Source organism: Cornus florida, unplaced genomic scaffold, assembly GCF_030987335.1.
Source record: "Cornus florida cultivar Cherokee Brave unplaced genomic scaffold, ASM3098733v1 CherokeeBrave_3.0.0_Hap2_Chr01, whole genome shotgun sequence".
Lineage (NCBI taxonomy): Eukaryota > Viridiplantae > Streptophyta > Magnoliopsida > Cornales > Cornaceae > Cornus > Cornus florida.
Genome location: NW_026775571.1, coordinates 104,933,806 through 105,005,894, shown reverse-complemented (window position 1 = coordinate 105,005,894; position 72,089 = coordinate 104,933,806). Strand labels below are relative to the sequence as shown.

The window sequence follows — 72,089 nt, the reverse complement described above, 5'->3', positions numbered from 1 at the left end:
AAGGAAGGAAAGGTCAAGGAACAAGGACAAGGAGTAAAATAGTTGTAGCACAGGTAAACCTTGGTTATTTTAAATTTCCCTCTAAATGTGTTGGTTTTTTTTTATATTTTTTAATTTTACATTTGGAATTGTAGGTCAGTGGTTATTCACAACCCACTCAATCTAATGTAGTTGTAGGAACAACAACACAAGCCAGTCAGTTCAATGTAAGCATTACTCTTGGTTATTTTAAATTTTCCTCTAAATGTGTTGGTTTTTTTTATATTTTTTAATTGTACATTTGGAATTGTAGGTCAGTGGTTATTCACAACCCACTCAATCTAATGTAGTTGCAGGAACAACAACAGAAGCCAGTCAGTCCAATGTAAGCATTACTCTTGGTTATTTTAAATTTTCTTTTAAATGTGTTGGTTTTTTGTTTTTAATTGTACATTTGGAATTGCAGGTTAGTGGTTATACACAACCTACTCAATCTAGTGTGGTTACAGGAACAACAACACAGGCCAGTCAGTCCAATGTAAGCATTACTCTCTTCATTTTCTTTTTTTTGCATTTTTTTTTTTTAATTTCCTTACTAGGACCGTTGGACCTAAACAACATATATAATCACACAACTTATTGTTGATATCCAATTTTTATATGTTATATGATACCAAACAAAAACACAGGTCTAATAGACATGTTTTGCTTGCATATATTTATTAGTGCCTAGTTTGTTAACCCAATAAATTTATGTATCAGACATTTAAATCCAAAGAACCTCATATTAATCAACTGGAAATCAGGACACTAATGTGATTATATATGCAAATATTCTTTTTTGTAGGTGAGAAATTATACAGTGTCAAGTATAGCAGCAGCTACACCCTCCACCCAAACTAGTGGACCATCAGCAATTGACTGGCTATTTGGGATTTAGGTAACATGCTTTTTTGTTTTTGGGGACACTTGCTGGGACAAGTATTTTTGTAATGCCACTTATGACATAGACAACATAGTTGGGTTATTTAGTTTTCTGTTTTTGGGACACTTGCTGGGACAAGTATTTTTGTAATGGCACATATGACATAGATAACACAGTTGGGTTATTTGGTTTTCTGTTTTTGGGACACTTGCAGGGACAAGTATTTTTGTAATGCCATATATGATATGGATAACACAGTTGGGTTATTTGGTTTTTTGTTTTTGGGACACTTGCTGGAAAAGTATTTTTGTAATGCCACATATGATATAGACATAACAGTTGGGTTATTTTTTGTTAGTTGGTTGACACTTGGTTGTTGGATGGTTGGTTGACACTTGAATGTTGGTTATGTAATGACAGATTATGTAAATTTTGGTTTCAAATGTTGGTTATGTAATGACTTGGTACAAGTTTATTATGGATTGTGGGATGTGGATGGCTACTTTTATGAAGTTAAATGTTGCTTATGTAATATGACTGTAATGACATGTAATTTTTGGTGTAATGTATTATTCTCCAATTTATTAATCTATTTTAGGATGTGTGTAACTTCTTTAGGAACTAACAGAGCATCCCATTGTTTCCATTATCCAAAAAAAAACCCAGGGGAATTGGAAATAACATATCATGTCTGCATTCTATTGTATTTATTGAAAGAGAAAACACGATAAAATTTATGTAAGAATACTCTTAAATAAAATTTGCATTATTAAATGTCTTTCGTACATTGCACCAAAAATTAATCTGTTTTATGGATATGTATCTATATATATATATATATATATATATATATATATATATATATTTCATCTGTCTCATAAGGGTAGTTTAGTCCAAATTATTAACTTGCAAAGTTAAAAAAGTCAACTAAATAGTCAAAGGGTAATTTGGTCAATTTTTTATGTTAGTTGGCTTCAAGGGGTATCTTTGTCCACTTTTCAATCTTTAAGGGGTGTCATTGTCCAAAAAGTAAGTAACTTTCACCTGAGTGTCCTTATGCCAAACCTCAGGGGGTCTTAGTGTACTTTACCCTTGATTTAATTACCTGATAAAATTGTTATTAATTAATTATTTTTCTTTTTGAATTTACTTACTTATCGTAAGTTAGGTTTACAAGTTTAGGTTTAAATTTACATGGGTAGCCGACGTTGATTATAACCTAGGTTTATCTATGGGCCGAGTTATATCTTTATGGACTTAGGGTTTCTGTAGTGTATATATATATGTGTGTATACGTTGGTTTAGGGTTACAAATAAAACCCTATTCACCATAGTCACGTATACAGTGAGATAGGGGGAAAACAGAGCGAAAGATTGAAGGGAAACACAGAGTGAACTTAGGTGGTTAGCAAAGCATCTCAAGGAGGAAGGAGCGGGGTAGGGTGGAACTACAGGGTAGGACACGAACATATCACACAGAGACAATGAATTAGAATTTCAAATCTGAAATTCAAAGGCAAGTTCTGTTCTTCTCTCTCCCGTTAATTCGTGTTCTGTGCATGACTAGTTGGACTCTAGGGGTTAAATAAAGGTTAAAACAGATTTAAACCAACATAGTAACATGTTTTATGCATACATGAATTTAGTTTAATCTTTGAATTAACATCGTGAATTATCTGCTTTGAATAATTTTTGATGTTCTGCTATTTGTATCATGTATGGTGGATGTTTCAATTTTGTTGCGGTTGGGATTAGTGATGTGATTAGATGTCTTGTAATCACTCTAAAACTGAGTTTGAACTCTAGAACAAGTGCTTAGAACAATATTTAATTGCACTAAATTAAACTGAAGTAAATTCTGTTGGAACTTTCTTAAAATTAGACAACTGAGGTTCTGTAATCATAATTTTTAAGCTTGTGTTCCATGCATATTTTAGTTGAATATCAGTGGTTTAATATATGCCTAGGACTGAGTTTGAACTTGAACAAAGATTTAAAAACATCTCAGAGACTCTGTAATCACCGGAGTTGGAGCAGACGAAGCTGGATCAGGCAACGGTTGCAAAGGGGAAAGGAGCAGGCTCTAAATTACCAATAGAGCCGGCTCAAAGTGGATGGAGCCGGCTCTATAAAGGACTTGGAGCCGGCTCAATGTTGAAGGAGTCGGCTCTAAGGCTTAATGTTTTTGTTGAGCCTGCTCTATTCTTGCCTCGCACAGTAGTGTTTTAAGGGGCTGTTTGGGTTTTCTGGGTTCTGCACTTCATTTAAATTGTTTTAAGTGATGTATGGGACTGTATAAGACTGGTATTATGATGGAAAAATATAAATTCATAATTGGATTGAAGGATAGAGCAAGGAGAACCTAAGAGGAAACAGGTAGCTTGCACACTGTCTAGTTTGTTTTAATTACTGTAACTTGGCAAAGATATTTTATATAATTTAATTATATATAATCATATATTTTTATAGTGTTATGAGTACGGTAAATTAATTACATTTAACTATACTTAGTTTGGATTTAAATTGATATTTAATTTGTATCAATTTATTGGCTGTTTTGGAGGATTTAAATGCTATGTCTTATTCTAGCTATTTAAATGATTGGAGCATGATGTTTAGGTTCTGTAGTGAATACCTAATGTTGGTATATGTATGAATTTATACAAATGCATATACTGGAGGATGGTTATTGATTATATTGTGTTATTTTAATAACTATGTTATAATGGAGGATTGTGTGTACCGGTATGGGACGGTGACATACTAGGTATGGATTAGTCAAACACTAAATCCTACCTAATTTGGATTAAGGTATGGATTAACCCTATGAGTTAAGTCCATCACCTACTTGTGTCATATCAATCAAATAATTGAATGACTTAATATGGTTTCAGGATGGATTTGCTTTACATTTATCAAACCACTTTTCAGATGGTTGATATTTTGTAATAAGAGGACACGGACTTTATATATTTATTATATGTGCCATGGTATGAGCTTGAGTCTCAGGACCATGGTTAGGGTGCGTACACTGCCTAGGATGGATAGCTGGACAGAGGTGTTGTTCCCTGGTAGGTCTAGATACACATGACCACAGTATGTGTGATTTGCATGGCATCTCTATTCAGGCTGAGACAGACCTTTCTGGACTAGTGAGCGTCCTATAGTGTGTACTTATACATATATGGACTACTCTAGATATTGTTGAGTCTTTCTAGTATGTATCTGCGTATCGAATTCCTGTTTAGATTGTAGTAGATCAGGACTTGCATGTGGGCCTGACCCACCCTTATATTTTTCAGGTACTCGTCAGTTCCAGGGTTAGAGTTTGATCGTGCAGAGCAGATACAGAATTCTATTCTACCGACAACGTATGACTTCTTTCCAGATATTAGATTTGGATTTTATCTTCAGTTTTCTTCCATGCAGTTTGAGATTTTAATAGGGGTCCACTAGAGATGGATTCCCAAGTTGTTAAACTTATGGAGTTTGGATTGTCAAGATTTAAATATTTATATTTGAGGATTTATTTTAGTTTCTTTCCGCTCATTATATTATTTCTTTAATCACTTTGTATTCCGTATTCGTTTTTAAAATATTAATTGTCTGATATCCCTCGGATTTGGGCTTGGGCCTGATCAACCCGTGTCTCGGATCCGAGGGGTATCACAACTGTCGCCATTACCACCAACATTATTGCCGCCATAACCACCACCGCAATTTTCCATCACCACTTACACCACTACTGCCTCCCACCACCACCACGCCACCACCACCTACAGAGTCAGCACCAACTTTCACCACCGCAACTGCCATCGCCTTTTACCACCGCCACCGCCACAACCTTCCACCACTACCACACTACTGCCTTCCACGATTATCACCTACACCACCTCTACTGCCACCACTTTTCACCAACACCACTATCGTCTTCCGCCGTTGCCGCCTTTCAACAACACCATCTACACCACCTTTGTCACTATCATTTATCACCACTGTCATTTTAAAAATATATATATAATACTACGTACAAGAACGTTATTTTTTAAATTTAATTTATTTGTTAAGAGCATTTTGGATAATTCAATGTGAAATAATTTTATTCTAAAACTTAAATTGTTTCAACCAAACACTAAAATGGTTATTATCATTTTATTCCCACACGTTCCATAATTGCAACCAAACAATAGAATGAGAATGACCATTCCATTCCACTCCCATTCTCATTCCATTCCCACTTGCATTTTATTACATTATTACATACCAAATGCATCATTATTGATTTCTTATACCTTTTTTCTCACATTGATTTTGTTTTTTATTAAAAATTTATCAAATACAAAATATATTACTTACTCACCCAAAAATAATAATAATAATTAAAATACTAAATATATTTTAAAATAATTGAATGAGACGAGGTGGGAGAATTTAAATAGAAATGGGAGATAGTGGAAGGTTTGGTGTTAAATTGTTTTGGGATAATATCACTTATCTCTCTTGAGGTTAGGTCTAATTACAGATAGTACTCATAATGCTTCAAAAATTGCAAAAACCTCCCTCCAATGTGACCGGAGTTAGATTCCGGCGGAATCCTTGTTAAAGGACTAAAATACCCTTATTTTATAAAATAAAAAAATGTGAAATGACAAAACTACCCTGCTCTAACCCTCTCTCTATCCATCACTCACTCTCTCTCTCTAACATACCCTTCTGCTACTGGAACCACCGGCACCATCATCCACTACCCACCACCACCAAGCCCAACAGTACCACCATACTCCACCATCACCCACTATTGCACCACCTCCTCCAATTTACTATACACAAGCCAATGCATAGTCCCATTGACAAAAACCAAAACATAAATATACTCAACCATGTTATATGGAGGCACATTGGTGTGGGTGTTAATTGTTTTTCAACACCCAGTTTTCATCGCAAAGACTTCCTACTTCAGAAGGAATAATGTAGTCCTCTTCCCCTCCAAACAACGAGGATTCGACACCGGCACCGGCAACCCACGAACCCAACCTTGTAATCATTGGTCCGAGAATCAAAGCCAAACCCAATAGCGAATATGTATGGTCTATAGCTGTTGAAACACATGCGAGGCTTGGGAAACTTCACACACTTGCGAATCGCGGCGTTCAAACCAAGCAAACAACGACCAAACGGCAAGGACCACATTGTTATGTTCCAATACCACCTTCTCAGATGGCGACGATACCACCACTGGCCACAATCTTAATTGCCTCTAAAATCGGGGTAGTGTCTTGCCAAAAAATCATAAATTTCAGAAAGGGTGAGGTAGATTTCATCGACCATGCCGCTCTCTCAAATCCCTCCTCTATCATCTCGATATCTTCGACAAGACCCTCTATTCCTTACCGTTGTCGTACCTCCACCATCACCGCTTCAACAAGTGGGATTTATTAGGTGTTGTTTGTTTTAATTTAGGGTTTTAGGTTAGCAAAATTTAGGGTTTTAGGTTAGCAAACTTTAGGGTTTTATGTTAGCAACTGGTTGCTGTTGATGGGGGTAGGAGGTTGAAAAGTGCTACAAGTAGGGTGGGGTAGGAGGTTAGGTTGAGATCACAGGCCATCTGCATATACACATACATACATATATATATCCATATATATATGTATATATATTTGGGGAAGAAGAAACACCACGCAATATAAACCTGTATTTTATTTTTTATTTGTTCTTTTTCTATTTTTATTAGGGGTATATAAGTAATTTTATTAAAAAGAGGATATCCATGTCTTTGTAATCTTTCTTAGGACAAATATGGTATTTCACTCTCAGAATGGCTGACGTCATCAAAAAATGGTCATTGACCGACGTTGATTTCCACCGGGAGGGGAAAAGTGTTATGACGGAACAAACCTTGAGGGATATTTTTGTAATTTTTGAAACGTTAAGGGTACTGATTGTAATTAAACTTAACTTTGAAAGCGGTAAGTGATATTTTCCCGATTGTTTTTAGGTGAGAATGAAAGATGCTATGCTATGCCGACCGCCACCCTGGGGGAGGGGGGACCTTGCAATGGATCGAGAATGATTTAAAATAAAAAAAATTAAAAAAAAAAAGAAAAGAAAGAAAGACAATGTTAAAATAATTTTAGAGTTGGATAGAAGATAATATTTTATCTAGGATATTTAAGATTTCGACAAATATTTTATAAATAAATGAAATATGACAAAAAGGGGAAAAAAACACACTTCATTTTTTATAATAATGAAGATACTCTCACTAAACTCGTGCACTCGCAATCATTGAATTGAAGATCAACTTTACCATCTCATGTTGTGAAAGTATATGTATATTGCAATGCGTAAGAAATATATTTTGTGAATTTTTTTAAGGAGATTTAGTACTTAATTTATTCATAAATTGTGTACCTCATGCTGATTTTCATTTTGTTCAACACTTAAAATATGAAAATTGTATTCGAGACTTCTCCGAATTTCATTTGAATTACACTCTATCACAACAATAGGAGAGAGAAGAAACCAAAAGAATAAAGAAACTCAGATAATACAATAGGATTAATGTCCCTTTGGTTAAAAACCATAGCAAGAATAAATTTTACCATCTCCTTAATTTTAACCCCTGACATAACATCTAAGTTATACTCATTACTCATATTTGACTGTAAAACAAAATTGACTTATACAAACAATAACAAAAAAATGTCTTTTTGACATTCACAATCTCATGTAAATATACATAGTAATGGCACCTGCTCACATGCTTAGATCTTCTTTCTCAATATGTTGTTACTCTCCATCTTCACACGAGGCATGGTCATATAATATATATTATAAAATACCATTTTATTGTGTAACTGAGGCAAATATATATATATATACATACATAGTAATGGCACCTGCTCACATGCTTAGATCTTCTTTCTCAATATGTTGTTACTCTCCATCTTCACACGAGGCATGGTCATATAATATATATTATAAAATACCATTTTATTGTGTAACTGTGGCAAATATATATATATATATATATATATATATATATATATATATATATATTTGCCTCAGTTACACAATAAAATGGTATTTTATAATATATATTATATGACCATGCCTCGTGCCTCAGTTACACAATAAAATGGTATTTTATAATATATATTATATGACCATGCCTCGTGTGAAGATGGAGAGTATATATATATATACATACATAGTAATGGCACCTGCTCACATGCTTAGATCTTCTTTCTCAATATGTTGTTACTCTCCATCTTCACACGAGGCATGGTCATATAATATATATTATAAAATACCATTTTATTGTGTAACTGTGGCAAATATATATATATATATATATATATATATATATATATATATATATATATTTGCCTCAGTTACACAATAAAATGGTATTTTATAATATATATTATATGACCATGCCTCGTGCCTCAGTTACACAATAAAATGGTATTTTATAATATATATTATATATATATACTCTCCATCTTCACACGAGGCATGGTCATATAATATATATTATAAAATACCATTTTATTGTGTAACTGAGGCACGAGGCATGGTCATATAATATATATTATAAAATACCATTTTATTGTGTAACTGAGGCAAATATATATATATATATATATATATATATATATATATTTATTTGGCCTTGGGACTTTAATCATCATTATTTTTTGCTTTAGTCACGGATGAATGCGTTTGGCATGGGACTTATGAGGCTAGTTCAAGACTTCTTTCAGTTCAATCATCATTATCCTGTAATCTCATAGGAATGGGTGGGCAACATTGAATTTTCTCTCATCATTCTTTTTTATTATTCAACATTTCACTTACTGTATTTAATTTTTTTATTTGGATTATAACAATTTCATCACATGTTATTTTTTGATGGCACCATTACTCTCTTACCTTTTACAAAAATTAAACTTTTAATTTTTATTGAGGCACCTATAGGTCTTACTTAGTGTATATGCCCAAACCATTTAAGTCTACATTTACTTATTTTCTGATTGATAAATGACACACTTATTTTGTTATTTTACACTTTAAATATTGACCCTATCTCATTCTAGTCACTCAAACCATCCATCTTAGGATTCTTATTTTTGCTCCATGAATAAGTTGTTCTTGTTTCTCTTTAAAGTTCAACACTTTCATTTATTGATCATAGTTGTCCTAATAATTATTCTATATAATTTTTTATTTTAACTTTCTTGATTTTCAAGTATGATCTCTTTGTAGAACTCACCAATTTATATTTTAGGGACCTTATTATACTGCAACAATCCTCACTCTATCTAGATATAATATTGTCGAATCACTTAACTATAGAGTTCTGATAGGTTCATGGCGCTTTAAAATATTGCCTCTCATCATATTGCAGTGGGGAAAATTGGCATATTAGTGGGTTTATTCCATCTTAGCATCCACCTGCCTCAACGTCTATACAAATGATTGCATATGGGCAATATTGAAACCATCATTTCCAGTAGTATCGCTGCTATTTTTTTTGCAACTTTTGTTGTTGCCGGAACTATGTGATATGGTTCAGCAACTATTCCCGTCGAAATACTTGAAGATTGAATAAACTACAGGAGGTGTAATTGAATTAAACCTAACCCTCACTCTATCTGGATATGATATTGTGATTGTTGGAAACTAATCAAACAACAAGAGTTAATATAGTCTTCTATTTTTGTGTGGGGGACCTTAAAATTTTAGTTTTTAAGATAAAATTACCCTTTTAGTATCATTCTTAAATCTTACAGTACTATTTTTTATTTTTATTTTTTCTTTGGTAAGAAACATACGCACTACCATTTATACACCCACTTTATTCTTTTAGGGACTCAAATTCTCTACCATATATTTTAGAAGGTAGATGGAATGACATTGGGCCACAATGCTTTGGATTTAAATCTTACTACCTCGATTGGCATTTCTTCTGTCTCCTCGCTGCATCTACATGCGCGCGTGTATAACCTTCAATTTTTTTTTTTTTTTTTTTTGTCTCTCAATTTATATATATACTCCATATTGATTATAACAACCTCACCATGGATGGATTCTTAATATATACAAGCATGTGTTATATATATTGTAATGTAAGGAGTGAAAAGTTGTACCATACGGTTGAAATACGTGTTACTGAAAGTCATGTCATTTCAAGCATTTTGAGCAGACACAACTATTCATAAAGAGTTATACACTTGTACATATTCATACTCCATAAATAGGGTATTTGGTTCAAAAATTATATACAACGCCGGTCTCTTCGAGTATTACCATCTTTAGTCAAATTATAAAGAGTTTCAGGGATTATTTAAGGAAAAAAATTCAATATTACTAACTGCATATTCCAACTTTGTTATATCTCACAAATCATTTTTCCTTCTTTAGTCCTCCCCCTGTATTTGCCTCAACAAAGTGTATATGGATGGAAAAGGGGACATAAGAAAAATCAACAAAATAGATAAAGTTTTAAAAAAATAATTTCGTTATTAAAATTATAATAAATTACACTGACCTCCCATGATATTTAGAAAATTACACATGGGTAGAATATTTGGCTTTTATTATTTTGACTTCCCATAAAATTTGGCGTATGTACCCAACCACACTCCCTGCCATAAATAAAAATTCAATAAATGACTAAGTTGTTATTTTCTAGTATTAAATGATATGAAATGACAAAAAGACCTGAATATCGTTGAAATGCAAAGTATCAAAATTTATACCAATTTTATATTATTAAATTTTACAAAAACATTTTTTTTTTTTTGTTAATGATATTTGATTAAGTGTCTTTAGGGTAATAATAGTTTCTTTTTTTTTTTTTCCAAAAAAAATAAAAAGAATGAAGAAGGTAGGGTAATATAATGTTTACAAGATAGAAGAAAAAAAAGGGTATTAGAATCTTTTGGTTTGACATAAATTTTTTTTTAAACTATTATTAAATTAGATAAGGATATAAAAGACATTTCCTATTTTTAGAGAAGATTAAAGTATTAAAGATGAAAAATTCTACTGTATTAGTTTATAATTTGTACAAACCTTTTTTACCCTTAAAATTAAGTTTTCTATATTTCATAAAAAATAGAAAGTGTGAAGGATAGTCGCGTCATATTCTAATAGAGTGATTCTTAACGCATCTAGATGACAAAAAAAGGCAAATAATATAAAATCATACGAGGAGGTGAATTATCTATTTATAAACTTTGATTGATCATTAGATTTTAAAAAATATAGAATTTGTTTTATACTTTGAGCAGTGCTACAAATCTTGAATCTTGTATTAGGAATTTGACGTGGCGATAATTAAAAAGATATAAATATTTTTTATTTTAATACATATTTCATTTTATTATTTTATACAATTGTGTTTTCTATTTTAATAAACTAGACAAATTGACAATTAAAGAAAAAAAGGTAAGAATGAGCAATTACACCAGTTTTTTTCTCTATTTATAATTTGCTTTTATCAATTAATATTTTTTATGAAAATGATACTTACACCGAATACTCAGATCCAAAACTCAAGTTGATGGTGATGTGTCACTATACTTGTACTACTTTTAGAAAGATAAAATTTTAAAGACAAAACTATCCAATCCCAAATAAAAAAAATTTCAATTACCAATAATATCTTTGATCATCCATCTCAATCATATAGTCAAGCCATTTTTTATTGCCTTCTCTAACCCTTTTCTTCATTTATTCTCGATTATAACCACGATATACAAATGTATCACTTTACAGTACTTGATGAAGAGGGTTTTTTTCTCATTATCTCCGGTTTCACAATCGTTGCTGTCGCCTTGAGAGACCACTTGTTCCTTTTCCATGGTGACATCCACTTTCTCTCTCCTATTCAAGTTGATGAACTTGGTTTTCTAGATCTGTCATCGATGAGTCCATTCAATCTGTTGTTAGTTTAGGGCAGAAGAGTGTTATGCATACCGACATGAACCACATTTTTTTTTTTTTTTGGAGTTAATGATTAAAATTTAAAAAACTTGTTATTTATTTATTTTATGTTTTGCGAAATTTTGCATATTCCAATACATCTTTATATATATATATAAAACGATATATATATATACAAAGGAAAACAAAATTATGGGGATTGAATTGCAGTATGTTTCTTAATTTATATATATTATATTATATGATGATTTCTTTTTAGAAATTTATGTATTATTATATATTTATCTAGAGAGAGATAGTCTTCTGAGAAAATTTATAAAGAGAATTTAAGAGATTTTTAATTATAGTTGTTTTTGAAACGAGAATTTCATTTTGTTAAGTGGCCCTAAAAAAGGAAGGATGAATACAAGAAAGCAATATAAGGGTAATTTTGTTTTTGAAAATTAATGTTGTTTTAATGGACATTGTAGTGGGACCATTTGATTGTCATATTAATTTGTCTTTTTGTGTCAAGTAAATTATGCCAAACAAATCGGTATAATCTTTCTGACTGAGTATCACGACTCTATCTTTATTTACTGGGAAAAAAACTTATGTATATCTTTGTTGAGTATTTTTTAAATGTAATCGTAATCAGAAAATATCAAATAAAAATATTATTTAAAAAAACTTAAAGTGAATAATGTAAATTATAGTCTTTATTTACGAGAAAGAGATTACTCATTCATAGTAAAAAAATTATAACTTTTAGTTTAATTATTTGAAGATTTAATAAAAAAATAGTCTCCCAGACTAGTTGAATTCAAATTATAGAATTATTTTAGAATTTAAATTCTATAATGATAAGTTTGTCTATTTTTTTCTCTTTCCTATATTAAGATATTCCTTACATTAAAAATTTACTTTACAGTATACAAAAACAATCAAATAAGCTAATAAGTAAACTGTCGCCTAATTCGATATAACAAATATAAATTCGTGAAGTATAGGCTTTTCCTTATATTTTACATACATATTACATTATATTTTTGCACACCTCCCCAATAAAAAATTAAAAATAATGCAAATTATAGACTCATTTTATATTAAAAAAAAAACCTTGCAATTATGCAATGGACAAAGACACTGACACAACTGAGCCGCCTTTAATTAATAAAGCACGCATGGCAATCAATCCCCCACCGTGTGAGAAAATTCGTAGGAACTCGTCTCTATCGTCATTGAATTATACGAGCTGGGCCCCACCTCTGTCAGCGTGAACTTCACCACTTATTTTATTATTTTAACCATCCAACCCATCTATTATTGTTTTTTGTTTTTGCTTTTCGTTAAATGATAAAAAATATATATATATATATATTTTGTTCCTTAATTTTATTTCAACTTGGTTCTGAGATTAAAGGTTTGTGTGATTGTACATAAATGTCAAATCTATGAAGTAGGAGGGCCATGTGTTTGTAGCACGAGTGATTAAGATTTTGTTTTATAGAAATATATGGAATTGAACATGGTAAAATAGAAATAATAATCAATAATGTATTGGAGTAAGAAGTGTCACGCATATTTGCATATATTTGTATATAAAATACATACGACTCAATTAACAAATAATATACAATGCTCTTGTTTTTCAGTCAATTAACAAATAATAAAAGTGAACTTTTATTTTTATTTTTTTAAAAAAATGCGTTTAATAATCACTAAAATTACTTTTAATAATTAACAATTTTAGCTTAATAAAATTTCGAATGAAGTTGGAAATTTTAATTTTTATAAAGGACTAGTATAGATTGTATAGTAACTGTTTTTTTTTCAGATAATTTTTTTTTGTATGAAAACAATTGTATCGTTTCTTTTATTTATTATTATCCAACATAGTAATATGCTATGAAAAAACATTTGTAAAATTGGTAATTTAAATCCTTTAAAAAATTTACTTTAATTTTTTACTAACAAATAATTTTGTGAAAACTCTACTAAAAAAATATTTTTTCTGTTTTTATATTCTAACACCAACACCTTTAAAAAATATTTTTTCTGTTTTTATATTCTAACACCAACACCAAACAGTCCCAATCATTTTTTACTTATAAAAGGTGATTCTTTTTTGCTTTGCGGATGTTGAAATATCAAACTAGCACGGGTTTCTCCAATATTTTCCAGTTTGTTTGGGGACTACGAAAGTGCCGGTCAATCAAATCATTCTCTCTTTGTCACCCCAAACTCCCAGTGCATGAAAATCCAAATACGTATGTGAATTTCCATGAACAGATGCGGGTCTAAATTTACCATTTTGAAAATCTAATCCACGCAACTGACTCTCTCTCTCTCTCTCGAGTTTGATTCTCACCCTTTTGTCCTCACTCTAAATTCTGTAATTTTCTCTCTCTTATTTTTTAATTGTGCCACTCTGTCTGTATGCATCACCTTGAACTTTCATAGTGCATCTCTCTTTCTCTCTCTAATTATATGATCTTTCTTTCATAGTTCCCTTCAATTATTTGTATAGTAGAAGACAAGGTCTGTTCTTTTATACCCTTTTATTTTTAATTCAATAGTTTTTTTTTTTCCTGAACTTGATTTTTCATTGTTTGATGTTTTGTTAATATCGTTTTGTCATCTGGGTCCGATTGCAAGTGAGTGTTTGACCTGGTGGTGTTCATCGATTCTTCTATGGGATGAGTTCAAATTGGTTACTTGTTTCAGCTAGTGTTTTCTTTTATTGGTTTTCATATCATGTCATTGAAGGCTGCTTGTTTGTGTTGTTGTTTCAATTGGGATTTGATCAGAATTTGGAGGTGGGTTTATGGGTTTTGGTAATTTTGAAATCTCATCGCTTTTCTTCTTTTGTTTGATTTTTGTGAAATTCGATTGCATGCAGATTAATTTGAGTTTTGTCAAAGTAGAACTTAATCTGTAAGTTTATTTTGAAGCTAATGTGATTTCTAATGCCATGAACTGTTAGTTGATCACCATCTCATAGACTCAATACTTACATCAATACTTACATCAGTGTTATCAAGTTGTCTTCTATTTGAAGAAATTGCAGATACTGATATACATTAGGACACATTTTGAGAACTATTTGGTCTTGAATTGTAATGTTTATATCGTCTTTACTTACCAATATATATATTTACATCCACACCCACATTAGGATGCACAATCTCTGCAACCAATAACAAGAAATGATTTTCATTGTTGGAGTACTGATAATAGCAATGACATGGGTATAATCAGCTCACAATACGAATAATTCTTTCTCAAAAGCCACAATACGGAAATTCGATTTAAATCTTCAGAGGTTGCTTCCTTTTATATGGCTAGGGGTTGAATTAGCATTGGCACAGATCATCCCTCATGCCATAGGTGGATTTCCAATGTTAGATACTAAATTGTAAATAGACCACACTAGCTTCAAGCGACGAAGAGAAGACTTCTAATAATTCGATCACACAGCCTAGCATACTTAAGGTAGGCCATGGGGCTTGAAAAAGAAAAAAATTAAAATTTTGCAAACAATAATTACGAGTATAAATGGTAAAAATTTGGTAGGAATCAGTATGAATTCAGGCTGAACATATTCAACTTTATTGGGCATAGGATCTTTTAGACACCCTTATACTATCTCAGTAAATTCTCAATGTATTTCTCTTGGAAACCCTGATGGCAAACTGCTTTTTTGTGTTGGAAAGTAGACTCCAAGAACTTTCTGAACCATTTATAACACTACAGGTAAAACTCTGGGTTCTTAAAATGCTTTTGGTCCCAAATGATCCAAATTCTAGGACTGGGCCCTGGGCACCATTCAGTTTCTTTCCACACTCTTTTCTCAGGATGCTATGGTGTCATTGTTATAGGTTCTTTTGTCACCGCATTCTTGTTTGTGGGTGCTTTTTTATTTTTCTTCTTTTTGATGCACTTTAGTTTTCATTCTCTTTGTATATGCTTTGGATTGTCTTGACCATTTTGTATTGTGTGTCAATTATCTGACTTACAGAATAATTTGACGTAAACTTGAGTTCCAATTTCATCATTTCTATAATTTATTTCAGAATTATCTTGGTATTACATAAATATTCCATTGGAAGATGGAGATAACCAACGTTATGGAGTACGAGGCTATTGCAAAGGAGAAATTGCCAAAGATGGTGTATGACTATTATGCATCAGGAGCAGAGGACCAGTGGACTCTCCAAGAGAACCGAAACGCATTTTCAAGGATTTTGTAAGCACTTCTCTTGATAATTATGATCCCCCAATGGAGTAGTTAGTCTATTTATTTTTTATTTTGGTGATTTATGTTATTGATTTACTAATTATAAAATGAGGAATAAATTATTTGAGGAATTTTGATGCTATCTTCTGTTCTATATTCAATTTTTAAACTTTAATTTCTGGTTTGACATTGGTCTTTTTATCTGGAACTGTGTATCTTTTTTAATTATTTTTATTTTCAATTAGGTTCCGACCTCGTATTCTTATTGATGTGAGCAAGATAGACTTGACCACGACGGTTTTGGGCTTCAAGATTTCAATGCCCATCATGATTGCTCCTACAGCAATGCAGAAAATGGCTCACCCTGAAGGTACATTCCCTGTTTCCTTGATCTTGTCCTTTTTGGGTTTAAACTCTATATAGCAAGGTTTGCAGAGTGACAGATTCCTGGGGTGTAGGCCAAACATGTCGGGCATTTTCATAACTTGAAAATATTAAAAGGAACTTTTAAAATTTAAAAAGAAAAAAGTAAAGGAAAAAAAAGGAACTTTTAAAATTAAAAGAAGCTTTTGATTTTGAATCATCGTTGATGTTGGTATAGGAACATTGCAACAGTTTTGATTTTAAAAATTCCTTTTGAGTTTGAGATCTGATTTCTTGAAACATTGTGATGATGTGGTGCCCCCTGAATGACATCCACAAAGCCCCCTTTTTGCTGTTTATCTTTACAGAATTTAAAACGATCATTTATTTAACAAACTGATTGACTCATCAGAATGTATACACACGTATGTTGGTGCATATACTATACGTATGCATTTATATAAATGTATGCCAGTGTATATAGGCAAGTATACATACATATTTCTTTACATGCATAAATGAACATTTATCCCCAATATATATAATGTATAGACCCCTATGCATGATGGTTTAAGGTTGCATCTGGAATGAAATTCTGAGCACTAGATCACTCCACTATTCTTCTTCAGGGGAGCATCCCTGGAACAACGTCCTTTATCTTATGCAATGCCATTCCTTTAGCTGTTCTTGCTACCAATCTCAAGTTTTCAACAATCTCTGGAACTAAATTAATTCCTAAGCTGTACTGGTAGCAGTAATCAGTTGCAATACGTAGCACGCTTATAAAAAAATTGGAAATATTTTGGAGAACAGAATAGATATTGTAGGATATAAGTGAACCAAGATGGTTGTTAGAATCAACTCCAGGAGGCATTTGAAGGTCCTCAACCTTCATTTTCAAGGATTCACTTCGGTCCTTAAATTACTAGAAATTATTTGAACAAAACAACAGTCGGGCAGCCAAGGTAAGAAAGCATGTTCAAGTATGGGGGCAGCCATTTTGTGCAAATAATGCTTAAGATTTGGTCTGTACCCGATCTACCTCTCCCAGCAGACTTGATTAATGAGAAGGATCTATACCAGGTAGTGGCTTTTTACTTAACAAGAAATTCTTTGCCAAAGTTGTCTTTTCAATTTTTATACATGTCCTCCTACCTAGGGTCTTGATGTAGTGAGGTTGATTGGGATTTCCCTTAGTAATTTATCCTTAAATTTATTTCTGCCATGAATAGGAAAGTTTGATTTAGATTTGTATCCAAATGTTTAATTTTGATGCAGGAGAATATGCAACAGCAAGAGCAGCATCGGCTGCTGGCACAATCATGGTTTGTTTTCTTTCCCTCTTTATTTTTTTATTTTTAATTTGAACTTGTTCTGATCTTACAATTTTAACAATAATTTGGCTTTCATGTGCTAACCAATAGTGGCCTCTTCGGCACTGTTGGAATTTAAATATATTAATTAAAATTATATGTGTATCTGCCATTCTTTTATGCATGATTGGTTGTTTCAGACACTGTCATCATGGGCTACTTCCAGTGTCGAAGAGGTTGATTCAACAGGACCTGGCATTCGCTTTTTCCAGCTCTATGTGAGTTTGAAGTTCAATCTTTTATTTTCACTTGTTTGTCACTACTGTTTATCTTGCTCCTGATAATATAATGAAAGTAATTATGTATATATTTATCAGAAGCTTAGTCCAAAAAAAAAAAAAAAAAAAGAAGAAAAAAAGATGAACAATACTGACAAACAGGTTGTGATTATATATAGATATTTAATCACAAACAATAGTGACAATTATATACCCCTATATATTTTCATTTTGTACCACTTACAAATCCAACGATCCATTTACTCAAATTTAGGTGTACAAAGACAGAAATGTGGTTCGACAACTCGTGAAAAGAGCTGAAAGGGCAGGGTTTAAGGCAATTGCCCTTACTGTGGATACTCCAAGACTCGGCCGGAGGGAAGCTGATATCAAGAACAGGTGAACTGCAACCAAAAACTAACTTTGTTTCAAAACAGGAACTTTTTTATTTATTTTTTATTATTCTTTAAAACAGGAACTTGAAACTTAGATAAGTTATTTCTCTACTCCAATAATGTATAAACACAATCCCAAGTTTGCTTTGAACTAGAAATAGTTTGCTAGGTCCTAAGGAGGTTCTTTTGATGGGTCGTCTTGCAGATTTATTTTGCCACCACATTTGTCGTTAAAGAATTTTGAAGGATTGGACCTCGGCAAGATGGATCGGGTGAATGATATAAACGATTGACTTATTCTGGAATAATGGTTTCCCATTTTATTTCTGTTTTCATGATAAGTTTGTGCTCATGTCCCTACAGACCGATGACTCTGGATTGGCTTCATATGTTGCTGGCCAAGTTGACCAGTCTCTTAACTGGATGGTAGGATGGTAATTTCTGTATAAAGATTTCTTGAAATGTAGGTGAGGTTATCTTTTGAATAACTTCTCCTGTGAACTTTGGACAGGATGTGAAGTGGCTTCAGACAATCACTCAATTACCCATTCTAGTGAAGGGTGTTCTAACTGCAGAGGATGGTAAGCAGTATACTATTAAAGGCTAACACTATCACCCTTCTTTGGATCTTCCTGATTCCTTACGATCTCATTATGTAATCCAATAATTCGGCAAATCTTGCAGCGAGGATGGCAGTGCAGGTTGGAGCAGCAGGAATCATAGTGTCAAATCATGGAGCTCGCCAACTTGATTATGTCCCTGCAACTATCATGGCTTTGGAAGAGGTATATGTGCTTGTTATGATTGCTTTGCCATTACCCTAGTCTCCAATGAAATTCTCCAAAATTTGTGATACTTTTCTAAAATTATACATCGTATTTTTCTTTAGCCATATGTAAACAAGTGCTATCATGTTTAAGTTGTGATTTACTTTGCAGTTATTATTCAGTTAGCTTTCCTTTTCGACTATATATCTACCTATGAATCTTGATGACTGTCTGCTTCCCTTATGTTAATGTGTTTTGCTTCTCTGCTCACTTTGTTCCCTTATCTTCTTTTTTTCCCCCTTCCAAATTATTCCTGCATTTCTCTCGAGATGTTGTTCTTACCCCTCGATGGAATTCCTCAATATTTTCTCAGCAAATTCTTGATTTCTCAAGCTTCTCTCCTCACTAATTACTCCTTTAATCTCTACGTCCTCTTTTTGCTTAGTGAATCTTTAATATTCTAGAACTGTCTTGCATCAGATTGATATTTTCTATTCACTTACAGGTCGTCAAAGCTGTGCAAGGCAGAATCCCAGTTTTTCTGGATGGTGGAGTTCGGCGTGGGACAGATGTCTTCAAAGCATTGGCTCTTGGAGCTTCTGGCATATTTGTAAGTGACAGAATTTCACACTGCATGATGGACAATCCGAAAGAATGACTTGCGGATTTATAATTCCCTAATTTTCAGATTTTTATCTCACTAGGAAATTAGTGAAAGTTGTGCGGACATGCTTTTGAAATCTTTGCTGGAATTCAATTGCTTGAGATCGAAGTAAAAATTTGAGGCATGATCTATAACCTGCATAAAAGTAGATCATATAAATGTTTTCCATAAAACTTCATTCACAAGCCATTTTAACTCAAAGTTGCTCATAAATCCCAATGACCTCATACTTTTTAGCAATTTCACTTATTTGATCCCATAAAATTTCAGATTGGAAGGCCGGTGTTGTTTTCATTGGCTGCTGATGGTGAAGCTGGTGTAAGAAAAGTACTTCAAATGCTTCGTGATGAGTTTGAGCTAACTATGGCTTTAAGCGGTTGTCGCTCGCTCCAGGAGATTACTCGTAACCACATTCTGACTCCATGGGACTCTCTTCGCCTTGCCCCCAGGTTATAGGATGGCCTCACCCCTAAATCTGCACTGATGTAGTGAAAGGTTTGAGTTTCAAGGGCTTGTCTGATATTAGAATAATCTCAGTTTTGTGGATTCAGAAATATTTAGAAGAAACAAATGATATTTTATTTCCTTTAATAAGTACCATTAGCTTTGATAACCTACCAAAAAGGAAGGAGAAAAAAAAAGGGAGTGGATTAGATATATGTGACTTTCTTTGAAAACATAATATTTTTCAAGCAATAATTTTCTATAAGTTCTGCTGAGGATACTGGCTTTCATTTTAAGGTGGCAGAAATGGATTTATGACATGCATTACATCAAAATGTCCTCGTATTGCGTGGTTTGGTTCCGGAAAACAGCTGGAAAAAGATCATATTTTTTTTTTTGGAATGATAAAGCAAACACATACATCTTTTTTTGTCCACGCCCGACTCGAACCCTCCCCTCCTCTTTGAGGATAGGGAGGGTTATACCACCAAAGACCCTTTGGTATTGCTGGAAAATAATCATGCAATTGTTGATGTGGATTGTTTGAAAATTTGTAGTATGAACTGTATGAGATATATATATATATATATATATATATATATATATATGTACACACTTTTGATCTTCTCTGTACACTCTGTTGGCTTGGAAGCTGTTAATTTGCAACATTATGAAAGTTCAGGAGTTCTTTTTTTGACGAAATAATAATTATAATAATAACCAAAACGTGCAATTGTTTACTGGCAAGTTGGAATTTTTGAGGTTGTTGATTTCATCTATTTCAAAATAATTATAGTCTCAAGTGAATTTCACTTGGTTTTCAGGGCTTTAACAACATAAACCATGTTAGAGGTTATAGCAAGAAGAAATTGTCACCCGATGAGGGCTAAAAACCAGCAACACAACCACACTAATTTAATGGGGAGGTTAAGCTTTGTCCCCAACCATTTTTAGACAATAAAAATTCCTGATTTTAATTGGGATAAGGTTAAAAAAAAGAAAAAGAAAAAGAAAAGCCCTCTTATATACCAAATGTGCATATAGTTTCTAATATTAAAAAATTTCCTACATTTTTTAAATTAAGCAAATAAATACATTTTGTCAATTTAAAAACTGTAATACATTAAAAAGCTCTTAAGATAAAATTAAAATAAAAAAAAAACACTCAAAAATACTGATTTGAGGATGAGAGAGGGGAGAGCACCACCATCATCCCCACCCCCTACAACCACCACCACCACCACGACAGATCAAGAAAATTTTGTTTCAGTTAGGTCGACTTTAAACAATAAGTAGGTAAAAAAAAAAATCAACTAACATAATATTAAACTTGATTATAGATTGATAATATTTTCATAAAACACATCAACAATTGTACTTAACTAGTTTTATGTTTTAAAAATGTTGCAACACTGCTGAATGAATATATAGATAGCAACTCAGTGATATCCTCGACCATAAATTAAATAAGATATATATTTTTTTATTGTCGTAGTATACACACTTCTTCTACGAAGATATGAATTGTTAAATAAAATTATTTGTTTAGTTATTCAAAGTGAGAATATAAATAAGGGTAAAGTGCAAAAACCCCCCTCATCTATGAGCTGATTGCACAAAACCCCCCTGTATTAACAATTGCCCCCTGAACTATGAAAAAAGTGCATTTAAGGACAAAATGTGAAGTTTCCGTTAAGTACACAAGAAATTACCAATTTATCCTTCACAGAAGGAGACCATTTTATTGTTTCTTTACCTTCAGTTGCTGACGTGTCGTCCACAATCCTAATACCCAATGAAAATCAGATAGCGCATTAAACCTTATCACAATATCACCATCTTGCTTCTGTTATCCAGTTTTAGGGCTAAACACCAACAGCACTTGTGCCAGAAATCACTCTAACTCACCCACTGCAAATTCTAAATCACTCATTGCAAGATGACAACTCTTGGAGGGTGTGGCATTGATGTGGTCCGAGATTAGGAACAGAGACTTTATGGTGCAAAGGGCTTTTTACTAATTTAGCTGGAGGTCTCCGCCGACGGTGAAAGAATCGACGATGGAGTGTTTGAGATTGGAGCGCAACCTACAACTCTGGCACCGACAAGCAATTGAAGAAATTGAGAGGAAATTGTAAGGTTACACTATCAAAATATCAAAATGGGTTCCAATTTAAATAGGTTGTATATCGGGGTTGATCGAATTTGGTGCGTGGCGGGTCTCTCCATTGACGATGATGTTGGGGTTGATTGACAACGTCTCTTTCCATTGACGGATTTTACAATCGTAAGATAAACCAAAGATTGTAGAAGAGGACTTGGGTCTTAAGTTAACGGTGATTGGAACAGCTGGGGGTTGATTGGATTTGGTGCGTGTGATACCTTCGGATTTCCGAATGCGGGTTGGCCAGGCCCACGCTCGAATACTCGAGGATATCAAAACAAATTGATAATAAACGAACACAGAGTACAAAAGAATAAAGAAGAATAAATAAAATGCTGACAATAAACTAAAATGATAATCTAATAATAAACCTCATAATATATTTTCATTAATTAATAAACTCTTCTGATACAACTGATCCTCCAAAATACAACTCGGGAATCCATACTGTGTGGACCCCTAGAAAATCCAAACTAAACAAATGACAGTAATCTAAAACAGGAAACTGAATCATAAAGGAACTCCTATGTAGCATCGGAAGAATGAAGTAGATTGATCCCCGCTCAGCACGAACAACCTCTACTCGTGACGAACACCTGAAAAATAATGGTGGGTCAGACCCACAAACAAGTTCTACTCTACTACAGTCCAAGCAGAGATCCGAGACATGTATACATCCTAGTCAATCCAACAATAACTAGTAATCCGTATATATATATACACACACTAAAGGAAATCCTCCATAAGTCATTCAACTTGTTCAGCTGACCTGACTTGAATATAAGCAGGACTTAACATTTTAGTTAATCCATTCCCTTATATAATAAATTAATCCTCCATAAGTCATTCAACTTGTTCAGCTGACCTGACTTAAATATAAGTAGGACTTAACATTTTTGTTAATCCATTCCCTTATATAAAATAGGTAGAACTTAACTGATAAGTTAATCCATCCCTAAAATGCTACCGTCCCATACTGGTGCATTAAACCACACAATCCAACAATTGATTTAACAATTAAGGAAATACATCAAACATTCCATAAATAACTATGATAAATATGATATCAAGTTATCACATAATAGGAATGACTTATTATTTCTTTAAACTTCCTATATCATATGTCCTACACAAACTGAATCTTATACATGATGATATTTTATTATACCGTTAAATAAGGATTCTCCAAATCCAATTCATCCTACACATTTAATCTCAATTGCTAAAATATTTTAAAAGATTAAATCCATTCGTTTGTTTAAAACATTCAAATAACAAGCATCATTATGATTGAGTCTATTTAAATTTATTAAAACCCAAACCTAATCCCTATTTAATGTTCATGAATCTTACGCATGTTTCTACGTTCCATCATTCCACAGATATGAAAAATACATAATTTAAACATGTAAAAATTCACATAAGAAATCAAATCAAAATCATGCATTTTATCAATTGATAACACAAGAACAGATATGAACCAATTTCATAAAACCTATGTTCTAACCCAATTAAACGTGCATAATTATTTAATTTTATGTGTTTAATAAATTCTGAAATTTCCTAGGCATGTACAGAAACAAGAATCAAAGGGAAAGAGATAGAAGAAGAACTTGCCTTAAACTTTCGGATCGAAAGTTAAATTTCTTCTTCCTTGATCTTCTCTCTACAGGATTTTTTCTCCTCATTCCTTCTTTTTCCTCCTTCCCTCTCTAACACTATTTCTCTAGTATATATCACGTGAATATTTCTAACCCCCTTTTACAACATATAGTTATATATTTATAGGCTAAATAAAATAACCCTAACCATTTTCCCAATCCAAGTCAACTAAAAAAAAAAATGAAAATAAAAATATTAAAAAGGTAAGCAAAATATGTTACGTATATAATTTATGTATATGTTTATTAAATAAATAAATTATACACATTCCATTATTTATTAATGGATTATCCAATAATAATTAAGTTACCATAATATTATAAAGTAACTTAAAACATAACACGTATCAAATCTTTGTATATTTTTATTATTTAAATAAACATATACATCAGATTAAATATTACTACCAAAATTACCATAAAAGTAATTAATAAATTACTTTCTCTTTTATATATATATTAAAAAGCTAAGTAAAATATGTCACGTATATAATTTATGTATATGTTTATTAAATAAATAAATTATACACATTCCATTATTTATTAATGGATTATCCAATAATATTTAAGTTACCATAATATTATAAAGTAACTTAAAATATAACACGCATCAAATCTATGTATATTTTTATTATGTAAATATAAAACATATACATCAGATTAAATATTACTACCCAAATTACCATAAAAATAATTAATAAATTACTTTCCTTTTTATATGTATATAATATATATCTATATATATACATACATTATCCATGGGTAATAATCCATACACATCCAACCTCCTATCCAAGTAGTCCATGGGACCCGATTGGTTGGCCCATTACTACTAACCATAACTATAAAAGAAAAATAAAATAAAATAATAAAAGAAAAGAAAATATTTAATTTACATAATTAAATAATCAAGTAATACCTAATTTAATTAAACACATAAGTAATTAGTCAAATAATTAATTAAATAATTAAAAAAATATAATTAAAACAAATAAATAAATACCGAGACTATCCTTTTAAAATTAGGGGTATTACATTCTTCCTCCCTAATAAAAGGAATTCCGTCCTCGGAATTCGCCCTTACTTTCTTCCATTATGCTTGGGAACTGTGAGCGAAAAATATCTTCATATTCCCAAATAGACGCAACCTTACTATAAGGGCTCCACTTAACTCCAATATACCAAGTGGTATACAGAGTTCCTATATTTTAAGAACCACAATAATCATACAATGCGTAGGTTGTATCAAATAACAACGTAATCCTCCTATGTCGACAAGGGAATGATCTATATACCTCCAAGTGCCATAGAATATACGCACAAACTTATATGCACCCAGTGCTAAAAATTTGGTAACGCTAATTCAGAGGTGACTGCCTCAATTGCGAAACACAATCTTCTAAAAGTCAATGTAATAAGTAAAATTGACCTTTCTCCAAAAATCGCCTTTCTTCCTACATAGAAAACAGAACGAGCAAACTACTCCCTGATAGAAAAACTCTAGTATACGAGTTTAACTATTTACAACATCCTGCTGTTGCCTCCCAACCGCGCGCAGTTCAATATAAAGGAAAGTATCTATTTTTGACATATTTTTAAATGAAGTCGAGGTCTGATTGTACAACCCTTACTTCCATTTCCAACCAACAAATGAGAGGTATGCATTGTGAAAGATACAAAACCTCCAAAGTTGTCACACTAACCTCCTTGTGCCAACAATATCACAGACAAAGTTCCGACAAGTGAAGTAAACACTTCTAACAGTCCATGAAAATCTAGGATATACGCCTCAAACATATCATTTATGGTCTAATTTAATCTCTCGATTAATTCCTCCGTCTATATATATGAAGTAGAGCTGCTGCTCCAAAATCTTCATAAAGCTCATTCGAAATAGCACTTTGCATCCACTAATATGGACATCCACATGCTATAACACCACTATCACTGAACTATATAATTACTATGAAGTTCTAAAATAAGCATCACTCAAATTTATGTCCTCAAGCGATCTTTCTCAATTCACCACTCGGATTCCATATGGAAAATTGAAATTCCAAATCAATGTCGATCCTTCCCAGCAACTATCACTCCTGTTTAGTTCAACTTCCATATTTGTTATAGGAAGTGGCTAAAGATTCCTATGATATCTAATGATCAACTTTCCACCTTTGTAGCAGGTTTTATACTTAGGGCAATTATATACACGTCCTTATCCGTACCTGTTCACCAAAACTGACATTTGATGTCGTGATGTACCTTCTAATCGTCTGGGTGTACCAAGAAAAATTATAAATTTCCATCTCAGTCGCCCGACAATCATATCACTATTTATAGAAACTACTAACCCCTCCTCCAGTACCTTAAACTCCATCTGAGTAAGGTAACACCTTCTCTAGGGTTAGCTCCGATATTCAAACCTGACCTCCTGAACTACCTTGGTAATAACAAGTGTTATTATTCACACTTTGCATCCATCTAAGCCGTCTCGTGATCCGTTATATTCGTATGAACTGATATCTTACTAGCTCGATCAAAATAGACAAAATGAAACTGATTTAATTTTATCAGTCAACTAATATCCCATCTAGAATCCTGACCCTTGCATCAAATCAGTAATCCCTCAACTAAATCCGTGAAAATGCTCTGTCATTTCCACTTCAGTATAGAAAATAGCTGCAAGAATCCAGTGATCTCTGATGGTCCATCTCTACTATATAATAAATATTAGACTTAGAGAAAAAAAACACTATATTCCTCTTCCTGCATGTCCTCCAAACATCTGCTTCATACTGTGAAGCATCATGTTTCTACTAGGGTGAATAAAGAACTAAGAGTTGTGAAACTCAATCTTTGCATCCTCCATCAAATTTGTCTACAGAAAGTACCGTTAGTCCGGTACCACTAGCTTTCGTCTGTACCCATTGTTTAAATTGGAGCATCTTCAAAAGCGAATTTTGTAACTAAATCTATCCACCACTGATCCGTGATAAACTTGCCGATATTAAAAATTAATCGGTAATTCAATTTATCAATAGTTAACTATGACTTTAACTCAACAAAAGTCAACAAATTACGACCTTTCCATACATACCATGCACCTCATCTTTATATAAGTATTTGGTCTCACCATCTTGTCTTTGACACACCCTGCTTCTTTAAGACAAGTTAATGACAATCCGACTTCTTTATCTAACTTCAAAAGAATATGAAATCTTCCCATCCTCTACATAAGTCATTAATTTCCTTGCAACAGCTAATTGTTGTAAATTGTGACTAAAAAAATAATTCCATTTTATTTATGGAAATGAAGAGACTTAGTTTCCTCCTCCATGTGCAACACCGGCAAATTCCTCCCAACAACACACCCTTTTGAATAAATTCTTGATTAAGAATTTATTGATGAATATTTATTCAGTCTTCTATCCTCACTCGGTGTCATTCCAATAGTACTTAATCCAGTACTAAATCCTCCTTCTGACTTTGTAACAACTTCTGAAATTTTCAAGAAGATGTTCAGCAAATCCAGCACCTCTGATATATCATCATGGCATTTTAGTGATCTTTATTTACCACTACCTCACGCATACCGAAACATTAACAATCACCAATATCATGACGTTGTAATATAATACGAATCCATATCTAACGTAAAGTATATCAAATTAATCGTTCTAGATTGTTTGACTCGTAGTGATGGGTTAATTATCCCATCCCAAAACACACCATAATGACACATGTCCAGGTCCAATAGATTGGTTAGATTTATGTGTATCTATCAAATCTTATGACCGTATGCTCACAAATTTAAAGTAAATAGCGCTATGACTCCTTTTTAATAAAACAATAATTGGTTGATCACACACTTATGTTCCCAACTAAACCACATATCAAATCCCGAGTAATTAACAAAAAAATAAAATAAAACATGTATGATAAACACAGTAGAACAAAATATTCCTACTTAGGACATTGTTCTTTCTAGAAAATAAAGTCTCATTTGAAATCAATCTTACTAGATTGTTTCAAAATTTTCTTTTATAGTTTTGTAAATAATCATTCAACCTCGAAACATATCCTTTAAAACATCGCTTAAAAGCACAAATGTTTTCCTAAGCAAATACCAAGGGCTTAACCCTCATCCTCCTTATATGCGGAATGTAAACTGTCTTACTTGACTTTATAAATCGAATTAGAATGTCACAACATAATACCAATGCCTTTTTGTATGTGATTTAAAAATTATGTATTTCGTTCTGATAAGAACACATCCGATCCCCAAACTCCTGAACAATACTTCTTTTATACCTCTTTTAGAGATGATAAGAAAGATTTAATTATTTGTAGATTGATCAACCTCAATTCTACTAATAACATTCGCTATACTACTAGCAATTTAGATCACCTCGCGCAATCATCCCTCTTCAAGATTTAGTACCCTCTCTATTGGATACACATAAATCTCCTTCATTAGGATTTTTTTCGGCTCCTACTCCTTGCTTGTCTCCTTTTTGAGATCAACTGAAGTCGTGTTGGTCCCAATATGCGGTGACCTATCACGTACACCTAAATCCTTCATTGGCTTATACTTTTAAAGTAACGCTAAACGAACCTAAACCGTCAATCCTTAACTCTGCCTTATGGCAACGAAATCAATAACGTACTCCTTTACTCCTTTGGGTCTTTATCGCTTTCGCCTTGAACCCATCCTTTTCCTAGTACCAACCATTCTATGACTACAAAATATAATTGACATCAGCTCCTCCTAACAAACCGTAAATAGAGTACAACGAATCCTAATACTGGCTCTAAGTTTTAAGAGACGCAACGCAGAAGTCACATAACGAAAGACACTCCCAAGGACACTTGAACCTGGAGTGCTCTGATACCAACTGTGATACTCCCAGATTTCCGAATGCGGGTTGGCCAGGCCCACGCCCGAATACCTGAGGATATCAAAACAAATTGATAATAAACGAACACAGAGTACAAAAGAATAAAGAAGAATAAATAAAATGCTGACAATAAACTAAAATGATAATCTAATAATAAACCTCATAATATATTTCCATTAATTAATAAACTCTTCTGATACAACTGATCCTCCAAAATACAACTCGAGAATCCATACTGTGTGGACCCCTAGAAAATCCAAACTAAACAAATGACAGTAATCTAAAACAGGAAACTGAATCATAAAGGAACTCCTATGTAGCATCGGAAGAATGAAGTAGATTGATCCCCGCTCAGCACGAACAACCTCTACTCGTGACAAACACCTGAAAAATAATGGTGGGTCAGGCCCACAAACAAGTTCTACTCTACTACAGTCCAAGCAGAAATCCGATACACGTATACATCCTAGTCAATCCAACAATAACTAGTAGTCCGTATATATATATACACACACTAAAGGAAATCCTCCATAAGTCATTCAACTTGTTCAGCTGACCTGACTTGAATATAAGCAGGACTTAACATTTTAGTTAATCCATTCCCTTATATAATAAATTAATCCTCCATAAGTCATTCAACTTGTTCAGCTGACCTGACTTAAATATAAGTAGGACTTAACATTTTTGTTAATCCATTCCCTTATATAAAATAGGTAGAACTTAACTGATAAGTTAATCCATCCCTAAAATGCTACCGTCCCATACCGGTGCATTAAACCACACAATCCAACAATTGATGTAACAATTAAGGAAATACATCAAACATTCCATAAATAACTATGATAAATATGATATCAAGTTATCACATAATAGGAATGACTTATTATTTCTTTAAACTTCCTATATCATATGTCCTACACAAACTGAATCTTATACATGATGATATTTTATTATACCGTTAAATAAGGATTCTCCAAATCCAATTCATCCTACACATTTAATCTCAATTGCTAAAATATTTTAAAAGATTAAATCCATTCGTTTGTTTAAAACATTCAAATAACAAGCATCATTATGATTGAGTCTATTTAAATTTATTAAAACCCAAACCTAATCCCTATTTAATGTTCATGAATCTTACGCATGTTTCTACGTTCCATCATTCTACAGATATGAAAAATACATAATTTAAACATGTAAAAATTCACATAAGAAATCAAATCAAAATCATGCATTTTATCAATTCATAACACAAGAACAGATATGAACCAATTTCATAAAACCTATGTTCTAACCCAATTAAACGTGCATAATTATTTAATTTTATGTGTTTAATAAATTCTGAAATTTCCTAGGCATGTACAGAAACACGAATCAAAGGGAAAGAGATAGAAGAAGAACTTGCCTTAAACTTTCGGATCGAAAGTTAAATTTCTTCTTCATTGATCTTCTCTCTACAGGATTTTTTCTCCTCATTCCTTCTTTTTCCTCCTTCCCTCTCTAACACTATTTCTCTAGTATATATCACGTGAATATTTCTAACCCCCTTTTACAACATATAGTTATATATTTATAGGCTAAATAAAATAACCCTAACCATTTTCCCAATCCAAGTCAACTAAAAAAAATGAAAATAAAAATATTAAAAAGGTAAGCAAAATATGTTACGTATATAATTTATGTATATGTTTATTAAATAAATAAATTATACACATTCCATTATTTATTAATGGATTATCCAATAATAATTAAGTTACCATAATATTATAAAGTAACTTAAAACATAACACGTATCAAATCTTTGTATATTTTTATTATTTAAATAAATATATACATCAGATTAAATATTACTACCAAAATTACCATAAAAGTAATTAATAAATTACTTTCTCTTTTATATATATATTAAAAAGGTAAATAAAATATGTTATGTATATAATTTATGTATATGTTTATTAAATAAATATATTATACACATTCCATTATTTATTAATGGATTATCCAATAATACTTAAGTTACCATAATATTATAAAGTAACTTAAAATATAACACGTATCAAATCTATGTATATTTTTATTATTTAAATATAAAACATATACATCAGATTAAATATTACTACCCAAGTTACCATAAAAATAATTAATAAATTACTTTCCTTTTTATATGTATATAATATATATCTATATATATACATACATTATCCATGGGTAATAATCCATACACATCCAACCTCATATCCAAGTAGTCCATAGGACTCAATTGGTTGACCCATTACTACTAACCATAACCATAAAAGAAAAATAAAATAAAATAATAAAAGAAAAGAAAACATTTAATTTACAATTTATCAAAACACCATTTAAGCACATAATCTAATTAAATAATTAACACACAGACAAATACAAATAATACATAGACACATAATCAAATAATCAAGTAATACCTAATTCAATTAAACACATAAGTAATTAGTCAAATAATTAATTAAATAATTAAAAAAATATAATTAAAACAAACAAATAAATACCGAGACTATCATTTTAAAATTAGGGGTATTACAGTGCGTGTCTTTCTCCATTAACGGTATAGAGGAAGAACAAGGAAGATGGAAAATACGATGAGGTTGATGAATGAGAGAGTCAGAGTCCAGTAGTTAAATAATTGATTTTCTCACAAATTCGAATAGTCTTATATATGTTTATATATATATATATATATATATGTAAATCGATTGCAGATCACAACAACTGAAAACGAATCGATTATAGAGAATGGAGTTGATTTTTTTCTTGAAAAGATACCCTTACTGCGGCGGAGTGTGTCGCTGGAGAATGGACATGGCGAGGTGAGATTGGCTGAGGAGAAGGAGGTGGTGTTCAGCGAGAGGCAGTGCATCGTCTCTGTCCCTTGATTTGGGGTTAAAAATTCATTTATTAACCTTATTGTAGTAAGGGTATCTTCGCCATTTTGAATTTTTGCTTACGTCACAAACCAATTTCAGGTGGACAAACTGACGGAACATTAACAGTTGGGGTATTTTTGCAAAAATCGCGATAGTTCAGGGGTTTGACTTAAAAATTAAAAATTCAGGGAATTTCCTGTGAGAGAGAGAGTGAAGATGAGTAGGTTTTTTTTACACTTTAAAAATAATGAAGGAAGAGATGGACCATCAGAGATGATGGAGTTATTGGCTAAAGTTCATGCGCAATATAATTGCGAGTGGGAAAAGAAAAAAAATGATGGGCCAAAAATAAAAGTTATGGGGATGTTTATAACATTATTCAAGATTTTATAGGTAAAAATGAAATTTTCTAAAAATCCAGTGGGTGCAAGTAGTCTCTCTTTGGTCCGTCTTTGATTGTGTATCCCGGCGCCACCATCACCATCACGATCACCATCACCCTCCTCATCCTCGCCTCGAAACCACCCCCACCATCTCCACCCCCACAACCACCACTATGTGTATTCCGGCGTGATCCACCACCGATTCCACCACCATCCCCACCTTCACAGGATAATTTGACATGAACTTGAGTTCCAGTTTCATCACTTGTATACTTTATTTCAGAATTATCCTGGTATAACATAAATAAAATATTCCATTGGAAAGATGGAGATCACCAATGTTGTGGAGTATGAGGCTATTGCAAAGGATAAATTGCCAAAGATGGTTTATGATTTTTTTGCATCAGGAGCAGAGGACAAGTGGACTCTCCAAGAGAACCGAAACGCGTTTTCAAGGATTTTGTAAGCTCTTATCCCTGATATTTACTATCCACTCATGAAATAGTTGGTCTATATCTATATTTTATTTTTTATTTTTGGGTTTGGTGGTTTATGTGATTGCTTTACTATTTATAAAATGAGGAATAAATTGTGTGAGGATTTTCTATGCTTTTTTTTTTTTTTTTCTGTTGTAGATCATATACAAATTTTAATCTTTAATTTCTGGTTTGATTTTTTATTTGCATTTAGGTTCCGACCTCGTACTCTTATTGATGTGAGCAAGATAGACATGAACACGACTGTTTTGGGCTTCAAGATTTCAATGCCCATCATGATTGCTCCTACCGGTATGCAGAAACTGGCTCACCCTGAAGGTACATCCCCTGTTTCCTTCATCTTGTCCTTTTAGGGTTTAAATTCTATAAGCAAAGTTTGATTAGTGACAAGTGACAACAGATTCATAACCAGAAAAGTTTAAAAGGAACTTTCTAAATTAAAAGAAATTGATGGTTTTGAATCAACATTGGTGTTGGTAAAGGAACATAGCAACATTTTTTATTTTAAAAGTTCCGTTTGAGTTTGAGGTCCGATTTCTTGAAATATTAGTGATGATGAGGTGCCCCTGAATAGGCTGTATGGCATCCACAAAAGCCCTCTTTTTCTAATGATCCTTACAGAATTAAAGCGATCGTTTATTTAACAACTGATTGACCTATCAGAATTTAGAGTATACTGTATACATATACATATGTATGTATATACACTTCTGTTGGTGTATATAGTAATACGTATGTATTTATATAAATGTATGTAGGTGTATATAGGCATGTATACATACATATTTCTTTAGATGCATAAATGAAGATGTATCCCCAATATTTACAATGTATAGCCCTATATTTTCAATGGTTTAAAGTTACATCTGGTATGAAATTTAAGGAAGAATTGACTCCTAAAGGATACTAGGGCCAGCAGCATCTATCCTGCAGTTTGCTTGGATATTCTATAGCCTGTGTCTTATGATTGTAGAAAAAGCAGGTACCTTCAACTTTTTAGTTTGTGTTGAGAAGGCCCATCTCAGAGGTTGAGAAATGGATTTTCTCGAATTTTGAGTTTCTGAGCACTATAGTTCGCCCCACTATTCTTTTGCAGGAGAGCATCCTTGGAACAGTGTGCTTCATCTTCTAGGGCAATGCTATTCAAAGTGAATAGTCAGGCTGAATAGCCTGACCTAATTAGTTGCTACCATTAGATATCTTAAGGAGACCTACTTTATTGCTACCATCAGATGTCTTAAAGTGGGTCCTACTAGAGACCTACTTTAATGCATCTGAAAGTTACAAGTCATTCGGTCAGGCTATTGGGCTTGACTATTCACTTTGAAAATCATTTTCCTATCTTCTGCGATGTTGTTCCTTTAGCTGTTCTTGCTACCAATTCCAAGTTTTCAACAGTCTCTGGAATTAAATATCTATGTTGTACTGGTAGCAGTAATCAGTTGCAATAGCAGTAATCAGTTGCAAAACATAACCTGCTCATAAAAAAATTGTAAATATTTGGAGAAAAGAATAGATATTGTAGGAAATAAGTGAACCAAGATGATTGTTAGAATTAACTCTAGTAGGCATTTGAATTCACTTTCCTTGAAATTGTTTCCAGACTACTAGAATGCTTGTTGGTGCCCTGATTCTGGTGTCTTGTTTGGAGGTCTAGCTATAAAAATGCTAAAACTGTTGGAGGACTTTAATCTTTCTTCCAAATGTCGTCCATAAAGCTAGTGACCTTCATTTTCAAGGAAAGTGACTTCAAATGCCTACTAGAGTCAGCCAGCCAAGGTAAGAAAGCATGTTCAAGTATGAGGGCAGCCATTTTGGGCAAATAATGCCAAAGATTTGGTCTGTTCCCAATCTGCCCCTTCCCATTGGACTTGATTAATGAGGATCTACACTAGGTAGTGACTTTTTACTTAACAAGTAATTCTTTGCTAAAGTTGTCTTTTCAAGTTTTATGCATGTCCTAGGGTCTTGATGTAGTGAGGTTGACTAGAGTCACACATTGTTGGAGGAAGAGCAACAGAGCTGCCGACTTTATTGCGAGATGTCGAGTTATGTTTTAAAGTACTCAAAAGGCCTCCATTAGCCCTTAATGACATTATTAGAGATGATATGCAGGGACTGATAAATGGATATGCAAATTTATATAAATGTATGACCTATTATGTACCCTTTTTTAATGAACCGGTAGGGGGTACATGCCAAACTCCAGCTTTCCTAGCCAAAAAAAGAGAGGAAAAGAGAACCCTTCTTTATTGAATCAATGCAGGCCTTTGACTCCTTTTTTCGTTATTAACCTAGTTTCTATCTATGTCATCCTCTATAAGGGAAGAAGCCCAAGCAAAGGGACACTCGAGAAGAGAAATATAACTGCTAGTTTCGTATATCTTACCTGTTCAAATAAAGCAAGTGGACCAACTCTAAGGTAGCTTGCTTTCTGGGTATTGGTACAGGTAGGGCAGCTCATAGGAATCAAAAGTTCTTTGCGTTATTAGCTTCCTCTTCCTCTCCTCTTCTTGGCCTTTAGTCCACTTTGTTATCTCAGTCCGTCAACTTGTAGAAATAGAACGGTTCCAGCCTGTTGCCCTTACTCCCATAAAGTTGGAAAGTAGGTCTTGGAAAGTGAAGCTGAATAAAAAAAAAAAGTCTTTTCCTTTATTCCGAGTCAAGCTCTGTTCAACTCGTCATATATAGGGCAAGTAGTTCAGGTGTTGGTACTCAGGGGCACACTTTGAATAATTCTGTCTTTCTTAGGCGTGGCTATTTCATTCACTGATCTTTTTCCTGCCCTTCTTACTGAATGAAGCGATGGAACGTTTTGATGCAGGAGAATATGCAACGGCAAGAGCAGCATCGGCTGCTGGCACAATCATGGTTTAGTTTCTGTCCCTCTTTATTTCTTTTGATTTGAACTTGTTCTGATCTTACAATCTTAAAAATTAATTTGGCTTTCATGTGCTAACCAATAGAAACCTTTTGGGCACTGTTGGAAATTCAACACAGTAGTTACAATTATATGTGTATCTGCCATTCTTTTATGCATGATTGGTCATTTCAGACACTGTCAACGGCAGCTACTTCCAGTGTCGAAGAGGTTGCTTCAACAGGACCTGGCATTCGCTTTTTCCAACTCTATGTGAGTTTGAAGTTCATCTTTTATTTTCACTTGTTTGTCAGTATTGTTGATCTTGTTCTTGATAGTATAATGAAATTAGTTATATATATATATGTATATGTATTTGTAAGACTTGGTGGAAAAAAAAAAGAACAATAGTGACGAACAGTTTGTGATTCGTTGCGACAAACACCGCGAACCAAGAACACAATCAAGAATTACGACAGAAAAGTAAACACACCACACATAAATAACACAAAGATTTATGTGGTTCGGCAAAGCCTACTTCCACGGTGAAGATTTGGCGAAAGATTTCACTACGAGAAAATAGGAAATTACAAGTTTCAGCCGCCAAACCCTAGCTCTCTCTCTCTCACTCTCTTGCGGTTTTTCGTCTCCACCCATTACATATCCCAAATCCTAAATGCCCTTATATACTAGGTTACAAGAAAATTCTAGAACCGGCCAAAACAAAATTTGGGCCACAATATCAATAGTAATTATATATATGTTTTTTATTTTCATTTTGTACCACTTACAAATCCAATGATCCTTTTGCTCAAATTCAGGTGTACAAGGATAGAAATTTGGTTGCACAACTTGTGAAGAGAGCTGAAAGGGCCGGATTTAAGGCAATTGCCCTTACTGTGGATACTCCAAGACTCGGCCGGAGGGAAGCTGATATCAAGAACAGGTGAACCAAAAAAAAAACTTAACTTTATTTCAAAATAGGAACTTGAAACTTAGATAAGTTATTTCTCTTCTCCAGTAATGTGTAAACACAATCCCAAGTTTGTTTTCACCTAGATATAGTTTGCTATGTCCTAAGAAGGTTCTTTTGATGGGTTGTCTCACAGGTTTATTTTGCCACCACATTTGACGTTAAAGAATTTTGAAGGATTGGATCTTGGCAAGATAGATCGGGTGAATGATATAAATGATTGACTTATACTGGACTCTAATGGTTTTTCATTTATGTATGTTTTTGCTCATGATAAGTTTGTGCTCCTGTCCCTACAGACTGACGACTCTGGATTGGCTTCATATGTTGCTGGCCAAATTGACCGGTCTCTTAACTGGAAGGTAGGATGGTAATTTCTGTAAAGATTTCATGAAATGTAGGTGAGGTTATCTTTTGAATAGCCTCTCCAGTGCACTTTGGACAGGATGTGAAGTGGCTTCAGACAATCACTCAATTACCCATTCTAGTGAAGGGTGTTCTAATTGCTGAGGATGGTAAGCAATATACCGTCATAGGGAAACGCTCTCTCCCTTCTTTGGAACTTACTTATTAGATTTCTTATGATCTCATCATGTAATCCAACGGCAAATCTTGCAGCGAGGATAGCAGTGGAAGTTGGAGCAGCAGGAATCATAGTGTCAAATCATGGAGCTCGCCAACTTGATTATGTCCCTGCAACTATTATGGCTTTGGAAGAGGTATATGTGCTTGCTATGCTTGCTTTGCTCCAATGAAATTCTCCAAAATTTGTGATTCTTTTCTAGAATTATACATTGTATTTTTCATTAGACGTATCCAAACAAGTATTATCATGTTTAAGTTGTAATTTACTTTGCAGTTATTATTCAGTTAGTTTTCCTTTTTGACTATATATCTACTCATGGGGCGGCGCAACGGTAAGGTTGCTCCATTGTGACCTGGAGTTCACGGTTTCAAAACAAGGAAACAACCTCTCTTAATACAAAGGTAAGGCAGGCTCCGTACATCTATCCCTCCTCAGACCGTGCATTGGCGGGAGCCTCGTGCACTAGGTTTTCCTTTACTATATATCTATTCATAAATCTTGATGACTTTCTGCTTCCCTTTTGTTAATGTGTTTCGCTTTTCAGCTCACATTTGATCCCCATTTTTTTTTTCCTCCAAATTATTCCTACATTTCTCTTGAGATGTTGTTCTTACTTCTTCATTGAATTTCCGCAATATTTTCTCAACAAATTCTTATTTCTTGATTTCTCAAGCTGCTCTCCTCACTAATTACTACCTTAATCTCTACGGCTTCTTTATTCTTAATGAAAGTTTCATATTCTAAAACCATATGTTGTGTTTGTTTGATATTTTTTATTCACTTACAGGTCGTCAAAGCTGTGCAAGGCAGAATCCCGGTTTTTCTGGATGGTGGGGTTCGGCGCGGGACAGATGTCTTCAAAGCATTGGCTCTTGGAGCTTCTGGCATATTTGTGAGTGAAAGAATTTCACACTACTTGATGGACAATCCAAAAGAATGACTTTTAATTGGCCATAAAATGATTTATATTTCCCTATTTTTCAGATTTTTATCTCACTAGGAAATTAGTGAAAGTTGTGTGGCCATTTTCTTGAAATCTTTTCATGATTTCAATTGCTTGAGATTGAAATAAAATTCTGAGGCATGATATAACCTACATAAAAGTATATCATACAAACATTTTCCATAAAACTCCAATCGCAAGCCATTTTTCGTCAAAGTTGCTCACAAATCCAAATGACATCAAACTTTTTAGCAAATTCACCTATTTGATCCCATGCAATTTCAGATCGGAAGGCCAGTGTTGTTTTCATTGGCTGCCGATGGCGAAGCTGGTGTAAGAAAAGTACTTCAAATGCTCCGTGATGAGTTTGAGCTAACTATGGCTTTAAGCGGTTGCCGCTCGCTCAAGGAGATTACCCGCGACCACATTCTGACTCCATGGGACTCTCTTCGCATTGCGCCCAGGTTATAGGATGGCCTCCCCCCTAAATCTGCAATGATATAATGAAAGGTTTGAGTTTCAAGGGTTTTTCTGATATTAGAATAATTTATCTCAGTTTCAAGAATTCAGAAATATTTAGAAGAAATAAATAATATTTCCATAAATAATTACCATTAGTTTTGATGTATATTATGTACCAAAAGGGAGGGAGAAAAAAAAGAGAGGATTTGATGTATGTGACTTTCTTTGAAGCAGAATATTTTTCTAGTCTTAATTTTCCTCTTAAGTTCTGCTGAAGATACTGGCTTTCAGATAAAATGCATTTATGACATGCATTACATCAAATTGCCCTCATAATGCCTGGTATGGTTTTAGCAAAGCAGGTGGAAAATAATCAGTGCAACTACCGGGGAGTAATGTTTGTAAATTTGTAGTATGATCTAATATATATATATATATATATATATATATATAGTCTTTTGATCTTCTCTGTTTCTTCTGGTCTTCGAAGCTGTGTAATGTCGAATTTTTTTTGTTTGGGGAACTGCCCTACTGGGCTTAAATGTTACCAATGTTCAGTGATTCTTCGGATCAACGACACAGTTTTTGGGTAGTTCAAGCTTGACATCCATAATGGGATAGTTCATGGTTATATATTTTGATCTACAGTTTGGAGAAAGAGTGGGATGGTTATATATTTTGATCTAAAGTTTGAACAGGAAGAGTGGTAATTTGATGAACTCGGTTGTGGTTGTGCGCTGATTGAAACCAAAAACCCTAAATGCAGGCGTATCAGTATTTGATCCAGACATGCTTACAACTCCATACTGCTGATTTCCAGAGCCAAAAATCCATGTGTGCATGGTATGACTGCAGTCATCCCTCATTTCACAAGATGAGAGTCTGAGCTTGAAGAAGCCCTCTAATTTCGGCTAAAATACTGGAATTGGTTAAATAGGGCCACCTACAATTCTTGATATGAAATGTATTAGATCAGGCACATGAAGTGCAGCTAATTTCCAGAACTAGCCCTGGAGTAGATATTGGGTACGCCAGACAGGCATACCACTTGGTATGCCCTACCCACGAAAATCATCATTGTCGTTAGTTGAGAGTAGTTTTAAAAAATAGGTAGGATCATTTTTATAAAATATTGTATTTTTATTAGTTGGATATGCTAATGACTTAAAACGCTCGATGTACCTGGAGAGCACATAACTTTGAGAAAATGACACCTTCCAATGCTTCTCCAACCTTTATATATAATGTAAAAAAACATTAATTTGGTGTAGAATTGGATAAATTTTTTTTTGGTCGACAAATCGAATGGAACCTAATTTGCTAACTTTAAAAAGGACCACATTGCAACTGAAAGAGACAATTGTGTACCCTCACAATCAAGGGCTTAGGTGTCCAAATTTTTTTAAGACGATTGGCTGTCAAGGAAAAAGGCATAAAATGTCGGCAGAATTTTGCTGTAAAGTTGTTAGAAATTGGCGGATAATTACCAAAAAAATAGTGAAGACAAATGGCTGAATTTGACCAACAACAACTCTTGCTGGAAATAGGCAGGAAATGTAATGGAAATTGGTATTGAAATTTAGTAGAAGTTGGCTTGGATTGTGATTGGGCTTACTTTAGGCTGGTGTGCATGCAGCTCCTCTTTTCAGAATAATTATAATTCTGCCGACATTGCACACCGTTGAGTTAAAAGCCCTATTTAATTCAATTATTGAATAAATCACTAAAAAAAAAAATAAAAAAAAAATTTATAATTACTATTATTAAAAAGTATGTTAGGTTTAAAAAGTATGTTAGGTTTTTGGTGATTTATTATATAAAGTATTTTTTATAATTAAAGTATTTTAAAATTTGTTTGGTAATAATATTGTTTAAAATGCTTTTATTATTATTAAGTGTCATGTTGCCTGAGTTGTTAAGTTGCTCTTCTGAGCGCCCATTTCTGAGACTTGCACTCTCTTCCTCCCTTCTAACATCTAACCCCTAACATTCTTGTTATAAAAATAAAATAAATAATAAAAAAACTTTTATTACTTATTCATTTATATAGTGTTATTATATTTGATAATAACATGACTTTATTAAAGAAAAGAAAAAATTGTGTTTATAAAAAATATTAAGTGAAAAAATCGTCTAATAAAAAGCATTAGGTGAAATATATGAAACCTCTGCCCAAAACAAATTTTAGTTCCATTAAAAGCTCTACTAAGTTAAAGTTGATGTTTTTAACAGTTATCAAATATATTTAAACACAATTATTTTAAAAAAGTAAATAAATAAAAATGTTTTTAAGTAGTTAAAATGTAATTTCAAATGGACTTTCTTGTGGTGTAGGGTAGACAGAGAGACGCTGTGTAGGATGGCGGATTACATACACGGTTCCACCAACCCCTCTCTCGGTTTCCTGTCACATGCATGTGGACAAGCCCATCAACAACTAATAATCATCATCACGTGAGAATCACATGCAAACTTTCCATTAAAGTATTAAACCATACATCACATGTTAGCACTACCACCCTTTTTCTACCATTTGTTGTACGTGAGAGTATTGAATGGAATATGTGGATTTGAAATTATAAAAAATTTAGTTAGTTCAGTTTTTTTATTTTTTTTTATTGGGATATTCGTCCCGACTTATTTACAGGACCGTGCAAGATGCCTAAAGCTCGGACCATGTCTTAAATAATTCTTTATACATAAGAAATCAATCCTAAGATTTAATGCTATAAGTTAGAACTTTGAGCTAAATTTATTTCAATTTCAAATTTTAAGTGTCCATGGCATTATTATTCAGCATGCATTTGAATTAGTATGATGCGAAATTCATTCTATTCACTCAAAGCTGCATATGGCACATGAAAATTTAGTGAAATTAATCAATATCTTATTAAAGGCTAGAACTTAGTGATACTTTCTAAGTGACTGAATGTGTCATTTGCTAGAATAAAAAAAACCAAAGATTTTAAGTGCCCATGGCATTATTATTTAGCATGCATTTGAATTAGTATGATGTGAAATTCATTCTATTCACTCAAAGCTGTATATGGCACATGAAAATTTAGTGAAACTAATCAATATTAGAACTTAGTGATACTTTCTCACTTAAAGTGACTGAATGTGTCATTTGTCAGAATAAAAAAATGAAAGAAAACAAGTACAAAGAATACGTGTGTGGATTCTAAGAATTGTTAATGGGGTGGGGCCAATATTTTTTTGAGCAGCTAATACTAATAATATATATATTTTAAGACTAGGCTAAAATTACTTATAATAAATAAAATAAAAAAAAAAAATTGGAGTGGACTTGAGTCCACAAACAATATTGGGAGATCCTCATTGCGCACTGGAGTTGGGAGCGAGCCAACTGTGATTAAGATTTACTTAACAATGTCATCTAATAAAAATGTTATAAATATTAAAACTAATAAAAATAAAACACAAACATCAAATCTGCCCATTCTCATTATATGCCCCGGGAAACAATAATAAATTAATCAAATTAAATAACTAAAATTTGTTGCTTTAATAATATAAATTTTACATGCCCTGCAACCTCTCATTTTCTCACGAAGGATTTAATTCCAAGAAACTCTACAAAATCCCCTCACTTTTTTTCTCTTCAAACTAATGAATAATTAAAATTTCAAATTGGAATACAAATCTAACGGCTGTAAGGCGACATTGCTTGGCTCCGACACTTTCGCTTCTGGAGGAACCTCTGCAGAGATCTCTTCATGGAAAGACCAGCTGGGCTGTGCAATTGAGATTGTAACAATGGTGAAGACGGCTCTGAACCGGTTGGTGTTTTCAACTCTCCCTCCATTTCTCGTCTTGCATGCTGTATGATAGCTCTGGCCTGTAATACACACATGAACAAATTTATTAATAATAATTTACTCAAAAATAAAAATATATTAAATTTTATTCATTTTATTTATACAATTGAAATGAGAATTTAATATCTAGAATGAATATCGGATTAAGGTTAGAAAAGATATTAATTTTTTTTTTTTTTTTCTTTTCCTGAAATGCTAATATTCATTTATAAATTCCAAATTTTATATAGAAGCATTAAAAAAACTAGATCACATTCACAAATGAACTTTTAAACTTTGTCGGAAAATAGTGGGTAATTTTGTAAATGGCAGAAACATATTTTTGAAATCAAAATGTATAGATTTACATTCAATAACCCATAAAAATTCCATGTAATTAGAGCCCAGAATATAGAAATATGTAAATTATAATATAAATTGTAAGTTTGACTGCCGACAAGTCTTTCTAAATGCACTTTTAAATCGACGAGACATTTACCAACCATTAATCAATACATAAAATAGGTTATAAATGATATAGTGATGCGGAAGTGCATGAATTTTGCATACCTGAAGCTCTGTAACATCACAAGAGGTGACCCTTCCGTTATAGAAAATGGTTATCTGTTGCATCTCTTTCTCTTTTGGGCTTGCACTGAATATCTCGCGCCTTAATTAACACAAAGGAGAACAAAATCAGTATCATATAAATACATACACCGTACAATATATACATATATATATATATATATATGGGTTTGTGTGTGTAGAGAGAGAGACTTACATGGATTGATGGTGGTCGTCGTTGCAATCTGTGGAACACGAAGGAGCAGAAGGCGGTAGAAGACGGAGCTCTAGATTACAATTCATATTGGAGAGATGAGATGAGATTGATTTGTTGCGAAGATTTGAAGTTTAATAGGAGAAATTAAACCGAAGAGAGCATACAAATAGGTTTGTATATTTATATACAAATAATTATGTGTTCAATGTTCTTAGTCGTATATAAATGGTGGGTGTGGTTGGGGTCTCGTGAGTCATACATTAACTACTGTGCAACGTTTTTTAAATTACCTTTTAAAACACGAAACGCACAAAAAGGGAACCCACACGAAAATCGACGGTGTGACACTAAAAGCACGTGGAACACGGTTTTCCTACGCAACCACAAAAACCGCCACCTATACTACTTTCTGTTTTTGGATTCATACACGTGATTGAGACGGCTACAGCTTGCAAATATCTCTCTATAACGTGGGTTTTACTTCAACTGACCCATTCAATTCAACTTGATTTTTCTTTTATTTGTACTTCTGTTTTTGGAATGTAATATAACGGGATAATTTTCAAGCTTCTGGAAAACTAATATTTTATAATTTTTTGAATTGCTTGTCTAGACCGCCGAAATAAATCAACATGATCAAAATTAATTAAAAAAAGTTAAAGAAATTTCAAATGAACAATATGTGATTATATTATATTATATATATATTTTGATTCACGATTGTATTTGGGTGGATTTATGAGTTTATGTGCACAGCCTTATCAAGTATATGTGTCTATAAATATGGTGGTTGGTTGGTGGAGAAAGGGGGTGGTGGTAGGAGGTTGAGAGGGAATGGGTGAATGTGTAGAGGTGGAGAAAATAGAGTGACAAACTGGGGCGGAGCCAGAATCTTGAGATTGGGGGCTAAAATTATAAACAACAACCTAGCTAAAACTTTTGAAAATATATATATATATATATATATATATATATATATATATATATATATTATGTAGGCAAATTTTTTTTACTACTTATTATATTCATACAAAAATATATCTATCTAAACTTTTCCTAATTTATTTAAATAAAAAACTAGTTATTTAAAAAAAAATTCACCAAACTTTCTAAACAAACACAAACAAGATTTATGCCAAAATTATAAAAAAAAACTCAATTAAATAACTCTCTTTATTTGCAAGAAAAAAAAAAAAAAACGCAAACAAATTAATAAAATAAGAATTTAGATTCTTAAATCATTGATTTTGTAAAAATTAATTTCTTATAGAATTCTTATAAAAGCATTCCAATAAAAATAAATAAAAAGAAAAAAAAAAGTGATGGAAAGAATCATGTATGAGATGGAATTTTAGGAGATAATCACATTATAGAAAGAACGATATTTGAATTGAAATTTTAAAATAGCCACATTAAAAAAAATTGCGCCCCTTGCGGATAAAGCGAATAAATATAATAATGGTAAATTTTTTATTTTTTGGAATGCTATAATTATTAAAAACGAATATTATATATATATATATATTATATTCATTTTCCTATTATTTCCTACTTGATTTTATTATATATATGTATAATATATTATATGATAATGGAGAGTTGTGCCTCAAAATGTTGTAATTTTGAGGTACAAGATAAGATCGTATGATCTCCTCAATAGGAGGAGATTTAAATCCATTGGTCCGCTAGAAAGTACGAATATAGACACGGGACATCAGTACGTATGACACGATACAAATACAGCCATAGAAAAAAAAATAATAATTAGATACAAACACGGCCATAAAAAAAAAATAATAATTAGAACACATATACGACATTAATACGCCACTGAACCGTTGGTTAAAAAAAAAATATTATATATCATTATATTAAAATATATAATTTTTATTCATTTTATTTATACCATCATGAATGAAATCACTAATTTAAAGCTACTAGATAGATGTTTATTATTATTTTTATCCTAAATTATATATATATATATATATATATATATATATATATTAATTAACTCATAATACCTTTTAAATTGCATTGATTTCCATTTATCTAAAGAAAATTACTACAAAATCAATCCGCATTTTTGAAAGTTATTGACACATTCATGCCGTGCCTTAGTTGTGTACTAGTTGTGTCCAAAAAAATAAATAAAATGTTCAAATTTAAGGTCACTTTTAACCGTGTCCGACACGTGTCTAAACTGTGTTCTAATGTTTGACGCAGTTTAAGTTCAAGTGTCCAACATACACCACCCAAAATGAAGTATCGGTACTTTCTGGTTGGTCCATAATCATATTTCTATCTCAACATAGAGTAACGTAATAATTCAGTAATATATATAGTGAAATAATTCATTATAATTTTTTTTCTGTATAAAACTACAAATGTAGTTATTTATTTATTTTTGAAAGGCTGTGAAAGTATCTTTTATTATTACTTCACCTGCGGATACAAAAATATACTAAAATATTAAAAGCAGATATGAATGTTAATTTCTTCGTGGTATCGGTCCTTCTCATTCTCGACAACAACCTTTTTTCAATCAAATTTGTTTTTTACTGCCTTAATTTATCCAATCCCATATGTTCAACTAAAGTACTTCAGCCGCTTTCTTTGAGCGTTATTGAAAGTCGGCCAATTTTTTTAATGCTTTATTATAAGGTAGAGGTGGATTGTCTGATCTGGCAGGCACTTTTGGTTCTTGAAGAGCAAGAGGCAGTGAGAAGACTATTATATACATTAATTTGGTCGGCTTTAGACTATCTAACGACGAAAGTCTTGTGTACTAAATTATATATATAAAAAATTATATATATATTAGTGTATATTAAGATCTGTAATTTAAGTATATCTTCTATTTTTTAAAAGTGAAAGAAAGAGAGTTTGAACCTTCTATAAGCATTATATGAGTTATTTGTCTGACAAAAAAAAAAAAAAAAGGAAAAAAAAAGAGAGGTATACCTATTGGAGTATCCCGTGAAGAGGGTGAGAGACGTAAGGTCACATAATTACACAATTTTTTATCTTAAATTGATGTGAGTTTGAGTACACAATTATTTATCTTAAATCGATGTGAGTTTGAGTTATGTGTAATTCTAATTTAAACCTACCTTAATACTTTAGATGAAATGACTCAAAATTTCTGTGAGACTTTATCATTTTTAAGTTTTTAAATACGTAACAAAAATTCTTAAACATGATACTAATTCTGAAGAAAATTAACCAAATAGAAGCAAAGTTTTGCCCTACTTGTAAATATGAGAATGTGACTGTGTAAAAAGTCAAGAGATATGAATATAATCCGACTTGTAATTATAATTAACTAAATCCGAAAGAAAAAAAGAAAAAAGGTGTATTAGAGTATACCCGTGAAGAGGAAGAGGGTGATAGAGGTAAGGTTACATAATTGCACAATTCATAATTTAAATCGAAGTGAGTTTGAGTTGCACGTGACCCTATCTTCATCCTTCAAATAAAATGATTCGCAATTTCTGTGAAAAATTGTCATTTTGAAATTTTGAAATACCTAACAAAAAAATTATTATAGTTAAACATGATATCATTTTTCAAGAAAATTAACCATACCTAAACAAAGTTTTGCCTTACTCGTAAATATGAGAATGTGACTGTGTATAAAAACATAGACATATTCAATTCATATTCTTGATCTGATTTGTAATTATAATTAACTAAAGCCTATTTGTAATTATAATTACATAAATCCGACTTTTATATATATATATCAAATTTATTTAAATTTTTAATTATTATTGCTTGACGTCTCTGAATTGACCATGCATGGCTCAATTTTATTCAATTTGTGAACATATTTAAGAAGGAATTCTAATATTTTTCCATGGAACCAAACAAGTCAAGTGGCTTGTAAGGCCAAAATCCCTTCCGATACACCAGATCCGGAGGAAAAAGGAGGAGATTTGGCGGCTGTTGAGATGTCAATTAAATCGGTGGCCTACAATTTTTAAGCTATTACCTTTGTGGTTCAGCAATACCCCAACTCGTTCTCTCTTCCATTAAGCCACGTGCCCAAAATTTCCGTATGCCACGTGATCGGTGATTTCCATAAGGCCGACTAACCAAACTGTAGGAAAACTGGCTCGCTGTGTAAACCGTACTAGAAGTGGTACAGAATGCAACCAGACCTTATCGCATCCTGTTTTTGAAAGTGTACAAAGTGGTCAGTTGGCAGCATATATATATATATATATATATATATATATACCGTAAAGACTATACTCAGATCTTCACTGATAAGAATTTATATTATTTTGATCGGTGATGTGAACTAATAACACATTAGTACGTCCTCTTTTAATTGTCATATTAGATTTGATAATTAATCATCATATCTAATTCGATATGTGAATATATATCCTATTATTTTTTATTTACTAATTAAATATGACATGTTTATATGTTATTGGTCTAAATCAATAGTCAGAATGGCGTAAATCCCATCTAAGTATATCTCATATAATAATAGCCTTTTCATGACTCTGTGCCTAGCTTTTGAATTCTCAACAACAACGTACAACAACAGATTGCAATATTATATAATATAAGCTTTTATATATATAAAATTACAGGTGCAAAGCCAATCTAATTACTAGCTCGTACGATTTTATTTAAATGTATTTTGAAACATGTTTTTGTTTTGTCTTTTGGGCAAGACCATATGATTAAAATGATGATTTGATTTGTGCCTTATCTTTATGAATCAGCCTGGCCCACTATGTATGTTCCCATACATTTCTCCAAGTCGGGCCCAATCCAGCCTGAAAAATCAGCACAAAGCCCAGGCCTGGCCTAATAAATATAGGTTAGAACACTCTACATTCAAGTCAATTTTGTGGCATAAAAGATGGTCAATTTTCTTGCAAAAAACAGTGGATTCATTTGAATATTGATAAATTGTACCGTAGAAAATGACATGGTTGAACCATGTAAAGAGCCATTGAAAAAGGGTTTCCATACAGATGCTCATTCTGAACTGTTATGCAATGGAAATAGCATGAATATATAAAACAACATCAAAGATTAATAATTAAGGCTGAAAAGAGAAACACAAATGCTTTTTTTATTTATTTTGCCAACAAAGAGAAGGAGGAAAAAACAAAAACACAATATATTGGTAGAATGAGTCTTTGCCACCCGATCAACATTTTCAAAATTCTCCCTTGTGCACTGAATGATTCACTGCTGAAGTTAAAAGGAAGTGAATCTCCTCTTATTTTGGAAGGGTCTCGTGCACTGTGTTGTACATCAAATGGTGTCGTTTTTGGCAAAGGCGGATCCAGCCTTTCTAAATGGGTTGGGTTAATTTTGGACTGGACTAATTTTGGACTGGGCTACCATTACTATTTTTTTTTTTTTTTTTTGGGCTACGCTTAAAGTATAATTTTTTTTTTTTTGGGGTGGGCCCTTGGATCCGCCCTTGGTTTTTGGAGTATGGACCACGACACGGGATAGTGTAGAATCTCCGCACGACATTCTTTGATTACGTGCTATGGACCAAAACAACGTTATTTTGGTGCACAATACCATACCCATGGTCAATTGAGAGGTCATTCTGATACGAGGATAGTACAAACGAACCTATTAAGGATTCAGCGGAGTTGCCTCCATTGAATTTTTTTATTTTTTATTTTTAAAAATTACTTAAAAATTTGTAAGAATCTTAAAAACGTCTCTATATTTTTGTAAAAATCATAAAAATACCACACTCAATTTCTAATAATATCCTATTACATATATATGTATGTATTATATTGTTCAAAAGAATCAAAACCATCCTATCTCATACAATTCTATGTCACCAGGGACACAGGTGAAGTCTGATGCACTAGATTTGTCCCTCAAGGCATTGACGAGCTGTTTGTTTAGGTTTATCCGTTGAGGACAGGGTGGGTCCACCTACAAAGAGCTATGGACCACAAACTACGTAAAATGTAATTTTATAGACAATATAAGGATAGTTTTGTCATTCAATACCACTAGAGAAATTGTAAAATGTCACTCTCGTCCCTCAATGATATACGTGGCCAGGCCTACTTTGGTGTCATAATGGTTCTGTTTGCAAAGTGATTATACCAGAGTAGGCGATGGAAGCGAGGTATTTACGCCTCCCCGCCACGCCACTTTCTCTCTCTAAAATCACTCACCCTCTCCGTTTCAAGTGAATTATTATTTCTTCCTTCATTTTCTTCAGCTTTCTCGATATTTTGTCGACTCTGGAAATTATAGCTTTTATCTGAATTGAATGGCTGCGATTTTTCAAGGAATCGGAGCTTCGACAGCTCTCTCATCCACCAATTCGTTCGATTCCAAGAGATTTCGCTTCATATCTCGCAGATTGTCCTCAGGTTCAGTGTGTTAAGTCTCTCACCTGCTTCAATTGTGACGTCATTTAATATGTATTCAATGAAATTTGTGATGGGTCGTGTGAAATTTGGAAAATTATATGTTTGGTTTTAATTGTTCGACTATTTAATAATTGTGTTTCTTTGTTTCAGGAAGTAAAGATAGTTTTTTTGTGGTTACATCTGTTGGGAGGATTAACCTTTGTTTGAATTCAAGAGGTCGCAGAGCTGAACAGTTGATTACCAATGCAGTTGCAGTTCTCTCTCTCTCTATATATATATTATATTTCTAGTTAAACATGAAATGGCGGTTTGTTTGGATTTAAATATGATATTGCTTGTGTTTTGCAGACAAAAACAGATAGTTCGGGAGCTTCAATAGCATCTAAACCCGGGTATGGTTAATTCTTATATATATATATATATATATATATATATATGCAATGCTTGAGTATTCTGATAAATTATTGTTTACCTCAATCAATCATGCTTTACTATATTTTGTTTCCTATAGAATTTTAATTCATATTGAATCTTCGCTGTATGCAAAGAAAACTGAAGAAAAGAAATGGATAAGAAATTTAGATCTGTCATTTACTATTTCTTACTTTTGTAAGGACCAAAAGGGAAAAAATGATAACTCAACTTAAGCAAATGGTTGTTCGAAGCCTGGTTGAACTGATACTTTATTTCTCGGCTACCAATTGAACAATAAAGTATTAGTTTTCTCCAGATCCTAGGCAACCAAAAATGGTATGGAAGGATATTTAGTTACATTTCCTGATCTTTTGGTTCAACAAAGTCAAATTTTTAGGTAAAAGAACTTCTTTCCAAAAGCGATACTTTTCCTAGTCACTATCTCATGAATCTGCACTATTTGAATGGAGGTTTTTCATTTCTGGCTGTCCTTTGAGGTACTAACATGGTCGTGATAATCCTATTTTTTTGAAATTGTGGCTATAGAAGTTTTTCTATTTCCTTTAGTTGAACCAAAACTAGGTTATCATTTTGACATAGCCCGATTTGACCATCTTCACCTCCACCTCCTGAAGCAAAGTCTTTCCCATTTCATTAATATTGGCAAAATGCTATTTTGTTGAGTGCTGTTGTCCCATAATTGCTGTCATTAACAAATAAAATTTGAGGATATACATTGCTGAACTTGCTTAAAGTTTTTTCATTTTTGGCCATTTTTTGCTTAAGTAGTGCAATTCTATATGTGGAGCATTTTGATTCATGGCGGCAGTCAAAATGATGTTTCTTCTATTTAAAGTGAGTTTCGATGATCTACTATTTCTGTAGTGAAAAAGTAATTGGTGTGCTTCCTTGTAGGATCTTTTTAGCCTTTTCCTTTTCATCTGAATGCACATCATCAATGTCTCTTCACATGTGGGTCTAACGTTTCATTACATGTTCATTTTTAATTTGATGAATGCAGATATTTTTTATATTACTAATATCTTTTGACCATGGTTGTCAAATTGCAAATCATATCACATTTGGAGTTCTAGATTTATATTATTGTGTATCACATCAGAACATTTCATGTATAGAAAGATAACATTTAATTCATAGATCTGAATTAAGAAAAATTGAAAATAATAAGCAGAAGCATCAAAAACTGGATATGATTCTGTTCACAAGATGTTATATACATTTAAATGACAAATTAAATGTCCAAGTTTCATGCCATGATAATAGAAATTGAAAACTAAAGTGCTGTAAAGATATTCTTTAGGTTTATGGCAGTACATTCCCTCGCATTAGCTAATGAAAATCAGAAATGACAAAAACCTGAAATCTAAATGTTTTCAATGGTTCAATTTTTTTTTTTTTAAAATAAAAAATATGGTTGCTAACGTTCTGAAATTTACTTGTCTTTAATATTTATGCAACATATTATTTGTAATATGTTATCATCTTTTTTATATCATAGTTGTAAATTTGAATTCTTATAATGAATGGGTATCCAGTTATTTAGAATCGTAAACTGTCAGATGCATTGACAACTTCGAAAGTAGATGGATAATAATAGGATATAGGTATACATATAGAAACAAAAAATATATATGAAAATGTATGATCTAGTAATAATGACGGTAGCTTCAGATAATAGGTAAGGTGCTCACCATATTTGTCCTATCCTATTCGATATTTATTTATTTATTTATCAGTTTTTTGTATTTATTTACTTTTAACTTTTCCCCCCCTCATGATAAGAAGGAATTCTTTTGCCCTGTCCGCACTCATCAACCAATTTCATTATCGACACCGGCATATGCATTTTTAACAAATTTAAAACCAAAGCATAATTATGGAATACAAATATTTTGAATAGAGAATTCCCATTTCTTAACTATCTCTTTCAAAGGTTTTTGTTTAACCTTTTAAAATTTCTCTCTCTCTTTGTATTATTTATATCTTTATTTCCTAGGCACCAATAAGTTCAATAACCCAATCAATGTTTAAATCTCTTTCAAAGGTTTTTGTTTAACCTTTTTAAATTTCTCTCTCTCTTTGTATTATTTATATCTTTATTTCCTAGGCACCAATAAGTTCAATACCCCAATCAATGTTTAAATGCATTGTTCTTTTGTTTCATTCTTCTTTTATTACCCCCCCAAAAAAAAAAAAAAAAAAAAAACCCTAACAAAAAAAAAATCCAAATGACTATAGAAACTTGTACACAGTTTTAAAAGATTTTCATGAGCTCCAAAAATTTCATTCAGCTAAAACCACCAAAATATATATTATGACAATAGATGCACTTTGAATACATTTTAGTATTCCCATTATTACAATAATTGATAGAATTAGAGTGATCTCATGTGGGATCATTAGTTGTCTTTTCACTCATCAACCATTTATAATAAAAAATGAAAAATGTGCAAACTATGTTAAATGCTCATCTCAAAGGTCAAAGCACAAAATTCACGTTCAGGTATAAAATGTTGGATTAAAAAGGTTTCCCTTGGCAAAGTAGGAATATGTGGAAGAAAAGATTTCTGAATTAGAGTTTTATAGAGAGAGATCATAAATTCTTTTGTGTATTCAGATAAGAGTGTTGAAGAGGGAAGAGAGTCATGGATGGTATATTTTAACCTTAAAGTTCTTAAAAGGACCTTGGGAAGTTTTTGGAGAATAAAAGCATAAACTAAAAAGATTTTTTGGCTGTCACTTGTGAGGTTTTCGATTAGCTATTGTGTTGCATGATTTGTTTTCATGTTGCAAATCATGTGATGTTGGGAATGGGTGCGGTACAAAGCCAAGTGTGGATTACAATTGACATTTAGTTTTAATAAAATCTGAGTTTTTATTATTATTTGTGATTGGATGATTTATGTACATAGGGAGGAGTCCCTTGTATAGGAGATATTAATCATCAGTATTCATAATTATAAACATTCATTAATAGAATTGGGCATTCTATTGATATTATTCCTAATATTATTTGAATAAATATAACAAGCTGGTTTCTATATGATAAAATGGGCTTTCTCGGTTATTTGAGTGTAAGACTCAAGACCACACGTGTTAGTGTGTATTGCATTGAACTGGATCAGGATAAGTAGAAAATTACTTAAACCATCATAAGTAATTTACCTTACTAAAGCAAATTAACTCTTAATTATGAGAGGTTTATGAATTTTGGTTCATTGTCTTGGTTACATTAATTTACAATGGGTGAGATCTTTTACAAGTTCAATATACCTTGTATTTTGTGTAATTGTTGATTATGGGCTTTGGAACATACTTCTGAGGATGAAATCCATATGGTATTATATTTTGGTTTGGCTTGTTTGATCACATAAAACTGGCCAGTTATATTTAATAAATTATTTATTTATTTATTAAATATATTATTTTCTCAAATAAACTTTATGTGAGCAAACTGGTTAAAACCAAGTGGCCAAAATATGGATTAATTGGGATATTGAATCGATGGTGGTATTTATTATCCAAACAACTAATTAACATGGATGGGCTGATTTGCAATATTTAGTATTTTCAGTGGCTTCTTTATTTATGTATTTTGAGTGCAGTTATTTTCATTTAGTGGAATTGAAATTAATTTATGGACTTATTGGGTCAAGAGTTGACAAGCCATTTAATTGGGCTATTGGAGCCAAGGTATGGATAGGCCCATCTTGTAATATCCTGATTTTCATTGAGATTTTTATTGTTTATTAATGTCAATTTAATCTAAGTCTACAAATTTAATTCAATTGGTAAAACTAAATTTATAAATTTGATTGAAAACAATAGATATAGGAATTGATTAATAAAATTTTACTTGCGAGTGGGAGAAAAGTGTAAGATATGAGAAATATAAGGTGTAAAATAAGTCTAGGTGAAAATTATAAATAAAGGAAGTAGGTGGTTTAAAAGTAAATAAAATGAAACAGAGAATTGTGGCTTGATGTCTTAATGACAATTGTGCATGTTTTATGTGTCATGTATGCATGTGTATTCTAGTTAGAAAAAAAAACGTGGTTTCCCTAAAGCCAGAGTGGCTGGTATGTCTTTTTTATTTTTTTTGGAAGTTGTGGCTAGTATGTTATATATACATATATACATACACACACACACACGGATAGTTGCCAAAAAGGGTTAAAATTTATTTTGCATGGAAGGGACAAGTGTCCTTAGAAAATATTCTGGAACACTTGTATAACATACTAGTGTCTTGTTAAAAAAAAAAAAAAAAAAGGAGCAGGTCACATGTAGCATTTGTTTGCCTATGGTCTCATGCATAAAATAATTGTAGATATAGTAATAGGACATTTGTACATGGAAGACATTTGGACTTAAAGGGCCACTACACACACACACATATATATACTGTAACATTTGTTTCCATTATATAAATACATAAGAAAGGAAACAAAAGAGAGGAAGGAGTCTCTCTTTTCTCTCCTTTGTTTCCTTTCTTTTGTATATATATTGGAGACAAATATTATAATATCTAAATGTGGTGATCCCTTAAGTCCAAATGTCTTCATGTACAAATATCCTATTTGTTGAAGAATTTAAATATTAAAGTTACACCCTCTTTAACAACTTAAGCTTTTAGCGTAATTGGTAGTTAACATGGTATTAGAGCCAAATGTCTCAAGTTCAAACCTCACTGTCATCTTGATAATTAAAATTGAAAACACATGTTGGACCAAAAGAAGGCCACACATGTGAGGGGCGTGTTGAAGGATTTAAATATTAAAATTATGCCCTTTTTGACAGCTTAAGCTTTTAAAATAGATGGTGGTTAACACTATTGATGTATCTACAAGTGTTTTATGCATGAGAGCATAGGCAAACAAATGCTACACATGACCTCTTTTTTTTCACAAAACATTTGTTTTGTGTCTCGACACTTGTATGCTATACAAGTGTTGAGAATATTTTCCAAGGGACACTTGTCCCTTCCATGCAAAATAAATTTGAACATTTATTTTGTTAGAAGCTATTTGACAACTATACATGTATATATATATATATATGTATATATATAAGATACTAGCTTAAGCTACACATTGCTTTAGCTTGTATTTAACATAAAACATGCACATATGTTATCAAGATATTGAGCCACACTTCCTATTTTCATTTGATTTACTTTTAAACCACCCACTTCCTTTATTTATTTTACAACTTATATCTCTTATATCTTACACTTGTGGCGGCCAACCCTAAGGAGAACGTGAGTGTGCGCAAGTCTAAATTCTCTTTCTCTTTTAAACCCTAATTCCTAATTTGAAGCCCACCCTTCCTAAGTTTGTGGATTCCACACAAGGTCACAGGAGTAATGATCAAGAGGAGAATTGAAGCTCAAGAATTCAAGATTGTTCAAGAAAGATATAGAGTGTTCTCATATTGACAATCAACAAGTTGTCCTAAGGTTGTTTTTCTTCTCTTTCTTAACTGGTTCACAAAAAAAATGATATTTTTTTTGCTTCCGCTATGAAAATCGTTTTCCAACAGTTATTCCCCTTTGATCTGCATAGATTCACTAAGTTATGGGAGTCTCAACTATTCATATCCAATAGGGGGTAAGATCCTAACATGGCCTTTTTAAAATGTTTCCTGTAACTGAAAATTCCCTCATTCTTTCAAAAATCTGAAACGATGGTGTAATAATGATGTTGTTGTTAATACAGAGGCCAGACTTAAATGACATGAGATTCTACATAACATAGATTTTTTATATTATTATTATTATTTAAAAAAAAAAAAAAAGGTGGCACAAGAATGCAAGAGCAATGTTGTTTTTAAACTTAATGTACATGATACATATATTTTTATTTGGGAAAAGAAAACCTGTGTTATTATTATTATTATTTTGGGTAAAATGTCAAAAGTCAAGAGCGCCAGTTAGGAAGAGTGACTTAGTCCATATTGAGGGTAATACTAGTTGAAGAGGAAGACCAAAGTTAATGTGGGTAAGTTAGTAAGGAAGGATTTGATAACATATGGGTTGACTGAGGCCATGGCCCATGGCCTTAGATAAAGTGGAATGTAAAAATACGATTCATGTAAGCTGACCCCCAAGGATATGATAACATATGGGTTGACTGAGGCCATGGCCCATGGCCCTAGATAAAGTGGAATGGAAAAATAGGATTCATGTAGCCGACCCACAAGTAGTTGGGAAAAAGGCTTTGGTGGTGGTGGTTGATGCCAAAAGTCAAGTCTGAATTTATCTTATCTTGTTTCTAGTGTTTAAAATCATGTACTAATGTACTAATGTTACGATTGGTCGCATATCAGGGATACACATTATTTTACCTCTAAAATAGTAAAATGTACCAAATTGTATGCACTATGAGATGCTGGTAAGTATGCTCCTGACTTTGACTTGTCTCTCTTTTATATGATATTAGTTCTACTTGACTTTTGATAAGTACAGTATTAGCTTTGGGTGTATCATATGACGATAATGTACCACATCTTTGTGACTAATTATTTGTCCTTGCATTCAACTTTAGCTTGTGACAGCTACATACTAAAGAAAATGACGTTCCGTTTGCTTCATGCATATAAATGGCTAAAAGGAACTGCAAAAACATTAAATTGCATTGGGCTGCAGCCCCATGTTGTATACATATTTGTTATTCCTATGGCTTCATAGATACTTGAAGTTACAGTTGACAGAATTAACTTTGTTTCCTTGGGAATGAGTTGCATTAGACTGCAGTTCAATGTTATATCCATATTTGTTATTCCTATGGATTCATTTTTTGTTGAATTTACAGTTAACAAAATTAACTCTATACCCGTTAGGCATGAACTTTTACTTTTTGAAGCACTTCGTGAAGGCCTGGAAGAAGAAATGGACAGAGATCCCCATGTGTGTGTAATAGGTGAAGATGTGGGTCACTATGGAGGCTCATACAAGGTGACAAAAGGCCTGGCTGTGAAGTATGGTGACCTCAGGGTTCTTGACACCCCTATTGCTGAGAACTCTTTCACTGGCATGGCCGTTGGTGCTGCCATGACTGGCCTGCGGCCAATTGTTGAGGGAATGAACATGGGGTTTCTCCTCCTAGCTTACAACCAGATTTCCAACAATTGTGGCATGCTCCACTACACGTCCGGTGGCCAATTCACCATACCAGTGGTTATTCGAGGACCTGGTGGAGTCGGCAGGCAGCTTGGGGCTGAGCATTCACAGCGCCTCGAGTCATATTTCCAATCAATCCCAGGTATCCAAATGGTGGCATGCTCGACCCCTTATAACGCCAAGGGTTTGATGAAAGCTGCCATCCGAAGTGAGAACCCAGTGATACTCTTTGAGCACGTCTTGCTCTACAACCTCAAGGAAAGGATACCAGATGAAGAGTATGTTCTAAGTCTCGAGGAAGCAGAGATGGTTAGGCCTGGGGAACATGTCACTATTCTAACCTATTCCAGAATGAGGTATCATGTGATGCAGGCTGCCAAGACACTGGTGAACAAGGGGTATGATCCTGAAGTCATTGATATCAGGTCGCTGAAACCATTTGATCTTCACACCATCGGGAATTCAGTGAAAAAGACACATCGTGTGCTGATCGTGGAGGAGTGCATGCGGACAGGTGGAATTGGTGCGAGCTTGACAGCAGCTATTAATGAGAATTTCCATGATTATTTGGATGCCCCAATTGTATGTTTATCATCACAGGATGTGCCTACGCCATATGCTGGGACATTGGAAGAATGGACTGTGGTTCAACCTGCCCAGGTTGTGACGGCTGTTGAGCAGCTCTGCCGGTAGTAGCAGCATTTGAAGCAGTTGCGACAAAGTTGCAGTTCTAGTAGTGTTGTCATCTTCCTATGTATGCTAGTTTTATAATTTGCAGCTTCACTTTGAATTTTTAGTTATTTTAAATTTTTATTAGGGATTTTATGTTTGCTAAAAACTTGCAGTTAGTTTATTCTTTTTCTTCACTTGCATGATGGGTGTTATTATCCTCTCCCTAGAAAATAGTTAAGACAGAGTGACACACACAAAACACACAGACACCCATCGTATATAAAGTCACACACAAGCTCCCATGTGACACAAGCTCCCATGTGAATGCAAATAAAGACTGAAAGCACATTGAATTAATGCCTTGGGCTTTATCTAGTGCTATCAGTTATGTTATGTGGGATGTGATTTATTTTTGGGCCTCGTTGGGCTTTTGGCCTGTTTTGCAGTTTGAAAACCCTCCACATGCAATCTTCGGCACAAATGATTTAGGAGTCTTTGTGCGAGCCCCGTATGCTGTGAGAGTCGCACGCATGGTGATGGTGTATGAAGGGGTTCGTGTCACGTGTGGTGTGATGGTTGGACCTATACTGTTATCGATGACATATAGTGATAAATTGATAATAGTCACTTAAACATATTTATTTTTACTAATGTGTCAAGATATAATTGATTAATAACACTAATTATGTGACATATATGACTGAAGTCTTTATAGACCTCAACAATGATAATATGTGATAAATCTTTTAACTAAATGCCTTAAATAAATGTTTGTATGGATGTTACATGAATATTACTACATTATGACTCTCTTCAAATTTTACAATAATAAGAATTTTTGTTAATGGGACTAGCCCGCATCCCATAATTCCCATTACGAGAAAGGATTCTCCTCTTGGGAATTTTTTTTATTGAATAATGGGAAGATTTAATTCTATGATTTAGATTCAGTTACGTTATTCTTTTTTTTACATACTTATAATTTTACATTTTAAATGATGACGTGATTAAATCAGTGCTTATAATTTTACATTTTAAATAATGACGTGATTAAATCTGTGCCGATTGTAATGAAGATTATATATATTCTCAATTTAAAATGCACGGGATGATCCGGATCCCATTTTTTTTTTCCGGAATTTTCCGGGTCCCACCTTGTAACCAAAGAAAAGTGTTGGAGAGAAGGTGGCAGCTGTGCACGGGTGAGAATGCCTCGTGTCCGGCATTATTGTAAACATGATGACATAGGAAAGAAGGATTGGGGCATTGGATGTGGGGTCCAGTAGGAAACTCTTTTGACATCATGAGTGATGACACACAAACTCAATCCCTTAATTTGGCCCGACCATTTTCCGGAGGTTAAACAAACTATCGTCATTTTGGTAGCGGTCTCTCTCTATCTCTCTATATACATAAATATGTGTATATTATATCTTTCTCTCTTCATTTAGTCCTATTTCGCACTCCAAGTTACTAGGATTCTTCACGAATATATAGTCCGGCTCTCTCCCTACGAATTAATGTTAAACAAACTTTCATGCCAATCGTCATTTTAATTGGCTTTTCTTTCTGGATTTGCTTTCTTCTCTCTCTCTCTCTCTCTCTATATATATATATATATAAATTGTGTGTCTGCAATGCATCTGGCCCTGTTTGGAACTCCAAGTTACTAGGACTCTAGTTACGCAAGTGTAAAAAGAAATCACATGGATAATGTCAACTATGATGTATGAGAATCAGGAATTCAGGAAGCAAAATGTCAGCATATACCGTACTACTATATAAATATAGTATATGTTTTTGATAAATAAAGATAGAAAAGACATATATGGGATACATAAGGAGCTTTCAAACCATGAAAGGACATGCAACTAACACATGTCAATTAAGATTGAAGCTCACAAGTTGTTCATTTTGCTTACACAAAATTACATCAATGATAGGTGGACTTACCAAGATTCCCGGGAACCCTAGCTTCTCTTGCATTCCTACCCATTCCATTATGGAATCTTGCATCACTATTAATGATACGTACGTGGCTCCAATTATTTTGCAACACGTTCAATTAGTGTTTGAACAAAAAATAAAATCATAATCTTTAAATTCAAAACGGACAATATCAAACCATGTATTGGAGTCAACTATCCTATCCCTCTTTTCCTTAAAAACGAGAGGAAAAGAAAGTTGCTTTCTTTACCCACCAAAATATATAAAAGAAAGTTGCTTTCTTATTTTTGTGTATTTTCTATTATACTTTGGTTTTTTACGTGATTAAAAACAGTAAATTAAATGAAAACAGCAAGTGGAGGTACGTACCCATACTCCATCAGGAATAACACTTACCATTAAGAATTTAAAACAAAGAAAGTCAAAGGTCCCTCTATTTATACACCTTCATCAAATGTACGTGTAGAAATAAATAGATTTAGTTATTCATTATAGATGTTATTGAATCGGCCAATAATGTTTGGTGGATAAGGTTAAATATACTATTATTTGACCGACCCACAAACAAAACACACCTTCGGTATAACTTTTTTTTTGTTGGAAATATATAATTGTTCTATATATATTTATTTTGTCAATGGTCACTCCTCTGGGAGATAAAGGGTTCTGGGACTATGTGTCTTTTTTTTTTTTTTTTGTTTTGGCTTATCCTCAACACTTCACAAAGAATGGTGACATCCATCCAATGGAAGTGGACAAAGTGAGAGTGGCCACTTCCTTCCACCTCTATCTCTCTCTTTATCTTTATACGGACATGTATGTTATATAATACAATACTATATATATATATAGGATTATATGTAGATTGCTGAGTTCGAATTCAAAGGACCAAAATACATGTGACACGGAAGATTGCATGTGTTTGATGATAAATTATAGAATAACCCGACACTACTTAAAAGGAAGATAATAAAAAATAATTATAATTACCAATGTCAATTTAACCTCCCGGATTTAGCCAATGGTCTTGAATTAATTTTTAGGGACTGAATTCGAACCAAAAAAACAATTTTATATCATCCTCTGTCTACATGGAGAATTTTAATAATGGGAATTTTACATAAAAGTTCGTGGTAGTAGCAAAAGTATATTACCAACTCATGAACGTAATTTGTATATTTACTATATCATGAACCATAAGTGAAGACTTTCTATTTGAACCCCTTTATTAAGTTAAAATCATATTTTCACCCCTAAAATTTAATTTATGCACAAATTAACCAAAGAAGAACTTATAGAAATTCTAGAATTCCTGCAAACAGTACTTAGAAACTGTTACACTTCACTAGAATTCGGTAATACAACACCTAGCCTTCAACGAAGAATAGAAGAACTTAGATCTAAAATTATTCTAATATAGAATATTCTATAAACTAGACGGCAAAGATTTTAGTTAGGTTTATGAGTAGAATATAATTTAATAACTTAGATAACTCTATAAAACGACTAAGAGAAAATTTCGATTATATTAAAACCCAACTAGACCAGAATTCTAGTCCAAATAATCTAGACAACAAAATAATATTAGTCGCTATTAAGGACATAAACAGTGATATTAAAAATATTATAGAAAATCAAAAAATAACTATAGAATATTTAAAATCTTTAAAAACATATATCCAAAGACTATTACAATAGTTTTATGAGCACTATTAATCCTGATTATCTAGCAGTTTTAGCGGAACTTTATCGATAAAGACCCTGTAGGATTTACAAGTTTTAAGACAGATGTACAATCAACTAATATAAATATTAGACAAAATAACTTTCTAATCCAGTTATTACTCTTGTTATCTGAAAAAGTTAATAAATTTGAAGAAAAATTAAAAGTAATACAAGAAAGTATTCCTAGAAAATCTCTAGAGAATTATCTGAACTATCAGATAAAATAAAAGATTTAAAGTTATCAACTAATTCCTTCCCGACTAAAACCAAGCGTGTAAATCTTTTACAACCACATAGAGAATGACCATTGTCCTTAGAAAAAAAAAAAAAATAATAATGAGGGTAGAAGATCTATATGATAATGAGCACGATGCTCAAAATTATATAGAAAAAGGAATAAAAAAAGTATCTAATAAAGTTAATCTATATTCTAATAATTTATTAAATTTTCAGAGCAAGATATATATATATAATCATCTTAGCTAGCGAAGGATAAGTATAGTAAATAATCAAGTAATTTTAGATCTCATAACGCTAGAAGCCTGTTAGGAGCTAGAAAAAAGTAAATTAGAGCTTATGTATTTAGGCGTAATAATGATCGGAATAGTAGGATTAAATAAATCAGAAGTAGGAACCAGAGTACTCGTATATATTTATGATGATCGATGGAATAACTATCAACAAGCACAAATAACTAGCGATGAAATAGATCTAGCAGCCAACACTGTCATTATAGGATATATTCCTAATTTCACGATGACCACTAGAGAATTTAGTAAACATATAAAAATAGCCATATCCACAAAGGGATATAATATGACCGGACAATATGAAAACTTATTAATTAATACTTTATTCATGGGAAGGAGAGTTAATCAATATAATTTAAAGTTCAAAGCTCAATTCAATGAAATAGTTAAACTTTTTAGTAGCAAATATGTCCAGATGATAGAGGCTAGAAAAGTAAGCAGTATAATCCATGAAGGAACCAAATGAGAATTACCAAATCTTACTAAAATAACCAAAAAGATTCTCGAAAATAATATGATATATATAAAACATAGTGGAGAAGCTAGCATAAGGTTTAGTAAATATACAAGACAAAATAATTCAACAGACGATATCGAAGAAGAATTCTTAACCACTTTAGTAGAAATAGAATCTCCGGAAGAAATAAATGTCCTTTATGATAAATTAGATGATGAAATTCTAGATAAAATAATGTATGCTTTTGACAATTTAGAAGTAGAAAAATTACAAGATAAATATTCAGAACCTAAATACAAACTTATAGAAAGTATTTAACTAGGACAAAGAAATAACGATGATATTAAGAGAAATATTCTAAACGTTGGACTTGAATCTTTTTATACAATGTATGAGTTAAACGCAATAAAAGAAGAATTGAATGTAGTAGAACATAGAGAAGGAAAAAAACCAGAAGGATCACTTCTTAGACAGTCGACCAAATGATGACTAACGCCACAGGTAGTACTAATACCATAAACGATGACTATACCACTGGACGACGGTTAAATCCCACATAAGAAACCTATGTAGAAAATAGAAATATACCAGATATGTACACATGGACACAAAATCGTAAACGTTACGATAATATACCAGCGTAACAAGTAGGAGCAATTTTAGATATATCACGACACGATCCCCCAGACTGGGCAAAAGTAATAAAAAATTAGGAACAGGACTGTATTAGACAATTTATTCTAACCAATTTTGATAATAAAACTCAAGCCCTAACTTATTGTGAAACTTTATTAAGGGGAACAATTCATGATTGGTGGCAATCGTATAAAGTAACTTATCCAAATGATTATGCCCTCTTACGTGATAATTTTACAATTCAAGGTTTTACCAGCCTAATAAAAAACGTGTTAGTTGGCGAAGATAGATTATTAGACGAAATCCTAATAAAGCAAAAGATAGATTATTGCAGATTTGTGATTTTCGATATATAAGAGATTATACTAATAAATTTTTCAAGTATTTCGCAGTCACTGGTAAAACAGGAGATAGAACATTACTCGATAAGTATCTTCAGAAATTACCCGGAAGTGTAGGAACTAAGATATGGGAAAAATTGTTAGAAAATCTCAGAAGAGATAGGTTAACCATAGGAGATAGAGTAAATCATATTTATAATATGTTAAAAGCAGAATGTAGACAACGTAAGGAATATAAACAAATAAAAAAATAATTTTATTATACTTGTAGGCAAATAGACTTTCCACCATAATATGATTGTATGTCTTAGAAAAATTATAATTATAAATGTAATAAACCTAAAAAATATAATTTACGTAAAAGTAAGACCTACAAGAATTATCATGATAAAAAAATTTACTTCAAAAATAACTCTAGACAATTCAGAAAGCGGCCTTGGTATAAAAGATAAAAAATAAATAAAGATAATAATAAAAAGGATGGTAAAGATAACAAAGATAATAAAATAAACACATTACCCACAAAAGAAAGAAACTGCAAATGCTTTATTTGTGGAGATTCAAAACATATAAGACCAAATTGCCCTTATAGATACAAACAGAATCCAATCAAAAGGATATAAGAAAAGATCAATATACTTGAAGATATTGAAGAACAAACAGAAGAATTATATGAATTAGAAAATATTTATGATTCTGATGATGATAATGAAAGTATATACAACATCGAAAGCATAGACAACGAATTCGATAATGATGAAGACTTTGAGCAAGGACTTCATTTAATGGACAATTTCGTTTACACTATAAGCAATTCATCATGTCATTATACTTTAGTTGATTTTCATTTCTCATCTTTTGATTGTAAACAGTGTAGTACATCCATTAAAGAAGGTCATTATTGTAGCGACTATTGTAAAACTTTATTATGTCACGACTGTTACACAAAATATGAAGATAAGGAAGAAGATATTCTAGTTGAATCCGTAAATTCAATATATAAACCATCTAGTCTAATCCAATTCCCTGTAACATTGGAATTTAAAGAAAAACTAGTTCAAGCCTCAACTATATTAGAACTGGAGTATCTTAAAGTATAATTCAAAAGCATTTAGTACCTGAAGAATCATTGATAAAGTTAAACTATAATGTTAATATGAGTCAATATAATAATCAAAAACTCACAATAACTCATTGTGTTCAAAATATTCCTATATTAATTAATAACGAAAAGTTTATTTTACCATAGACTTATGCAGTTAATAATATTCCTACTATTTATGATTTTATTTTAAGATTAAATTTTATCAATTCACTCATTGGAGGATTCATATATATCCCTACGGGTTTACAGGTCTTTAAAAAAGGAATATTTATTCCATCCAACCCTCTTTATATTCCTCAAAAAGAAAAATGAGTTATTACTTATGTTGATACTTTACCTATGACAGAAGAAATTATAGAAAACTTATTTGATGTAACCGAATTTTTAGACGATATTTCTGAAGCATTAATGTTTCTTAATCATTTAGATGAACCAAAGATTTTACTTAATAATAAAGCTATATTAAAAAACCCTAAATTAAATATAGATAATCTTTTACGACTAACGGAAACCATTGAGATTTTAGGAGAAGATCCCCAGAAATATTAGTATAAAAATAAAATCGAAGCAAAATTGAATATAATAAATCATTTCATAACTATAAAAACTCAAAATAATCCTCACACCCTAGATGATTAGAAGGAATTCCAAAAACAAATCAAAGTACTTCTATTACTAAAAGTAATAGTAGACATAGGAGTCCAGCTTTTATAATTAGAAATCATGCCGAAATAAAAAAGATGAAAAATTTGTATGGTTATAAATTATAAAAGATTAAACGATAATACTTATGATGACAGCTATAAAATTCTTAATAAAGATGTTCTAATAAATCGAATACAAGATAGGAAATGATTTTCTAAATTTGACTGCAAATCAGGATTTTGGCAAATCCGTATGGCTGGCAAATCCGTTGAATGGACTGCATTCACATGTCCTGAAGGACATTATGAATGGTTTGTTGTGCCTTTTGGATTAAAGAATGGGCCAGGAGTTTCAACGAAAAATGGATACCATATTCAATAAACATTCAAAATTCTGGTATATTTACATAAATGATATTCTAGTCTTTAGTCAAACTAAGGAGGAATATCAAAAACATCTTGAAATTATATTTAATGAATTTATAACCCAATGACTCATTATAAGTAGTAAAAAGATGATATTGGAAAAACAAGATATTGAATTCTTGGGCTTATTCATAAAAGACAAAAAATAGAATTACAATCACATATTGTTTAAAATATTTTAAATTTTCCTGATAAATTAGAAAAAAACCAAGTTATTACAAACATTCTTAGGATTATTAAATTATGGTCGCAATTTCATTCCAAAATTAGGATAATTAGTAAGACCATTATATTCTAAATTAGGAAAGAATGATCAAAAATATTTTAATACTCAAGATATAGAACTAGTTAAGAAAACTCAATCTTTATTCACTCAGTTAGAACCCTTACAACTCCAACTTGAAAATAGTTACAAAATAATTCAAACATATGCATCAGCACAAGGATGGACATGTTTACTTCTTCAAAGACCTACAAAAGAATCTTCTCGTGAAAAAGAACAAATTTGTCGCTGTAATACCCCTAATTTTAAAAGGATAGTCTCGGTATTTATTTAATTGATTTAATTGCATTTTTTTAAAAACTTATATGATTGTTTGGCTATTTGTTTATATGTTTATTTGAATTACTTGTTTAATTTGAATTGTGTGATTTATGTGACTTCATTGTAAATTGGTTTGTTGTTATGTGTAGTGAAATGTTTTAATTGTGCATGTTATTTTATTTTAGTTTATTTAAATTAAAGGATGTGGATTTGGACAGTAGTAATGGACCAAATAATTGGATCACATGTACTACTTAGATAGGAGGTTAATGGGTACGTATTTTTACCCATAGACGGATGTACATATATATATATATGGGTATATACGTATATAGGAATTTAATATTTATTAATATTAAAAATAATATTAATATAATTATGGTCAGATATATATATTTTGTATATATAGTATAATGAAAACGGTAGAATATATATATAGTTATTAAGGTTTTGTTATTATATATATATGTATATCTGGTTTGACAGACTAAGCTTATATATATATATATATATATATATATATATATATATATATATATGTATATATATGATGTTATCTAGTTAAAATATAAATTTACTATATTAGTTTATTTTCCTTTTCTTTTCTTCACGGCTGTTTAAGAGTTGGGGTAAGATTAGGAGTAGGGTTTAGTAGTATGCTACATATATGTGTGTTTGTGTCTGGGCAAGGGTTAGAAACCCATTACGCAGACATATAGAGAGGAGGCAAATAACATAGGGTTTTAGACAGAAACAGAGGAGATGAAAGAAAAGGTGCGGCCAAAGGAAAAGGCCAAACCCAAGAAAGAAGGAAGGAAGGTTGCTCGTGGGTCTAGCACGGAGCAACAGGGAGATTTGACTGCAATACAAGAGTCGCCGAAAAATCTAAGAAGAAGAAGGAGTTGGGTTTTCAAAACCCGTAAGGCAAGTTCTATTTCTATCTCCTTCCCTTTGATCTGTGTTCTGTGCATGCCTAAGAAAACTCCAAAAACTTTAAGTTATTAAAATCAACCATGTATGCATGCTAAAACTTGAATTACAGTATGTTAATTGTATGTGTATATGTTTGCATTCTGTTGAAGTATATTGCATGATTTGTAATTTTAACTTGTATAAATTATGCATAAAGGACTAGAATAATAGGGTTGATTAGGACGTAAAACAGTACTATTAAGAACCTTAACGGAGGAGAACGGAGTCGCCCGAGTCGGAGAAGAGACAGACAACGAAGCTTTACGTCGACATCTACGGGTTAGATGTCAACCGATTTGGGGAAAGCAATTGACATTTAGAATTTTACATCAACCGGTTTGTGTAAACCGGTTGACACTTGCTAACTTTACATTAACGGTTTGTGTAAACCGGTTGACACTTGCTAGTTTTATATCAACTGGTTTATGTAAACCGGTTGACACCTGGAGAATTTTACATCAATCGGTTTGTATAAACCGGTTGACATTTGGAGAAAACATGTCGATCGGTTCCTGTAACCGTCATCTGTGTTGTTCAGTGTAGGATTTTGGCATGGGAGTTTGTATCTAGGGATGGTTAGGCCTGGTTAAATAATTTTAATGAATTTTTGGGACTCGACAATTAACTGGAATGCATAATATACAATAATATGCTAGGTTTGGGATAAAATTAACATAATGGTTAATTTATGGATATTGTTTTAAACTATTTTAAATCAATCAACTGAATTGAAATAGTTTAATCATGCTGTGGATGTTTTACAGTCTGTTTTAGATACATGTTAATTTCATATTTTGTAATTAAATGTATACTACATAGAACTGTTTTATTGTTTAGATTAAATGCAATAATTGAATATGTGATATTACTCATGATATTCTGGATTATTTGATGTACCGCTTTATATTTGTACGTCATGGATTAGATTAATGTGCTCAGTTTATATTTCTGATTAGCATTATATCATGCTCTGGATTTTAATTGATGTTTAAATTTAGCATTTATTGCATCAATAATTGGATATGTGGATTTTATGCACAGGTATAAGACGGTGGCATATTATGTACGGATTAGATCACAACGCTAACTCCTACCTATTATGGAATAAGGAAATGGATTATAAAATAAATCCTACTTATATTTAAGCCAGATCAGCTGAACAAAGTTGAATGACTAACTGGATTACTTGCTATGGATATTTAAGTTAGATCAGCTGAACAAAGTTGAATGACTAATTTGCTACTTATACTTATGTCAGATCAGCTGAACAAGTTAAACGACTTACTGAATTTCTGATTGGATAGGATAGGATTTTTATATATATGATTATGGTACCTCGATATGAGCTTGAGTCTCAAGATCGACGGTTACGGAGCGTATATGCAGAAGGATGCGTAGCTGGCTATGATGGTAGAGGCATACCCTGTTAAGCTTAGATATTCATGCCCACTTAGGTGCGTTTTGCATGTTGCCTTCTATTCAGGTTAAGACCCCTTTGTAGTCCAGTGAGAGTCCCTTAGTGTGGATATATATATATATATATATGTACGGACTATATAGTTATTGTTGAGTTGTCTAGGATGTATCTGTGTATTGGGTCTCTGTTTGGATTGTAGTTAGAATATAATTTTTTCGTGGGCCTGACCTACTATTATTTTTCAGGTATCGGATGGTTCCAGTTTTAAAGCTTGTTTGTGCTGAGCAGAGACGATCACTCATTCTTCTGACTGCGTAGGACTGCTATTTATATTTAGTTTTGGATTTCCTGTTTAGTTCAGTTTATCTTCAGTTGGGTTTTGAATAGGGGTCCACTAGATGGATTCCCGAATTGTATTTGTATTTGAGGTTTGGATGTATCAAAATAGTTCTTATTTATAAAATTTATTCTGAGATTTTCATTATTGGATTATCGTGTTAGTTTTCTTTCAGCAATTTTATGTATTCCTTTTTATCATAATTGTATTCTATGTTCGATTATTGCCGATTTGTTTTTGATATCCTCTGGTGTTCGGGCGTGGGCCTGGCCAACCTGCATTCAGAAATCCGGGAGTATCACAGTTGGTATCAGAGCACTCCAGGTTCTAGTGTCCTTAGGAGTATCTTTCATTATATAAGACCCAAAGAAGTAAAGGAGTACGTTATCGATTTCTTTGCCAAATGGCAGAATTAGGAATCGAAGGTTTAGTTTCGGTTGGCGTTACTTTAAAAGTATAAGCTAAGGAACGATTTAGGTGTACTTGATAGGTCACCGCATCTTGGGGCCCATACTATTTCAGTTGTTCTCAAAAAGGAGACAAGCGAGGAGTAGGAGCTCGAAGGGGATCTTAATGGAGGAGATTTCAGCGTATCCAAGAAAGAGGATACTAAATCTGGAAGATGAATGATCGTTCGAGGGTGATCTTATTTGCTAGTAGTATAGCGAATGATATTAGTAGTATTGGTGTTAATCAATCTACATATAGTTAAACTTTCTTATTATCTCTAATAAGAGATATATAAGAAGTACTCTTCAGGAGTTTAGGGATCGGATGGAGTTCTTACCAGAAGAAGCAATGATTTTATATCACATATGGGAGAGCGTTGGTATTGTGTTGTGACGTTCTAAGTTGCTTTATAAAGCCACGTTAGACAAACATATGTTACTTTTAAGTTATGTTTAGAAAGGATGTCTTTCGAGGTTAGATGAGTACCTATGAAACTATAAAAGGAAAGTTTGTGAAACAATTTTATAAGTTGATTTTAAAAGAGACTTTCTTTTCTCGATTGGACGATGTCTTAAGTAGGAGTATATTTTGTGTTATTGTGTTTGTCATATGTGTTTTTTTTTTTGTTAATTATTCAGAATTGGGAATGTGGTTTAGTTGGGGACACAAGTATGTGGACATCCAACTATTGTTTTAATAACATAGAGTAATAGCGTTATTACGCTAGGATTGTGAGCATGTGGTCATAGGATTTGGTATATATACATAATTCTAGCCAATCTATTAGACCTGGATATGAGTCATTATGGTATGTTATTTGGGATGGGATAGTTAAACCATCACTATGAGTCAAATAATCTAGAACGATTAGTTTGATATACTTTACGCTAGGTATGGATCTGTATATATATATTTTTTTCAACGCTATGCTAATGATGGTTGTTAATGTTTCGGTATTCTTGAGATTGTGGTGAGTAAAGACCACTGTAATGCCACGATGGTTTATCAGAGGTGTCGGAGTTGCAGAATATTTTCTTGGAAATTTCAAAAGTTGTTCCCAAGTCGGAAGGAGGATTTAGTACTGGTTTAAGTATTTATTATAATGACGCCAAGCGAGGACTGTATACTGAATAAATCTTCATCAGTCTATTCTTAATCAAGAATTTATTCACAAGGGCGTGTCATTAGGAGGAATTGCCGGTGTTGCACATGGAGGAGGAAACTAAGTCCTATTCATTTGCATAAATAATATGGAATTTTTTTTTTTAGGTCATAATTCGCAACAATTAGTTGTTGCTAGGAAATTGATGGCCTATTTGAAGGACGGAAATGTTCCATATTCTTTTAAATTGGGACAAGAAGTCAGATTGACACTTACTTGTATTAAAGAAGTAAGGTGTGTCAAAGACAAGATGGAGAGACCGTTCACCTATTTAATAACGAAGAGTTGCACTATAAGTATGGAAATGTTATAGCTTGTTGATTTTTGATAAATGGAATTACCGATTGACTTTCAATATCGGTAAAGTTATCACGGATCAGTGGTGCATGGTTTTAGTTGCAGAATTAACTTTTGAAGATGTTCCAATTTAAACAATGGGTGCAGACAAAAGCTGGTGGTTCCAGACTAATGGTATTTTCTGCAGACAAATTAGAGTGAGAATGCAAGGACTAAGGTTCACAACTCTTAGTTCTTTATTCATCCAGGTGAAAATATGATGCTTCACGGTATGAAGCAAAGGTTTGGAGAATAGGCAGAAAAAGGGACATAGATATAGTTTCCAAGTCTAATATTTATTAGATAGTCGAGATTGACCATCAGAGATCATTAGATCCTTTACAACCATTTCTTCTATTGAAGTGGAAAGGAGAAAGCATTTCCACGGATTTAATTGAGGGATTTCTATCTTTGCATAAGGATCACGATTCTGGTTGGGATATTGGTTGATTTATAAATTAAATCAGCTTTATTCTAGTCTATTTTGAATTGGAAGGATATCAGTTCATACGAATAGAATGGATCACGAGACAGCTTAGATGGATATAAGTGGTGATTCACACTTTGCATCAATGTTCATCTGGTGGAACCAATTATAGAAGTAGAGACTTGTGATACACCTCGATTCTAGAACCACGGGTGATCAAGTCCGGGCACAGATCCGAAGGATACCAGACAATCAATATATAAACAAGCAGGAATAAAACTGAATTAAGAATAAAATAATGATATGCTGAAAAGAATTCTAATTGTAAAACCTCCAAAAATAAAAGCTTTAATATAAATTAACTTTCCAATCCGTACAACTCGGGAATCTAACTAGTGGACCCCTAATAATCTCAACTGATAAAACTTTACAGAATAAAATCCAAAACTAAAACCAGAAAGAAAAATCTTATTTAGTCGGAAGAGTGAATGTCTGTATCTGCATCACCACGAACAAGCTCTAAACCTGTTATAGACGATCACCTGAAAAATAAGGGTGGGTCAGGCCCACATGCAAGTTCCATACCACTACAATCCATATATAAACCCGATACGCAGATGTATCCTAGATAGCTCAACAATAGCTAAGATAGTCCATATAGATATAAGTATACACTATAGGACGTTCACCAGCCCACATAATCCGTCTCAACCCGAGTAGAACAACCAAGGAAATATCATCAGGCCTGGTTATCAATCCTAGGCGATATACGCACCCTAACCATGATCAGGAGA

The 72,089-nt window shown here is 32.5% G+C and overlaps 4 protein-coding genes across 8 annotated transcripts; 3 read left to right on the top strand and 1 right to left on the bottom strand.

Moving 5' to 3' along the window:
• Positions 1-14,016: 14,016 nt before the first annotated feature.
• On the top strand, positions 14,017-20,575 carry LOC132311667 (glycolate oxidase 1-like). 3 transcript variants are annotated; one of them, XM_059809703.1, is made up of 12 exons: positions 14,017-14,231; positions 15,913-16,085; positions 16,322-16,446; positions 17,718-17,764; positions 17,953-18,030; positions 18,305-18,429; positions 18,631-18,697; positions 18,789-18,851; positions 18,937-19,006; positions 19,110-19,210; positions 19,698-19,802; positions 20,127-20,575. In XM_059809703.1, exons 2-12 carry the CDS (start codon positions 15,949-15,951, stop codon positions 20,310-20,312), a joined length of 1,104 nt encoding a protein of 367 aa, XP_059665686.1. In that variant the 5' UTR covers positions 14,017-14,231; positions 15,913-15,948; the 3' UTR covers positions 20,313-20,575. The 3 variants fall into 3 exon arrangements, with proteins under 3 accessions (XP_059665686.1, XP_059665677.1, XP_059665694.1); XM_059809694.1 differs by lacking the exon at positions 14,017-14,231 and adding an exon at positions 14,248-14,377; XM_059809711.1 differs by lacking the exon at positions 14,017-14,231 and adding an exon at positions 14,468-14,655.
• Positions 20,576-32,341: 11,766 nt separating this feature from the next.
• LOC132311655 (glycolate oxidase 1-like) lies at positions 32,342-38,880 on the top strand. 2 transcript variants are annotated; one of them, XM_059809672.1, is made up of 11 exons: positions 32,342-32,768; positions 32,997-33,121; positions 35,607-35,674; positions 35,859-35,936; positions 36,485-36,609; positions 36,773-36,839; positions 36,936-36,998; positions 37,082-37,151; positions 37,255-37,355; positions 38,010-38,114; positions 38,451-38,880. In XM_059809672.1, the coding sequence occupies exons 1-11, from the start codon at positions 32,632-32,634 to the stop codon at positions 38,634-38,636; spliced, it is 1,125 nt and encodes a 374-aa protein (XP_059665655.1). In that variant the 5' UTR covers positions 32,342-32,631; the 3' UTR covers positions 38,637-38,880. The 2 variants fall into 2 exon arrangements, with proteins under 2 accessions (XP_059665655.1, XP_059665665.1); XM_059809682.1 differs by having other exon boundaries at positions 32,350-32,768; positions 35,628-35,674.
• Positions 38,881-42,108: 3,228 nt separating this feature from the next.
• On the bottom strand, positions 42,109-43,491 carry LOC132311647 (protein TIFY 5A-like). Its single transcript, XM_059809661.1, has 3 exons — positions 43,230-43,491; positions 43,016-43,115; positions 42,109-42,486 (listed from the first exon to the last, which is right to left on the bottom strand). Exons 1-3 carry the CDS (start codon positions 43,313-43,315, stop codon positions 42,292-42,294), a joined length of 381 nt encoding a protein of 126 aa, XP_059665644.1. The 5' UTR covers positions 43,316-43,491; the 3' UTR covers positions 42,109-42,291.
• Positions 43,492-49,314: 5,823 nt separating this feature from the next.
• LOC132311635 (pyruvate dehydrogenase E1 component subunit beta-3, chloroplastic-like) lies at positions 49,315-58,039 on the top strand. Of its 2 annotated transcripts, none has more exons than XM_059809651.1 (4): positions 49,315-49,612; positions 49,763-49,860; positions 49,961-50,004; positions 56,888-58,039. In XM_059809651.1, the coding sequence occupies exons 1-4, from the start codon at positions 49,510-49,512 to the stop codon at positions 57,858-57,860; spliced, it is 1,218 nt and encodes a 405-aa protein (XP_059665634.1). In that variant the 5' UTR covers positions 49,315-49,509; the 3' UTR covers positions 57,861-58,039. The 2 variants fall into 2 exon arrangements, with proteins under 2 accessions (XP_059665634.1, XP_059665625.1); XM_059809642.1 differs by having other exon boundaries at positions 49,316-49,612; positions 49,763-49,866.
• Positions 58,040-72,089: the final 14,050 nt, after the last annotated feature.

Excerpts from the sequence above, each read along its gene's own strand:
- LOC132311667 (XM_059809703.1), top strand. The coding sequence starts at position 15,949 with ATGGAGATAACCAACGTTATGGAGTACGAGGCTATTGCAAAGGAGAAA. Across the intron at positions 16,086-16,321 it reads AACGCATTTTCAAGGATTTT|GTTCCGACCTCGTATTCTTA; the intron begins GTAAGCACTTCT and ends ATTTTCAATTAG. Across the intron at positions 18,698-18,788 it reads ACCTCGGCAAGATGGATCGG|ACCGATGACTCTGGATTGGC; the intron begins GTGAATGATATA and ends ATGTCCCTACAG.
- LOC132311655 (XM_059809672.1), top strand. The coding sequence starts at position 32,632 with ATGGAGATCACCAATGTTGTGGAGTATGAGGCTATTGCAAAGGATAAA. Across the intron at positions 36,999-37,081 it reads ACCGGTCTCTTAACTGGAAG|GATGTGAAGTGGCTTCAGAC; the intron begins GTAGGATGGTAA and ends CACTTTGGACAG. Across the intron at positions 37,356-38,009 it reads CTATTATGGCTTTGGAAGAG|GTCGTCAAAGCTGTGCAAGG; the intron begins GTATATGTGCTT and ends ATTCACTTACAG.
- LOC132311647 (XM_059809661.1), bottom strand. The coding sequence starts at position 43,315 with ATGAATTGTAATCTAGAGCTCCGTCTTCTACCGCCTTCTGCTCCTTCG. Across the intron at positions 43,116-43,229 it reads GACGACCACCATCAATCCAT|GCGCGAGATATTCAGTGCAA; the intron begins GTAAGTCTCTCT and ends GTGTTAATTAAG. Across the intron at positions 42,487-43,015 it reads GTGATGTTACAGAGCTTCAG|GCCAGAGCTATCATACAGCA; the intron begins GTATGCAAAATT and ends TGTGTATTACAG.
- LOC132311635 (XM_059809642.1), top strand. The coding sequence starts at position 49,510 with ATGGCTGCGATTTTTCAAGGAATCGGAGCTTCGACAGCTCTCTCATCC. Across the intron at positions 49,613-49,762 it reads ATCTCGCAGATTGTCCTCAG|GAAGTAAAGATAGTTTTTTT; the intron begins GTTCAGTGTGTT and ends TCTTTGTTTCAG. Across the intron at positions 50,005-56,887 it reads TCAATAGCATCTAAACCCGG|GCATGAACTTTTACTTTTTG; the intron begins GTATGGTTAATT and ends TATACCCGTTAG.